General features: G+C 48.1%; 2 protein-coding genes and 1 long non-coding RNA gene across 3 annotated transcripts; 2 read left to right on the top strand and 1 right to left on the bottom strand.

The window, feature by feature from the left end:
- Positions 1-8,554: 8,554 nt before the first annotated feature.
- LOC311167090 (sp110 nuclear body protein-like) lies at positions 8,555-38,544 on the top strand (the record flags this gene model as incomplete). Its single annotated transcript, XM_084227898.1, has 13 exons — positions 8,555-8,755; positions 10,546-10,714; positions 11,371-11,640; positions 11,949-12,020; positions 12,818-12,901; positions 14,115-14,189; positions 14,929-14,997; positions 15,502-15,596; positions 30,223-30,229; positions 31,056-31,160; positions 31,640-31,782; positions 32,562-32,604; positions 38,444-38,544. 13 exons carry the CDS (start codon positions 8,555-8,557, stop codon positions 38,542-38,544), a joined length of 1,434 nt encoding a protein of 477 aa, XP_084084024.1.
- LOC311174465 lies at positions 15,608-23,300 on the top strand. The gene is made up of 3 exons (XR_014617072.1): positions 15,608-15,651; positions 21,945-22,010; positions 23,260-23,300. It is a non-coding gene; the product is annotated as an uncharacterized lncRNA (long non-coding RNA).
- An 18,559-nt stretch (positions 38,545-57,103) lies between the features above and the next one.
- LOC311167080 (uncharacterized protein) lies at positions 57,104-58,018 on the bottom strand (the record flags this gene model as incomplete). Its single annotated transcript, XM_084227886.1, has 1 exon — positions 57,104-58,018. The coding sequence occupies one exon, from the start codon at positions 58,016-58,018 to the stop codon at positions 57,104-57,106; it is 915 nt and encodes a 304-aa protein (XP_084084012.1).
- Between the last annotated feature and the right edge of the window lie 2,930 nt (positions 58,019-60,948).

Genomic DNA, 60,948 nt, shown 5'->3' with positions numbered 1-60,948 from the left:
TTAGCTAATCCGAGGAAGGGCAGTTACCAAAATCCACCCTCTGGCCTTCCTGTGTCATCTAAATGGGGTAGGAGAGAAGGAAACAGCTAAAAAGCAAATCACAATTCAAAGAAAGGGGCAAAAAGAAGGACAAGGAAATAAAACAACAGAACACAATATCCAAGCAGGCTGGAGCAGTCTCCAAAGATATCAGAAAGAGAAGAATGAGAAAAGAAAACAGGAGAACTATTGGAAGTAAATAATAACAGTCAAGAATCTTCAGCAATTAATAATAGACAACAAACCACAGACTCAGGAATCTCAACAAATGCCAAACTGGATAGATACCAAATATTTACATGAAGTCATTTCCTATTCAAACTGCGGAAAAGACAAAAAGCTGTTGAAAGTAGCCAAAGTAGGACAGAGGATGTGAGAGAAATTTACCCTTGGAGAGATAAAAATAAAAGCTACAACAGGTTTTGTTATAGGGCAGCCCCGATACAGAACGGGTTGCCTGACTGTGGGTCCTCACTCCACTGCAGGCACACACGAAAGGTTCATAAAAGGTTTATTGACAAGGGAAGGGGAAATGAGGAAATGTACAGCTCAGGGAGAAAAGCGGAAGACAAAGTTTTAAATGCGTCCTACCCTATCGGCCGATCAGGAATCCCAAAATGGTGCTCTGAGAGCTGGCAGCGAGCCAGGAGCCGTGAAGCCAGGAGGCGAGCGACAGAGCGAGAACCCAAGGCCCACGTGTCTGGTTTTTATACCAACCCTGGCTGCTTAACTCCACCCTCAGGTCCCAGCCACCCTCCCTTGGGTGGTGACGGGATTTGTCTTTCCCAATGTCCTGATGGCTTCGGTCTGGAGTGGGGGTGGCGTCCACAGAGCCTGCATGGAAGTAGCTCAGGACATCATTTCCCCCTAACAGTTTCTCATCAGAAACCATGCCAGAAAAGATTTATTAGTAAAGCTAGTAAAGAAAGTGAAAAGAAACCATGCTAGTAAATATCAAAATATATAAAGCAATAAAAGAAAAAACACCAGTGCAAACTTTTATATCTTTTGAAAGTAACTTTCAAAGAGAAGGAGAAATAGATTTTCTCAAACAAAAGCTAAAATAATTAATTACAAGAAGACTTACCCTGCAGAAGAAAATTGACGTTAAGTCAGAAATTCAGACTTACATAAAGAAAGGAAAAACATCAGGGAAGGAACACATGTAGCTATCATTTTTTTTCTATTCTAAATTTATATAAGAGATAACTACTGGCTCAAAGTAATAATAAAAACATATGATTAAAGTGTATAGATAAGCAACCTGACTGATAGCAATGCTTGCAAAGACAGGGGAAAGGTATTTTTGACATTTTGTTATACATCATTATCCATGATAAAACTTAAAGCAGATATGAAAAAAAATAAAGTGGTAGTAAGCAAGGTAAAAAAAAAAAAGTAATTTTAAAAATAACAAAATGAGTATAACCAGCTGTAAAAATATATTGTAACCTCTAGGGAAACCACTAAAATTGTTTTAAAAGAGGTATAATTGATAAGCTGAGAGAGAAGATAAAATGGAATCACAAAATGCTCATGAAAAGGGTAGAAAAGAAAGAGAAAAAATAGTAACAAAGACAAGTACAATGAATAGAAAATAGTTACAAACATGGTAGTTGTTAATCCAACTACATGAATAATCATTTTAATTGTGAATGTTCTAAATATGCCAATTAAGAGAGACTGAGAGAATTTCTAAAAACCATCCAATTATATGCTATCTATAATAAACCCACTTTAATCATAGAAGCACAGGTTAAAAGTAAAGGGATGGAGAAAAATATACAATGCCAACATTACTTGAAGGAAAACTCTAGTAGCCACATTAATTTCAGACAAAGCAGACTTCAGCACAGGGAAAACTGTCAGGGAGGTGGAGGGGGATTATATAATGCTAAAGTGGTCAATTTCTCCGGGGAGACAGAGAAATCCTTCATATGTATATAGTTAGCAAGTGAGCTTCAAAGAAACAAAATTGATAGAAATATAAGGAGAAATAGACAAATCCACTAATATCACTGGGGACTCAATACCCTATTTTAGTAATTGATAGATCAATCAGGCAAAAATATCAGTAAGAAGACAGTGATCTTGTTAGGGGGAAAGGATGTCCTGAGCTAATCCCATGCAGGCTCTGTGGACGCCACCCCCACTCCAGACCGAAGCCATCAGGACATTGGGAAAGACAAATCCCGTCACCACTAATGGGAAGGTGGCTGGGACCTGAGGATGGGGTTAAGCAGCCAGGCGTGGTATAAAAAACCAGACACGTGGGCCTTGGGTTCTCGCTCTGTCGCTCTCCTTCTGGCTTCACGGCTCCTGGCTCGCTGCCAGCTCTCAGAGCGCCATTTGGGATTCCAGATCAGCAGATTGGGTAGGACGCAGTTAAACTCTGTCTCCCACTTTTCTCCCTGAGCTGTACATTTCCTCACTTGCCCTTCCCTTGTGAATAAACCTTTTATTAACCTTTCGCGTGTGCCTGCAGTAGAGCATGGATAAGTCCTTTCAAGTGCGCGGGTGAGGACCCACAGTCAGGCACCCCGTTTTGTATCGGGGCTGCCCTGTAACAATCTGAATAGCATCATCAATCAATTTAATCGAATTGACTTTTATAGTCTATTTTGTTCATAACAAAATATACATATCCTTCAAGGTCACATGGACTATATACCAAAATATGCTCTATTTTGCACTATAAAACACATTGTAACAAATTTAAAAGGATATGTTATTTGAAAAATATGTTCTCAGACCATAGTGGAATTAAAGTACAAATAACAAAAAGATAGTTGGAAAGTCCTAAAACACTTGGAAATTAAACTGCACAGTTTAGCAACAAAGAAGAAATCGCAAGTGAAATTTTAAAGTATTTTGAACCAAATGAAAATAAAAGCACAATTTCCAAAAGTGTATGGAATTCAGCAAAAGCAGTGCTTAGCGGGACACGAACAATTTTAAATACATATATTTGAAAAAAGATCTAAATCAATAATCTAAGCTTCCACCTAAGTAAACTAGAAAAAAGAGAGAAATGTAAGTCTTATGCAAGCAGAAGGAAAGAAATTATGAAAACGAGGGTAGAGATCTATGAAACTGAAAACAGGAAAAATGAGAGAAAAATCAATGAAACCCCAAACTGATTTTTGGTAAATCAGAAAATAGGAGCAGAGGCAGCACCTGCTAACCCCTTTCATGAAGTCTGCCACTTCTCAGCACCTTCCTTTTCCTGCTTGAAGACCAAGGACTGGCTGAACTTAGAGCTCCATGGGTTCATCTTCCCATCTCCTGTGGCCAGGAGCAGTGGGGCTGGGTGCCCAGGTGCCACCTGGCTGTTGCCCTAGCAAGGCTTACGCCTTCTTGGGGACCAGCCAGCACCAGAAATCTGAGTTGAAGGTGTGTCCATGCACATTTACGCTGCCTAAATTTTTATCAGCAAAAATATGTTGGCATACTTGTCTTGTATTTTTAAAAGGTAAATTTCCTCCTTCTCTAGCCAGATGTGCACCACCCACATACTGAAACACTAACAACAGGGACTCTCCCCACCTGCCTGTGCCTGCCCATTCAACCCCTGTAGTTTCACTTCCTCCGATCAAGGGTTCAGAGACTCTGAGTCTGCTGCTGAGCCCGCCACCACAGATTGGCTCTGGCCAAACTGGTAGCCAACTAACGGTCCAGGAATGGGAAAAAGTTGCCAATAGGCATTAGATTCAATAGGCATTTGCTCATTTTTCTAAAAAGATCTTTCCTGGACAAAGTTTTTGGGGGGATAGGGAAAGAGGAAGGAGAGTGGGATACATGGAAGATTTAGAGGGTGGGGGAATCTCCCACCCCTGCACCCAGGCCTCGGCAGGGCCCCGGAGTTTCAACATTCACATGTGGGGCAATGACATGTGATGATGCGTGAAGCCACCCCCGGGCTAATCCCCTGCAATTTAAAAAATCTGATTCCTTCATTATTTATATATAACCCTGTTCTGTTGTGTACCTGTGGGATGAGGCTGGGTACCCAGAAATAACAGAGACACCGACCTTAAAAGAGATGAAGGACAAGAAGAGCTGCAGCCAAACAGTGGGGTCCACCGCTGTCTTCTGCTGGCCCCACTGGGCCAAGTAAGGTCTATGCTTCCTCGGTGACTTGCCAGCGCTCTGAAGAGAAGCTAGAATTCATCCAGCCCTGGGGCCAGGCACCCTGTCACAGGGTAAAGAAAAGTGAAATCCCCAAGCTGTGTGCCTGACCCATCACCCAATCTCCAAGGCGGGTCTCAGACCCAGGGAGGAGGAGCCGGGTCAAGTCAGGGTGTTCCTCATGCAAAAGAAAGAGGGCGATGTTTGACTCAACCCGAAAGTCCATTTGACTCAAACCAATCAAAGTTGTTTAGAAGTGGCAGAGTTTACATGGGAGGAAGTGACCTCCACACTGGCCCGTTGATGAGGCGACATGCAAAGGAAGAGGAAGTGCCAGCCATTCTGGAACTTTTGCGGCTCTGGGCTGGCTGGGTGTGGCTGTTAATCTGCACTGAACCGGCTAAGCCCAGTGTTCAGACACAGGCTGGAGACAACCCAACGCATTGCAAAGCAAGGAGGATGGTCTTCAAATTTTTGGAAAGGCCAGAAGGAACCAAACCAACTTCTGCAATTTTTCTTGAGTTTTCTTGAATTTTCAAAATTTTCTTGAATACGTGAGCACTCTGCAAATGCCGGCAGGAGCAATTGGGGAAAAACTGAGCTTCAGCTAGTCTCTGAAATCTCAAGGAGGGTGATGACAGGTTTCTCATTGAATGGGGAAAGGGTTTGGAACAGGGTCACCTAGAACTTAAAGGCCAGAGAGATCCAGCTAATAAGCATGTTACATTTACGTTTGCACATAAAATTTTCACTTATATGGCCCTCATTCCGCAAAGGATTTGAAGTAACTTACCAAAACACACTATGTCAACGTGAAGCTGAGAAACACAAAAAATGAGAGCAAAGAACAAATAAAACCAACGAAACCCGAGGACTAGAAACCCAGGCAGACACTGCCTCAGAGAGAGGGGAGCGGGAGTCAGAGCATCAGACCTGGGAGTCGAGGCAGGTGAGGACCAGGAAGCCAGAGCAAAGTTGAGCGTTTCCAAAGTCTCACCCTTTGCTCACTGTGATGTGCAAAAGATGTCATTTGTCAAGAAGCACATATTGCACGTTTCCATTTAGGAAACATCTGGGCAAAGTACTAGGCAGCACTTTGGTGGCAGCCTGATGCTGGGGCGGGGAGGACCCACTGGGGCTTTCCAGGGTGACGGAAATGGTGTCTGTCTTCATCGTGGCTGTGACTCCAGTTGTTAAAACTCATCAGAGTCATGGAGTGAGATCCTGAAATATCAAGCAGACCCTTGGCAAAGTTCTAGAACAGGAGAACTACAGAGAGGGCACTGGAAGGAAACCACAGATATTATCCCAAAATTAATAAAGATGTAAGAAAATAATTAAATAATTAAAAATAAATTAAAATATTCATTCAGCTGTACACTTCTGATGAATGTGTTTTATACCTCAATTAAGTGAAGCTAAAAAGAACTACATGGCGCCTCAGGGGCCCTAGAACGTGGCACATGTGTGAGGTGACTGTCCATTTCCCGCCATCACCGAGGGGTCACTGCCAGTCCCTTGCTAGAAGCACCTGAGTCTTTAATCACCTCATTTTCTACTTTATTGATTTCTGGCTGAGTTGACATGCTGTTCCCACTCTGGCTTTCTTTTCCACAGGAAGCCCAGGAGCCGTCTTGCTGATGCAGGTCTGCCTTGAGTCAAGCCTTTTTTGGCCCTAGAACTGCTTCTCACTATTTTTCTGTGGGTTTGAATGAGGGTATCCTGGTCAGAGGAACCTCGGGTTTCATTAAGGTTAAACAGATTCCCATATGTGGGGATTTCTCACAGCCCCTATGTGCCAGTGTTCATGAGAATTCTTTAAAAGAGGCATTCTCCACCTTCCCTGCTATCGTGGTTGTTCTAGAATCTTCTCCTGCTTCTGCCTCTGCCTTAGACCAACTGCCTGCCTGGCTCCCGGCCCCTTTCCTGCCTGCAGGTGTGCCTGCTTTGGTGAGATTTCAGTTTATATTCAGGTTCCCGCTTATTTCCATTTCCTTATTTTATTTTCAAATTTGTCTGGCCAAATCATAGGTATTTCTGAGCTACCTCATCATCACCCCTTTAGTTTTTTGTTTGCTTTCTAGAAGAAGGGATGATTTTTGTTAAATTTATCCAGTTGGATAACTGCAGCCACCATCACGATGTAATTTTGGAACATTTTCATCACTGCAGAGAGTCCAAAAGGAAGACCATCCGGGCTAGGGAGGGAGCGGGCGGATGCTGGCGTCCCAGTTCTGTGGACACTGGGGCTGGACCCCTGTGTCCTCTCCCGCTCTGTGCTTCCCTCTCCAGCCTGCTCCTAATTGGCAGCAAGCCCCCCCAACCTCCCCAAATGCACTTAGTCAGATAGCAGGCCTGGCCCTGCCCTCAGCTTCCTGCCCTGAAGCTCCAGTTACTTTCACTTTCCTTTCCTCTGAAGCTGGGCTCCACTGGCCGTGGTGAGGCACTGGCTTCCTGCTCATGTACAGCTACTCCCTCCCTGCCTCGCCGAGGGAGACATCCCCGCTGATCACGGGACCTGGAAAGGGGCAGGAGCAGCACCCAGGTGCGTCTTCATCCCATGACTTGATTCTTCCTTTTGGGGGATTAGGCTTGTGGAGTTGATTTCCTGGCAGCAGTGGGTGGAAACTCAACTATTTAAACTGTGAGCGTCTCTCTTTCTAACATAGTGTTTTCCAAAGAAATACAGGGAGTGGCAGGAATTTCATAGAGGACAGTTTAAAAAAAGGACAGATCGGGGGTTTGGGGAAGGAGACACACATCTTGTCTCATTTCCCCTAAAGTCTACCCTGTCATTTTGGGGAGATGAGATTTGCTCTCCACCCACCTCGTCCACGCCCGAGTCTGCTTCTGTCCCAAACCGGCTACCAACTCACTCATTGTCCATCATGCAAATGGCTACGTGTGATTGGGGAGCTGGTAGAAATGAGAGAACAAGAGGTACATTTAATAGCTTCACCAGGGAATCTTGAACTTTTTAGATTTTTTTCTTTAAGCCCATTCATGATTATTGCGTTGAAATGAATCCCTTGCAGAATTTGAAACTCAAGGATGATGATGATTATTTTCTATCTTAGCCAACCTGATAGGCAAACACGTCTTTATTTATACTGTTCTAATAGCGAGTTCCCAGTTTTTTATGTACTGATTGCCCATTTGACTTAATTGCTTGTTTATATATTCTGCTTTTTGTTCTATGTGGATGTTGGCCTTTAAGGCATACACTGCAATGCTCATAAGAAGAGTCCCCTCCCCCAGAACAGGCAGGAAGATGATAAAAATCAGACAGTCCTATATGAGGTGCAATATCATGCACCGGTGGAAATGGGGTTTGGGTCAGATGAGCTCTGCTTTGCCAAATGCCTGGAGTAGTGACTTACTTCATCTGCCTCACTTCACCCTTGTCAGTCCTAACAGGTGAAGAATGAGAACCATAGCAATGTTCTGCTCTGAAAATTGTCTGAATGTGGCCGCAGAGCCCGTTCCTCTTCTTAGCAGGTGTTCATCCTGGCTGTGTGCTCATGCATGCTGCACCCTCCCCAGGCGTCCTGCGGATATAGATTCCCCTCCCATCTGCTGTCTCAGGATTTCTTCATGATTATAGACCCTCTGTGGGATCTTTTCTAGATTATTCTTTTCACATATATATTATGTATACATTCATGTACATGCAATCACACAATATCAATATGTGTGTACACGTGTATTTAATACTTCATATATTTCTCTTTTCAGTCAAACTTATAGTATTCAGGAGTGAGAAGAGACAGGGACGTTCGAGCTGCCCTTGGGATTAAATCCCTACAAATCCATCATGAATCACAGCTCAATTCTGTCTTCGACACAAACTGAAGTTGGAAAAATTGGACTTATGTTTGCTTCGTTGTTTCAAATCTCTAGGTGGTTGAATTGTCTATTAGTGCTTTTCTTCCCCAGATAATTTGTCAAGAATGCCATAGGTAAATTCTCATCTAATATAACTTCTGGTATTTTCTCATACCTTGTAAATGTTCACTTTTTACAATGTTGCGTGGGCACAGAAAAAGCAGCAGTGTGTTGTGAGAGATGAGGTTGAGACACCAAAATCTGGCATGTAGGAAGCTCTCAGTCAATGTTAACTCTTTTTAATATCCGCCTGATGATTACTAGCAGCCTCGTGAAGATTCAGCGCCATATTGTTGGTCACTTTCATTCCCCTTTACAGCTGGATGTTACCATTGCTTCCTGCATCCAAGAATCACTTAAACACACAGTGCTTTGCTAGCAGACACCCTTGGGGCCAAAATACCGGTTTCTAGAAGACTATTGCCTGCAGAGAGCAGTTCCCCAAGCTCCTCAGAGTCTTTGCTTTTCTTTCTTCTCATGCCCCTTCCATAGGATCTTCACCATGACCAGGGTCTTGGAAGAGGCTCTTCACCAGCACTTCACATGCAAGAAGCTGGAGATTGCCTATGCCATACACAAGCCATTCCCCTTTGTTGAAAGCCTGCTAGACAATGCCTTCATCACTGAGAACTTCTACAGGGTAAGTTGTGTTGGCTGCTTTCCCATGGCAGCCCAGCCCCCACCAAGAATCCTGATTATCAAGGCCTACAATCAAACCCAAACCCACAGTACTCCTAGAGTTTAAAGGTCAGTCCCAAATGTTCATGATCAGAGGGGCGGGGGGGTGCGTGGCAGGAGCTGCCATAACAATGACCACAATCCAGGTGGCTTCAAACTGCAGAAACTTATTCTCTCATAGTTCTGGAGCCCAGAAGTCTAAAAGTAAGTTGTTGGTAGGGTTGATTCTTTCTAGAGGTTCTGAGGGAGAATTCGATGTCAGACATTTTTCTATTTTCTGGTGGTGCCATCAGTCTTCATATTCCTGGACCTGTTGGAAGCATCACTTCAATCATTGTTTCCACCCCAACATTGCCTGCTCCTTCTTTGTATTTTCTTTCTCTTCTTTTATAAGGACACTTCATTAGGCCAAGGGTCCACCCTAATCCTGGATGATCTCATCACAAGATTTTTATCTTAATTGTATCTACAAAGACCCTTTTCCCAAGTAAGGTCACATTCACAGATTGCAAGTGGACATATCTTTGGGGGGAAGAAGGAACTGCTTAGCCCACTAAGGGCACCATCCTAGTTCCTAAGAGCTTATCACCCACAGATAATTCAATGTGAAGCAAGGTAGACATTGGGAGATGTGCTACGTGGATAAAAATGGCACTGATTTCACAGCGTTTCCGGAGCTCAGGCCCAGGGAAGTGCCAGAGTGATAAAGCACCTTCTCCAGCCTGGACCTGGCTGACTTCAGCTCCTTTTCAGATCACAGCCAGAAGTGACCCCTCTGGGGACCCCCTGACCTACTCATCTATTAAGACCCCCTCACTGCTCTCTCACAGTAACCTATGCTTCCTCTTTATAACACCTCTCAACAGTCACCAAGTATTCATCTCAGTTGTGCTTATTACTTAATACCCACCTTCTCCACCTAACAGTGCCCCTCCTCTGGTTGGGGAGCACCATGCTGACCTTCCCCATTGTTATGCACACAAGGAGGGGCTCACCACCCTCAGGGGGTGCCCAGTAAGTATTCTGCATCAGTTCTCTGCTAGCATGTTTCTCCTTTTGGCCGCCTCTCAGCAAGAGGAGCTCTTCTGATGGTTTCCCTGTTCAGGACATCTCAAGTCCAAAATAAAGAGAGTGAGCAGAAGTTATTGCACAATCATCACAATTGCCAATTGTGGCCCACCTCTAGATCTATTGCCTGACAGGATGAATTACACAGTAGCAGCCTTTGACTCCACTCTTCCCTTAAAATTTCTCTCTTCCCTCAAAGACACCTAAAAACAACGGTCACAGGGCCTCCCTGGTGGCCTAAGGGTTAAGTATCAGCACTGTCACTGCTACTGCCTGAGCTTGATCCCCAGACAGGGAGCTGACCCACATGGGGCAGCAGACCTCTCCTGTCCTGCCTGCTGCTCCCCTCAGCAGTGTATTTCAGTAGATCCGCCTGTTCTGCTCCCCATTTGTCTCTGGTGAATCTTCTCACCCCCCCACCCCCCATACCTCTGGCCTACACACCAGTTCTTCTATGCAAAAAAAAAAAAAAAAGCCTCATAAAGCAGACAGATTTTTTTTAAAGAAGCCTAAAATATTTACTGCTGTGACTACTAGAATTCCACGTCCCGGTGAATGTGAAGTTTCAAAAGCAAATACGTGACTTCTCGACTTCAGGAAATTTGACTAGACATTTTATGCAAATTGCTTCTTAAAAGACCAAAATAGCTTTCTAACAACCTTGAAAACCACAATGTATCATAATAGTAATAAGCCTCCATTCCATTTTATAATCATTTGTAATGATCCTTTGTTCCTTTTTTAAAGGAATCTCTGGAAGCCTATAGAAATCTGGTCCCTGTGTCTCAGGTGATCTACAACATTCTCGCCAAACTGGAGAAGACATTTAACCTGTCACTTCTGAAGACACTGTTCCGACCCCTTCACCTGTATGAGTACCCCAAACTGAAGAGGACTTTTAAGAGCTTCCATGATGGTACTGGCTTCTCGGATAGCATTTGGGCTATAGAAGGGAGGCAGGTAGCTGTGCTAGGCTTGGGTTGGCTCTACCCTGTGGAATCTGCACTTTCACTGCCCACTCTCTCTCTGGAAAGGTAAGGCCCAAGCTCTGCATGGGGACTCGGGGGTGGGAGGAAAGTTGCAGTGGCCAGATTAGAGGGTTTGGGGTATGGAAGCTGCAACTGCAGAAATAAACAGAAAGCAGAATATAAACCATGGGAGGGAATTAATATGTTCTCTTATTTGCCCCAGAGAGATGTAATGTGTTCTTCTTGGAAAACAGAGACCACTATTACCATGACAGCTCTGTAGATAGTTGCCTTAATTCTGACACCCAAATGAAAGAAAATTAGATCCCCAGGGGTAAGTCAAACTCAACTTTATGTGTGAAGTCACTTTGGTATTAGACCCGAGGTCTGGTGCCATTTTTAAAGCACTGAATGCCCAAATCAGGTAAATAGACTAGGCAGGGGCCACACCGAGGATGCTAAGGGTGAGCTGGTTCTATGCACCTGGGGGAGAAGGAATGACATGGCGCCCCTTACGCTCTTGGGAATCACGTATAAGGAAATCCCCTTTGCCAAAGAATTCAGAGGCTCCGGGGTCTGACCTGAGTCCCTTCACCAATCCCAGTTGTCAATTCCCACGGAGGCTGGAGCAGACTCGCAGCCGTCCTCGACCTGGATGACACAGCAGAATGGAGCTCCCACCAGCCCAGGCTGCTGCCACTGCCCACACCCCAGCAGCCCTCATCGAGCCTCCCACCCCAGCCGCCCGCCGTCACTAAGCCCGAAGGATCTAAGCCTGAAGGATCCACACCGCACAGCACTGAGATCCTGGGTGAACAGCCCAGCCCCGCAGCGGCCACCTCCCGACTCATCGGGGAAGGGAGGCTCACCCCAGGTGAGAAACAGGGATGCCCTCCGCCTGGCACCCCTGGCCTTGTGTGGTGACCAGGTCTTGAAGGCCGGGGTCTCGTATTTTTCTTGATCTGTTTTCCACATACCACTTGCCACATACAACCCCTACAAGAAGGATTAGGGGTCACAGGGGCCTGGCTTAGTCCTAAAGCCCAGAACACCTGCTTCCCAGCCTGCACCGTCCAACGCTCCACCCTTGGACCTGGTGCTCAGCCTGCCCTGGGGTTCTCACCCTTCACTCACTGCCCTGACCCCTGTAATGATTTTGCTTCCTCTCTTCCATGACCAAAGACAACCTCGCGTCCCAAGTAAATGATGGAGACTCGCCAGAGAAGCCCGGCGCCCGCCCTGACTCTGTGCAAGGTAGTGTTTCGTGGGCTCACCCGCCTAGCTCAAGGAGCCGCCCAGCCAGAGGGCTGAGGCAGGAACCAGGGGGAAAGAACTGGGGTGACAAAGGAAAAGCAGAGGGGGACGCATGCAGTGACGGGGGGCGGGACCGCGCATCAGGAAGGCCACCAGGGCCAGCTGCGGCTGAGATGTCCTGTGTCCCTGCCTGACCATGGTAGCAATCGGACCCGAACCGCAGGGCTGGTGCAGCTCGCCCGCCCGCGCCCGGCCTTCCCTGTCAACCATATTCATGTCTATGTGGTTGGATGCTAAGAGGATTGTCCTTGCAGTCATTAAAACAGATGATCCAGTATCTCAAAGTCAGCTGGACCTGATGTAACTTCTAATGCTGTGTCCCCTGAGCCATCACGGAAGGAGGCTGATCACAGGCAATGTAACCTGGCAAATAACTGGGCGCTGCCAACGGGGCGCTGCCCAAGAGGAACCGTGCAGCTGAGCCTCCAGCGCTAGGAGAAGGGTCCTTCGGGTCCAAATGATGCTAATCCAAACCAGAGCGGTTGACATGATCCAGAAGTTAATAACAACGGAAGGGTTCGTTTTCTAGAATTTCTAAAGATAAAAGCCACCACCGCGGACCATCACTGAAGCAGCAATGGAAAGGCCACGACTTGCACTCCCGCTGTCCTACCCTCACTAGACTTTGGTTGGCACCGTCCGATTCACTGGATAGAATAGATTGTTCTCGCTCCTCTGCCCTCTGGTTCCTGTTTGCTGGTCCTAGGATCTAAAATGCCTTTTCTCCCTCTGTTCAGTGTCCAGTGACAAACCAGCCCCCCAAGGGAAAGATGAAGAAGATGCTCCAGAGATGCCCAGTGCACCCTCGGGCCCTGTGCCAAGTAAGCCTGACTTGGACAGCCTCGCTTGCCTTAGTTGTCGTGCCTCCCGAGAAGACGAGCTTCTGACTGCTCACCCAGCCCTCAGGGGTCTGACCAGGCAGGAGCCCCAAGTTCCTGAATGGAGCACAGGGAGATGAGTCTAGGGAGGTAGACTGGGAGGGGACGGCGATATAGAGGACAGGACCCCACTAGTAGCCACTGGACCCAGGCCCTGAACACCCCCCAGGGGGTCTGCAAAGGGGCGACCATCACCTGCCAGGAGGTGCTGTGGTGGGCGCCCCAGAGAAGGGGCAAGAGCCCGAGCTGGGCAGGAACTTTGATAGCTGCTCTCTGGGCCTCTCCAGGAGGGGATGCAAAGGGAAGCACGTTTGGGCCTCGTGCTGAGCCCGAGGGATGGGCTGGGGATGGGCCGCCCAGCCCCTGCCCGGTTGTGGGGAACTCCCACTTTCAACCCCACCCCTTCTATATTGTTTGAATTTTTAAGAGTTGATCTTATGAACATAACTTGAAATGCAACTACTTAATTAAAAGGTCCAATGACCACTGACTGCCTCCCTGCTCTTAAGAAGCCAGAATTTGAGATGAATCTCATAGGGTTGTAAATGAGAAGTGGACATTTCCCCACATGGACCTTTATTTGCTCTGGCTGCAAGCCCTCTGTCCTTCCTATGCAGCAAAAAAGAAGAATTTTGCTTTTATTTGCCCTCAGCCACACTAGCCAGCGCAGGCCAGCTTCTGCTTTCCTCGGCAGCCCTTGTGTCCAGAAATCTGAGACTCTGGCCTCCTCCACAGTTTCTCAAGGTGAAGAGAATCACAGATACAGCGTTGTAAGACGCGCCATTCAGAGACCTCTAAGCAATGACATGTATTTTTCAAATGGCGAAAGCGTTCCCCTTCCTGTGGCCGTCAGGATTCAGGGTCCCGGCTCACCAGGCTCTCAGCCTCATTCCCTGAGGGGGGTGGCCACCAAGCACCCCAGTATTTCTCCTCTGAGGAGTAAGGGGACCTTCTCGAGCAGGGTCAAACTGAGCCCCTCACGGACAATCACCCTGGTTCACTATGACCATCATGCTGGTCCCAGTAACTTGTGGATCAAATCGAGACAGAGCCAGGGCCTGCGCCCGGCAGATCCCAACGCCGCGCTCTGCGCCCATTGGTCTCCCTCGCACCTTCAGCCCATGCCAGCCTCTGAACTGAACTGTACTTTTTTCAGTGATAAGAGAAGATTCTCTTGAACCAAATGACTCAAAAGAGCCCCAGGAGGTGCCCCCCGAAACTCCCAAGAAAGGTAAGGAGTGTCTTTCTCCTCTGTCAGGTGGGTGAACTTGGAGCTGTTTTCTGCTTTTCTGATTAGTTTGTGTTCTAAGCACCTCCGGTGTGGTTACAGCGACCCGCTTCCCATCCACTGCACCTTCTTCTAAGGCCTTCATGACAATTAGCGGGAAAACAGAGGCCCATTGAAATATGCACCCCTGGAATCACCTGTGCGGCAGCCATCAAGGTCTTCTACACCCACAGCAGCTCAGAGAGCTGGCTGCACGCATCTCTGCCCATAGCTGAAAGCTAGATCTGCAAGAGGACACAGCTTTCTGTGGAACATTCCACAGACAAGGTGAAACATTCCCTGCCATCACCCAGCTCGTGGCAGAAGGCAGGCTGGGGGCCACCCCTTGCAGCCCTGCCCAGCCAGCCCCCATGGTCTCCTTTGAGTCCTAACCACTCCCATGAGACACTCACTTCCTCTTTCACTCATCACAGTCCGCTGGCCTCCCAGCAGGCCATGAGGCTGGTTTCGAGGCTGTACAGTCATCACAAAACCCACCACCACCCCCACACCTTCACATCCACGTGGACGACTGGCCCGTCCGACACTCTCTCTCCCACTGGCTTTTCCACGAGCAGCACTGCTAGGGACCTCCTGGCCTCTATGGTTTGAAGACCAAAAGTGAAAACTAAAACTTGTTGACACAGAAGATGGCAGATCTAGTGTGTGGTTATCCAAGGCTGTCCGTGTCCTCTCTTTTTAGGAAAGAAGAGAAAAAGAAGTACTTCGTCAAGTTCAAGAAAGAGAGACCATAAAAAAAGCCTCCCAAGAGGTAAGACGAGAGTACAGAGGAGGCTGAAGCCTGGAGGCTGCTCGTGCTTATTGGTCAAGGGGTGGGAAGTTCAATGTTATCTAAAAGCAGTGGGGAGGGCCTCCCTGGTGGCGCAGCGGTTGAGCGCTGGGTTGCGAAGCTGCCCGCAGCCTCTGCAGTGCTGGGGTGCTAGTTTGATCCCCGGCTGCTCCACCGGAGGAGGGTCCCACATGGCGTGCAGACCTCTCCTGCCGCCCACTGCTCCCCTCAGCAGTGTACTTCAGTAGATCTGCCTGTTCTGCTCCCCATTTTGTCTCTGATGAATCCTCTCACCCCCTGCACCTCTGGCCTGTACCCTAGTTCTTGTATGCATAAACAAACAAGTCTTTAAAAAATAAAATAAAATTAGAACAGTGAGCACAGGGGCACAGAGACCTCAAAGTGTGGGGCCTGGGCAACAGAAGCAGGTCACGAATGGGTGATGGGGACACCCAATTAAAACTAATCACAAACATGATCTGCCAGGGGCAGCCTCACCTGACCCTGAAATCCAAGAGCAGCCCCAAGTGGGGGATCAGGAAACTCCCTGGAAGGATGACTTTGCTGGGAAACCATGGAAAGTGACCAGGGCCCAGAAGGCGACGAGCCAGCCTGCCCCGACGTCTGGCCCAGAAGGTAAGGCTGGGGCTGGGTCCGCCGTCTGAGGGTGCAGTGGTGGGGAGCTCTCTCCGAAGCAGGCAGGGGTTGAAGAGAAAGACTGTGACCTGTAGAAGAGGGATGGAGAGGAAACAAACAACAGTTCCATCTGAGGAGGTTTTGGCAGCATCATCTGTGTTCACAGGTAGCTGTGAGCCCAGCGCCCTCAAACTTTTTAATCTTAAGATTCCTTTACTATTTTATGTTGTATATATGCATATATATACATACACACACATATATGTAAATATGCGTATACATATACCTTACAAAAAGGTAGAAGTGATGGTTAAAAAAGGTTATGTATTTATTAATTCCCTTAAAAGAAATAATAAGCCAATTCCTTGTTAACATAAATAGCATATTTTTATGAAAAAGAAGTGGATTTCCAAATAAGAAAAATTAGTGAGGAGAGGGCCATCATTTCATATATTTGCTAATCTCGAAGTGTAAGGTCTCATTTATTCAAAGTCTATTGGGCTCTTATGTCAACTTCTGCATTCAACCACTTGTTTGGGGTGAAGAAAACTCAGCCTCACAGGGTCTATAGTTGAAAAGGGTGGGGCTTGTCAAAGCTCCTGGGTGAGGCCTGTGGTCGCTCATTCTTGATACCACATGAAATCAACGCAGTGTCGTCCCTTGGTTACTTGGAGAATCTGAAGCCACATCAATGAACTTTTCATATAATTTTCATAACTTGCAATATCACATAACTTTTCTGTTACTATAAAATGCATTATTATGACAGATTGCATTTTGAATAGGTTTTACACTCATGCGAGATTTTTCAAAATCACAATATCTGGGAAATAGTGGCTCACCGACATGGCCATGGCGCTTCTATGCGCAAAACATTGCTGTATGGCTTTCAAAAAGACTTCAGTAGCTGTGGACGCAAGGGTAGAAATTTAATAACATTGATAACTTATATTCCTCAACAACATGCTTACATGACGTGACTTGCCTCTTTTGCAGTAAGTAACTGACTGCACAAAATGCAGTGGCTGCTCCCGAGGTTTGCGGACACTGCTTTGATTTGGACTAAGGCACCTGCAGTTTTACCTGTCAGGGGTCTTGCTCCATCTGTGCAAAGGTCAACATTGTGCAAAAAGCAACTAGCCTCTTGTCATGAACACAGTCTGGACCCTGGAAATGCAGGGTTTCCGGGTCTTCAGGGCCTGCAAGCTTACACTGAGCTCATGTGGCTGCAGCCCAGGGAAGACCTTCTATACGAGGAGGCCCTGCTGAGCAGCCTGGCTCTCCTGGGAGTGACAGATGCACACTGAGAGTCAACATGCAGTGGTGACTACAGCCAGGAGGGCAGCATGGAGGCAGCGGCAAGACCTGGTACCTGCAGCCATCAACTCAGAGGGTACAAGGTCCTTCTGGGTCCCGTGAGGTTCCCCTTGGAAGTTTTGGGGGAATTCCGAGATCTGAAAGTAGTGCTTTTTCTCTGTTGAGAGATCAGTGATGACACTTTGGAAATGAATGGCAAGAGAGCCCAGGAGCTGCCGAGCACATCACAGAGATCCATGTGCGGTGACGATGAGGATGGCAACTCCCAGGGTGCAGGTATCAGGACCCCAAAGTCAGGGCTGTCTTACCATAAGCCAGTGTTCCTCAACCTTTTTATGTTGTCATCACCCAAAGGAGTCCGCTGACATTTTGTCTTAATCACAAAAGACCCTGATATTTTAATACCACGAGTGTGTATTACATATCACGTACATGCTCTGTAGATATTGACTTGTGCTTTTTATGTAAAGTGGGATCCCCACCTGCCAAGATCTGACATTCGGGCACCAGCGCTCCCGCCGAAATTCCCGCTCTCAGCACATCCACACACTCAGCATCTTCATTTGCAGGTGCCCAAGTCACAGATCGAGCTCCCCCACCCGCCACCCCCAGATCTCCATGTTTCTCACTTCACCTCCTGGGAAAATCAAAAGAAAACAGTTCACTGTAAATACAAATATGCTAGTATGACGAGCCCAAGCCGCTGGCGTGTAACGCTGGTGTAACAGTGACTGTTCATTCACTTCTCACTGCTGCCACCTCGGGCACAGCCTGCTGACATCCTTGGTGAGGATGGAGCCGGACGGTCTCCTTACCCGGATTCAGCTCCTGTGTCGCCTGCTCACAGAAGCCCACCTGCCCTGTGTGACCCTCCGAGGTCATGACTGTCAGGAAGGATCACTACCTGTGACAGCCCTAAATACAAATGGTCATTGTTAAGTCTCTTCAAGCCGGCGCTGACTTCCGGGACACTGTTTTAGGTTGTCTCAGAGAGTTCCCTTGTGTTTGCACAACAACCCTTAGAGAAGGTGGAATCATTGACTGGAATATTTTGGACAAGGACATCAAGAGGCATAAAAACCATTGGTTTCCTCCTCCCGGGCATGCGGAATGGCCAGCTGGGGACTCGCACGGTGGCTGGGAGCCTCTCAGGAGCCATTACCCGCTAGAAAGGAAGGGACTGTGTTGTAATTAGTCTTTCTCCGGGTCTCTTATTTAGGTTTTCTAAATTCCTGCTATGAGTGAGGCCATCCGGTATTTTTCTTTTTCTTTCTGGCTTATTTCGCTGAGCAGGATCCCTTCCAGCTCCAGCCACTATGAACCAGAAACATACGGGGCAGGGTGGGGGCTGGGGATTAGGGTCAAAATCAGGGGGGTGGGAAGTGTATGGGGAATATAACCAAGATGAAAATGCAGACATTGTGCAAAATGAAAAATGATGAAAAAATATATAAAATAAAAAATAAATAAATAAAAATTTAAAAAAGAAGAAAAGAAAAGAAAGGAAGGGACTGAACAGCACTGTCGAGGCTTGGCCAGCTCAGGGCTGCCTGAAATGAACGTAAGACTTACTTCCTCCTAAAGTAGTTTCTTCCCTATGTCTTTCTAGACCTCACGGATCGTGAAAGTAAAGTGCCTTTGGGTCAATCTCCTGGGAAAAAGCGTAAGTGTAAGGAGCCCGTTTGGTCTCTGTAGAGTGGATTTGATGTTGATGTGGGCTGTGATGCCCTCTGGCTACAGACGTGTGCATGCCAGCCAGAAAAAGATGTGCTTATTGAAATGGCGACTTAACTTTTTTTTTCTTTTTAAATTTTTTTTTTATTATAGAAAACTTTCCGTACTTTGCAACAGCCATTTAGATTTGCTTGTTGCGTGTGCCTGATAACTAGGCAAACCCCTTCCAAAATGGTGGCTGAAATGAGAGGCCCTATTTCTCTCTCCTGTGTGGCGGAGGCTTCAGGAACCAGAGAACCCCAGGCTCATCCTGGCTGTGGCTCCACCATCCTCAGTGTGTGGCAGCCCCTTTGTTGGGGTCCAGCCAGCAACCTGCATTGCAGCCAGAGAGCAGGGGAGCCCTCCTCCACTGAAGGGCACTGTCAGCAGGTTGCATTTAGCGATTCTATTACCCTTTCATAGCCAGCACTAGGTACATGGCTCTCCTGACTGCAAAAGAGGCTAAGAAATGTCATTTTTATTTATTTTATTTTACTTATCTCGGAGGACAGCGATCCAGCTCAGTATCAGGGGCTTTACTTTAAGAACAAAGGCAACTAATGAAAGAGGTCGACCAACAGTCCCCTCCCTGCACTGCCCTGCCACTTACTGCTGATGCTCCCCCCGTTTCCTCCCTGGGCCCAGAAAGATGCATGTACCAACCCCTTGCAGGAGACAGGTCCAGGAGATTGGTTTTGGCCAATGAGCTGGGGCAGGATGTCATCTGGGTCAAAGCTCAGGGGAGCCTTGGCAGCCCTCCACACCCTCTTGTCCTGATGATGGAGGATGTGGAGAGGGAGGAGCAGAGGCCAAGCCAGGGGGAGGGAGGGCAGCTGCCCTGGCTTGCAGCGTACTCTGCTAGGAAAATGCCCTGCTGTGTGTCACTGCATAGCCTGCCTGGTCCTTCTAAGATGAGGCTCCTAAGAAAAACTGGAGTACAGAAAATTATTAATCTGAAGTTAAACTCCTATTCAATCTACCTCCCCACCTATTTATGTACCTTACAAATAGTGTACATTTATCATGTACGGAGATAATAGATATCTATACCTGTATCTATGAACTATGTAGATACAGATGATATAGATGGGCTTATACCAAATAGTCTAAACAGTCTATTCTCTAAACACTTTTTTCATTGTGCTTTTAGCACATGTATCTCATGTCCATGTTATCTATTTTGCTCTCTTTTAACTGCATAGCACTTATTGGATGACTAACCACAGTAGGTTTAAATAATCACCTATTGATGGAGAGTTGGGTTACTTATCATTTTTATATGGAAGTAGAAATTGCATTGTGTGTATCTATGCACACCTATCTAATAATTTCCTCAGAATTAACTTCTAAATATGAAATTATACTTGGTTAGAGTCTGAGATCTAAAATTATATATATACATATATACACATACATATACATAACCAACTATTCTCCAGAACAAATAATTTACATTCCCATTAAGGATAGATGAGAATTCATTAGCTACATCCTTATCAGCAGTAGATATGATAAAACATTTTAAGTGTTGGTATCTTTATGATCAAATAACGTGTGGCTTTCATTATTAGTGAGCTCAAGCTGGCTTGTCAATAACTTCATCTGCATCACTCTTGCAGATTTCAGTGCATACTCTCTGCCCACTTGTCTGTGTGCCATTTTGCCTTTTGCCTTACCTAATAAGCGTATCACTCCTCTCTGCAATGTGTACATTTATCATGTATAGAGATAATAGATATCTATACCTATATCTATGAACTATGTAGATACAGATGATACCTGTATTCTCAATGTAGATATCAAATTTCATGTTGCAGAGTGGAATTTCCCCCCATGTTTTGTATTAACATTATGGGGATGTTTTTTGAAGTATGGCCATACTTCAAAACTTTAAACTTTTTGCAGTTTAAAAAATTTGTAAACAACCAATCTCTGTAAAAGTAAGCTGTTCATCTTTTACCTTTGTGATTTCCAGTCTTGAATTTTTGAAATCTGTGACTTCTTCCTACACCTTTTTTCCAAATTGTATGGAGACATAGTGGTCATGCATTTCTGGATGAGCTCGAGGTGGTTTTATTCACATATGCTGTGAAAGGAATTCCACCATGGGTGCAGTTAACATCCATCATGTCAAAGAGATAATATAAAAAGAAATGAACAAAATTTGTCTCCTTGTGATAAGAACTCTGCATTTGTCTCTTAATGACTTTGCTACATACCATGCAGCTGAGTTAATGCTCATCACCTTGTACATTACACCCTAGGACTCACCTTCCAGGTGGAAGTTTGTTGACCAAGTTTGTTGACCACCCTTTTCCTGTCCTTCCTCCCCCACACCCCCTCCGGCTACCCCCAATCTGATCTTGCTATGAATTTTGTTGCTGCTATTGTCCGCATTTGTTTTTAATTTTTAAGATTCCACATACACATGAGATCAGACAGTATTTGTCTCTCTCTGGCTGACTTATTTCACTTAGCCTGATGCCTTCAAGATCCCTCGATATTGCCTAAACGGTAGGATTTCCTCATTTTTACAGCTAATTACCATTTCATTGTACTATGTCACAACTTCTTTGTTCATCCATTGAAGGATACTTAGGTGGAGTCCCTATCTTGGCTATTGTAACTAACACTATTCATAGCTTTTGTGACTGCTGTGAACCTGGAGATACAGATGTCTTCCAAGTTGGTGTTTTCATTTCATTTGGATATAGTCCTGGAGGTGGGGCTGCTGAACCTTGTGGTAGTTCTACTTTTTAACTTTTTGGCTTTTTAACTTCATGGCCACACCATTTTACAATCCCACCAACAGTGTATGAGGGTCTCCTTCTCTCTATATTCTCACCTGCACTTATCTCTGGTCTTCTCCGTGATGGCGATTCCAACAGGCATGGGCGATAGCTCATTGTGATTTTACTTTGTGTTCCCTGGTGACTTCTGATGGTGGCCTCTTCACATACCTCTAGGCCATTTATATCTTCATTGAAAACATGTATTCAGGTTCCTTGCCCAATTTTACTTGGATTACTAGTTTTCTCCTATTGAATTGTAGGACATATTTATATATTATGTATATTTACAAACTATTATCAAATATATAGTTTGTAAATCATTTCTCCTATTTGATAATTTGTTTCAAAATTGTTATTTTTCCTCTCCAAAATAACAAGAAGAGGGAAATAATTTTGCTTTAAAGGAATGGGTATCTCGAGCATGTAGATCAATATTTACAGCCATAAAAACAATTTTACTTTCTCTTCCAGAAAAGAGGGGAAAACAGGATAGCTGGTCAAGTCCCAAAAGGAGACCGAAAAACAGGCTCCCAGGAGGTAAGCTGGAAGAGGAAGTGCCCCCTCCCTGGGCATCAGGGCCCTCACTGGGCCGCTCAGCACGGCCTCCCCCAGCTACTAGGCCACCTGGTGCCACCCCACCCCAACCGCCAGGCCACCCCCAATGACCCTTCTCACAGAAGAAGGAGCCCCACAGCCATGCTGCCCAGACAGGCTCTTCGCGCCTCTCAGCGGGAAGGAGTGGGCTGGCTGGACAGGAGGCCTGAGGCGATTTTCAGGGTAGGACTGTGTCCAGCTCAGGACCAGAGCCAGGAAGAACAGACAAGGCAGACCCCAGTGTGCGGGCAGACCCCGGCTCCAGCCCCAAACTGGAGGAGACCCGGATCTCTGGGCCTCACCAGCCGCTGTGTCAGCTCAGGCCTGCTCCTCCCACCCCCTGGCTCTGTGCTGGACACCCAGGCGGCAGCAGAGAGGGAGCCACAAGGAGGAAACTGCATTTTCCTGGCTCCCCTGCTTCATCCCTGTTTCCCTCCCCAGGCTTTCTCCTCTCACACCCTCCCTCTCCCCACTGGGTCAGGGGCCAGGCAGGAGCCCTCTGGACAGGGCAGGCAGCGGTGACCCTGCTGGTGAGGACACCACCCGCCGCTTTGTCTTGAAACAAAACAGAAGACAAAACCCGTTTTGTCTTGAAATGTCACCTCAGTGGTCTCATTTGGAGTGAGTGCTTGGTGTTGGCCAACATTTGCTCTCACCAGAAACTTCTCTATTTCGTAATGGGGGCCCTGGCCCATTACCATGGTCAGAGTGAAAAAACACGCTCGTAATCATCTCAGAGACACACTGCTGTCGTGTGTGCGCGCGGCAACGCTGACTGGAGTGTGAGGAGGGAGCCAGGCTGGGTCCTGGGTCCCGGGGACTAGGCAGCGAGCAAAACACACACAACCCACCCCCCCCACGCCCCCACCCCCGCCTGGTGCTGTGGAGTTTAGATTGGGCTTGACACATGGGGCAGGCTGAGGAGATTGGGCTTGACACACAGGGCAGGCCAAGGAGTGGAAGGGGGAGCAGGGAAAGGGAAAGAGGACAGGAAGGAGGAGTGTGAGTCTGGGGGAGTAAGAAAGATGCAAGAAGGAGAGGAGTCGTGACTAGCAAGAGAAAAAGTGAGTTGGGGGCTAGAGATTTCCTGAAATGGTGGGAACTGGGGGTGTGAGAAGTGAAGTAATTAATAGGGGGCAGGGAGTTCACTGGGACCCCAATTAAAAGTATTCCCACATCACTTGTGGCCCAGGGGCAGCCTCACCTGGCCGTGGAACCCAAGGGAAGCGCCCAGTGAGGAATCAGGCAACTCCCAGGAAGGACCACTTGGCAGCGGGGCAGCCAGGGGTGGTGACAAGAGCCCAGAAGAGGAACCGGCATGCTCCAAAGACTGGCCCAGAAGGTAAGGCTGGGGGCAGGCCTGCCTTCTGAGGCCAGCTGGGGTTAGGTGGCATATAAAGGCATAGAAGCTGGGAGAAGCCAGGTGGGGGCATGAGGAAATCACCAGCTTCTCTGGGGGGGGGTTCAGCGCCGTGAGAATCAGTGCACCCCCAAAAGCTGGCACTCTGCACAAGGGCATCGTGTGGCTGGTCCTCAGAGTCTGCCATCCACTCTTTCCTAGCAGAGCCACCCCCGCCCCAGCTGAGTCCAGGGGCTCCTCTCTGATTCCGACTGACCCCGTGTCAGGAGTGGCACCAACTCAAGTGGAGACATTCTGAGGATTACTTCCTAATGGCTTCTTCACTGAAGTGGTTGTTATGTGTTTTCTATTTTAAATTCATCCCGATGATCAGATTTTTGCCATTTTCACCCCTTTTAATATCATTGGAGGCCCCTTTCTCTACTCCTCCAACATTGCACCTGCCTTTTACATGTGTCAAATATAAAGGCAAAGGTTGCTCTCCTGCAGTATGAGGAGGGAGGGTCCTGAGGGGTGGTGTCCTGGTGTTTTCCTGCCTGCTAGTAAATCCTGGGTGGGTATCTCAGAAGGTCAGGAAGCCCCGCCTTGGGACCCAGGAGGGGCTGAAGGGCTTGACTTGGCTGAAGTAAGAGGGTCACTGCGAGGCCAGAGCTTTAAGAACCTGGGCATCATCCATTCTCTCCACTGCACAACCAACATCTCCTTTGTCCCCAAGTATCAATGACATGAGCCACATCTAACTTGTGATGAACAAGTAACATGATGGACACGTGAGCCATTGTTCTAAATCAGTGCTGGGGGCGCCTCCCTGGTGGTGCAGGTGGATGAGCACTGTGCTATGAAAGTGTCCACAGCCTCTGCAGCACGAATTTGATCCCCAGCCAGGGAGCAAACCACATGGTGAGCAGACCTCTCCTGTCTTGCCCACTGCTCCCCTCAGCAGTGTATTTCATCAGTCTGCCTGTTCTGTTTCCCACTCTGTCTCCGGTGAATCTTCTCACCCTCCCGCACATCTGACCTGTACCCCGGTTCTTGTATAAAAATAAATAAATATTTTAAAAAATAATTTTAAATAAATAGATAAACAAATAAATCAGTGTTGGGCAACCTTTTTCTGAAAAGGGCCAACTAATAACCAGTGTAGGCTTTGCTGGCGATTTAGTCTCTGTAGCAACCACTAGTGTGAAAATAGCCAGAGACAAATATATAAACAAATGTGCCTGGCTGCATTTCAATAAAACTTTATTTACAATAACAGACATTGGGCCCATTTGGCCCTAGGGTCATAGTTTGCTGACACTGAGAGTAGAGGGGGTGGTGAGTTTCTGCAGCAGTATCTAGCCTGGCTTTACTCAGATACCAGTTTTTAAATTGTTCATTAGAGTATTTTTTTTGCAACTCCCTTGTTCATATTTGCCTACTTTTGTACCAGACCATGTCCTCTTTGTTTAATCAACTGTGGAAACTAACCCTTTGTTATGTGATTGGAAAGTCTTCTTAATTTTGTTTTTATCTATTAACTATTGAGAAGTTTTGGGTGTAGAGCCTTCTCTTTAGATCGTGGATAGACAGATCAGTTTATCTTTTTCAGTATGGTTTGTACTAGAATTTATCAACTTTGGTACAATTGACATTTGGGGTCTTGGATAATTCTTTGTGGAGGTGCCATCTTATACATCATGAACATTGAGCAACATCCTTGACCTCGACCTAGTGAATACCAGTAGCACTCAACTCCCAGTTTGACACACAAAAAGATTTCCCACCTTTGCCAAATATACCCTGGGGGGCAAAGATTATCCATACCTCAGCCTTAAGGAGCCCTATCTGGGCCTCCCCAGTGGTGCAGTGGGTTGAGCACTGTGCTGTGAAGCTGTCCGCAGTCTCTGCAGCGCGGGTTCAATCCTGGCTGGCCAGCGAGGATCCCACATGGCACAGCAGACCTCTCCTGTCTCGCCTGCTGCTCCCCTCAGCAGTGTATTTCAGTCGTCTGCCTGTTCTGTTTCCCGCTCTGCCTATGGTGGATCCTCTTACCCTCCCACGCCTTTGGCCTATACCCCAGCTCTTGTGTAAAAATAAATCTTAAAAAAAAAGAGAGAGCCCTTTCTATGTGATATTTATAAGACTCCATCCTTTATTTACTTCTATCTATGTTAAATATATATATATATATACGTTGTTTTATATATTATGTTAAGACATATTAATTTGTGACAATTTGACTTCTTCAGTATTTTCAGCCCTCCTATCTATTAACATGAGCTAGCTATTTTTTCTTGGTCAATATTGTGATTTTCCTTTCATAAGGACTCATACTTATTTTTCTTCAAGCTGGTAAAAAGACAAGAAAAAATTACTCTAAAAGAGTTGACATATAAAGCAAAAAAAAAAAAATCCCTGCTTGAGTTATAAGTGACTATTGATTTTATTTTTTTATATTTTTAAAATATTAGGCTTATTATAAGAAAGGGAGGGAGAAGAAAACATTTGCACAGACACAAGCAGGCAGAAAGCTTGATTTTTTTTGCTTGTTTAAAAAAAGAAAAGGAAAAAAGTTCAAGTTCTACAAGTTATCAGAAAAATACTCCCCCAAAGGGAATGTGAGGGAGAGGCAGGGCCTCCCACTCAGGCTGCCCCCATTCTGCCCCGTCCCTCCACCCTCTTGCTTCTGCTCCAAGTTCCTGCCCTGATCATCTGTGCGCACTTGCACACACACATACACACACACACACACTTCTGCCTTGGGGAGGGACCTTCAGCACTGAACTAGATAAAGACCCAAAAATGAAGGTGGGAGAATGACTGGCCGCAGTCAAGCTCTGACAGTATCTTGTACTTCCACGGGGTCAGGTGTATGGTCTAAACCATGGTGTGTGGTCTTCAGGGGGCTGTGATTCAACATCTGTGCAGGCTGTATAATGCTCAGCACCAAGATTTGGTTTCCAGGCACCACCATACAATTGGTCACATGGAAGCAGAATTTCTTATCAGAGCTTGACTGGAAGTAAGGGGGAAAAAAAAGCAGGGCCTCCCTGATGGGCAAGGGGTTAAGATACAACCTATGAAACTATCACAGCCTCTGCAGCAGGAGTTCCATGCCCTGCCAGCCAGGGAGCTGACCCACAGGGCGCAGCAGACCTCTCCTGTCTCCCCTCTGCTCCCCTCAGCAGGGTATTTCAGTCAATCTGCCTGTTCTGTTCCCCGCTCTGTCTCTGGTGGATCCTCTCACCCCCCACACCTCTGGCCTGCACCCCTGTTCTTGTATGCATAAATAAATCTTAAAAAAAAAAAAGCAAAAAAAAAAAAGCAAGGGGAAAAGCCCCTACTTCCTTCATTCCAAGATTTGAGGAAAACTTTTTCCCGGCAAATCCCAGCTGTGTTCCCATTTCTGGCGGGTGGAGCTTTCTCCCCCTGCGTTACTGCTGCAGGTCAGGCCCTGGACTTGCTTCCGCCCCCTTGGGACAGCGTCCTCCTGGCCTTCTCCTCTTCTGACCCTCATGCTTGCTGCCTCCCCCCCCCCCCGCCTTTACCTTGGCACCGAGCGGAAGGGGTGCTGCTCTGGGGCCACAGACAGGTGCATCCACAGGTCTGTGTGCTGCGGGTCCACAAAAGCAAGGAGCCATAAGACAGCCGCGCCCCCGCGGCTCTCCCCTCCGCCAGGCCCTGAGGCGCGGGGGAGCAGCGCGGAGAGCAGCGATGGGGTAACCCCCTTGCAGAAAATGCATGGACCCTACGCGCCCCCCTTGGGAATCAGCACAGAGGAAAAGCCCAGGGGTGCCCAGCACTCAGGTCAGGGGCAGAAGCCCTTCCCACCCCACCCCAGTCCTGCCCACCCCGGGGGTCCCAACGGGAAGCACCAATGCCCTCCCGGCAAGACCCCCCACCCCAAGCGCGCGTGCGCGCGCACAAACACACACACACACACACACACACACACACACACACTCTCTCTCTCCCTCCCTCCCTCCCTCCCCAACCCCGTTCTCCCGCCTGTTGCTGACCTTGCCCAGCCTTCACCTTGAACGGGTGTCCTCGTCCTGCGGGGGGGGGGGGGGGGGGGGGGGGCTCGGTCTCCCCGACAAGCCTCCAAGGCGCGCGCCCGGGTCTCTCACGCTCTCCACGTCCCTCCGCGCGGCGGGTGCAGGGAGCTCGGCCAGCGCCTCCGCCGCGGGGCCCCCCAGGTCCGCGCCTCCGCCGCGGGGGCCCCCAGGTCAGCGCCTCGGCCGCGGGGTCCCCCAGGTCAGCGCCTCGGCCGCGGGGCCCCCCAGGTCAGCGCCTCGGCCGCGGGGCCCCCCAGGTCAGCGCCTCGGCCGCGGGGCCCCCCAGGTCAGCGCCTCGGCCGCGGGGCCCCCCAGGTCAGCGCCTCGGCCGCGGGGCCCCCCAGGTCAGCGCCTCGGCCGCGGGGCCCCCCAGGTCAGCGCCTCGGCCGCGGGGTCCCCCAGGTCAGCGCCTCGGCCGCGGGGTCCCCCCAGGTCCGCGCCTCCGCGCTGTTTAAACAAGCGCCAGGCGGTTCTCCGCCAAGGCTGGACCCCAGGAGGGGCCGCGCGCGAGCTGCCGCGCCAGGTTTTATTGTTTCTGACGCAGAAAATCTGGGGACTTCGTGCCGGTTACACCCGGGGCAGCGGGAGCGTCCTGCGCCCACCGTGCGCCCCCCCCCCTCTCTGCTAGGCGGAGGCGAGGCGGCCCGTGGACGGTTCCTGCTGAGAATGAGAACCAACATACAAAGAACAGTGTTTACCATTTGCTTGACTCTGCGATCCCCCGAGCCCCGCCTCCTCCGAGGGGCCCTGCGCTCAGTTCACCCCCAAACCACCCCCGCGCTCGTGCGCTCCGGCGCGTCGCGCCTGCCCGGCCGGCATCCAGACCCCGGCCCCGCTGCCCCTGCCGCGCGGGGGCCGGGACGCCCCGAGTCACCCCGCCCGAAAGGTGGAAGCTCGGCGCGGGGCGCGGCCCCAGGACCCCGGGCGGAGCGCAGCCCGCAGGGCACAGCCCTTCCCAGCCCGCGAGCCGCTGTGCCCTCCGCCTGCCGCGGAAGCCTCGGGAGGAGGGATTGGGGGGTTTACAGACACAGGGGGCGCAGGAAAGATTTGCACGAGCTAAAATCAACATTTTGAGTCTTTTGTTCTTTGCACTGAAAACACACACACAAAAACCTTTGGTCTTTTCAAGAAAAGTGGGAAGGAGGCACGAGCCCAGGTGCCACCCACGTCAGCGGCTGCAGCGCCAGCGCAGGTGTCCCTGAGCTGTGCCGGGACGTGAGTCTTCCCGAGGCCTTTCTGGTCCCGAAGGAGCAGTTGGACTCTGGGTCCGGCCTGGGTTCCGTCGCCTACTCCTCCTGCTGCGGCGCTGAGCGCCTGGGCATCCCTCTCCAAACCTCAGCCGCGTCCCCACCCACGAAACAGGCCCCATCAGCTTCCCCCCCTTCCTTAGAAGTGAGCACTGACCTGTGCGCCGGGCTTGGCTGCTTCCTTGACCGCTGGTTTCCTCCAGCTACTCCTCCCAGGTCCCTCAGCCGCAGGAGCAGCACAGAGCAGGGTCTTTATGATCAAGCAGATGGGTACAGGAGAGTCCTGGAGCCCTCGGCGGCTTTTGCAGGCTGTTATTGGGTTTACCAGGTACACGCCAGACCTCCCAGCCCCCCACGAGCCTTCCACTCTTTCTGGGCTCTCCCGGGGTTCTCTCGTGGCCCCTGCTTCTCTGCCGGTGCTGCTTTCCTGTTCCTTTTGCTCTTGCATTCGCTGCCAGTGGTTCTGCTGTTCCGCCCTGCTGGCGTCCCTGTGACGCCGCCCTTATAAGCCCAGTTTCTCAGCCCAGGTGTACCCACCTACCATGCCCACACCCCACTCCAGGTGCCCGCCATCAGGCATGCACTCAGGACCACAGAGTTCCATCCTCGGTCCTAATGGTGGGAGGGCAGAAAAGACTGACACTTTATGTACCTACAGTCCCTCCAGCACAGATCACAGCCTCCCAGCAACACCCTCAGCCCCTCAGCCCCTCGCCCGATCATTCTCTCCTTGTGCCCGTGTTCCTGCGCGTGTCTTCCTGGTCACTAACTAGGTTTCATCCATCCTGATCTTCTGTCTCTGGCAGACTTCTCATTTCCTCCTCCATGTATTTCACCACTTGTTTCTCTTTGTTCTCTTAGCACCAGCTAAGGGTGGGGATGCTGCTATGCCCAAGACTGCACCCCAAGTCACCCCTGCACCCACATCTGCTTGCAGGCACATCTGGGGCATCTGTACTTACGGTTGGGGGTGAGAAGAAGCAATTCAGTGGCACAGAGAACCACAGGAGGGACCTGTTGCCTGCTAACCCCTTCGGGATTTGCCATCAGGGCATAGTGTCCTGTGCTGGGCCTCCAGGAACCCGCAGCAACAACCCCCCCACTCGACTCTGACAGCACTAACTCAAACTATGTCACCCGGCTAGTAAGTCACACAGCCAGGACTGCAGCCCAACAGCCTGCAGGCTGAGCTCTGTCCACGGGACTGTACTTGGGGGACAGAGACGGGAAACAAGTGGAGGTGCTGTGCTCCCCATTAGGGCCATGGGAGGCCCTCCAGACAAGGTTCTTCCTGCCCCTCATCACTGCCCAGCTTTGATCCTCCAAGGCTGGGTGTCCTCTGGGGTCCTTGCCGGGGGACCACCCTCATTCTCAGGGGCCTCTCCTTTCTCAAGCTCTTTTTGAGTCCTCTTTCGGTTTCCTTGCTATTGTTTCTGCCCTGTCTTGTGTCCCCCCCCCACCTCCCCCATGATGTCGCTTCTTCAGCCACTTGCCTCTGGCACTTTCAGCGAGTGTGTGAGCCAAGGGAGAGAGCTGGCCCGGAGTTCCTGCCACTCAACATGGCAAATCCTGGAGCCCTCAGGGGCTTTTTGCAGGCTTTTATTGGGTTTGCCAGGTACATGGCAGGCCTCCCCCCTCTGCCCCCAGGGAACAGGTTTACCCACAGTGCAGCACGGCTGGGGAAGAGGCAGTGGGAGACCCTGGTATTTAGCTTAAACCCTTTCACAGCTGCTTCCCCAAATGAGAACCCCAGGTCCCTGTTGATGGGTTCTGAGTTGCTAAATCCCCCCTGGTGCGGGCCCCTCTAGAGCCCTCCAGGGTTGTGTTTACTCACATAAGAAGAACCAGGCGAGCTGGGGTGGAGAAAAGCTCCGTGAATTATGAAGATGGGCACTGTCCCCTCGCTCGGCGCTGCCTGCCTCCCTGGCCCCTCCTGGGTGAGTCACGTGGCAGGATCACCGCCCAAGAACCTTTCTTCTGCTCTGAGGACACAGACACTTTGGGCAGGTGGCTTCCAGCAGCACGAGGAGAGGCAGAGCGCTTAGGGAATCAAAGGACCTTAGGACATGTCCTCTGTGCCTGTGGATTAAAACACATGCGCCAAAGAAGGCCGCTAGGTTTTACTAAGATAATTGGTTTAATGTAGTGTCAGGTGGTGGTTTTGTTCATGAGCCACCACCCCATCCTCGGATCTGCCCCCCAAAGTGGGTGACGTCCAGCAAGGGGCCCCCAAGCTGTTTCCATCGGCTTTGCTGTGGCTGTCGTGCTTCCTACAGTTCACAGAAGGCGCTCGTGGGGAGAAGGAGCAGAGACTCAGTAACACCCGCCTGTTCTCTTCCAGTTCCAGGAAAATCTGAAGATGAAAGCGAGGACTTTAACTCTCCAATACTTCCCGTGATCTGTGGGGACGTGAAGGGGTTTTTATACAAGGAGAAAATGAAGCGAGGTGAGCTCCTTGAGCTTCTGCTCTTGGGAACCCCTAGAGGGAGGCCCCACTAGCGGGGGGACATTGCTCAGGATGTGGACCCTGCCAGCCACGGGGCAGAAAATGACGTGCTTGTTAAGAAGGAATTTTGAAGCTTTTCCATGTTGAGGTACAACTGGTGACCAGGCCACCCTGCGCTGACATAAAAGTGGCCCATGGGCCCTTGACACTGACCGGCCGTCCTTAGAGTACGTAGGGGGCTCACAGATGCTAACCCCCGCCCTGCTCCGCCACCACGCCAGCAGGTTTTAGGTAGGGCAAGTTTTCTGCCTTCCTTTGATTGGCAAGAGGAGGAATCCAGATGCCCTGGCACTGCCCTCCCATCACAAGGAGTCTCTCTGGGCCCAGAAAGATGGAACACCACAATTAGGGGTTCAGGGGTTTAGGTGGAGTCACAAAAGATGGAAGTGGGTGCTGGAAGGGCCGTCTCTGTCTCACAGGATCCTTGGAGAAATGCATTCAAAATGAGACGGGAGTGTGGTTCACGCCACACGAATTTGAAATTGAAGGAAAACGGGCGAATTCAAAGAAATGGAAGCGGAGTGTTCGATGCCGAGGACAGACCCTAGAACAGCTGCTGGAGGTATGACGATGACCTGGGACAGGGAGGTGACGGGTTCAGTTCCCTGAGGGGTGAGTGGAATTTCAGTAAGAGTGGGAAGAAATCCCCTCGGGGATCCCACAGCCTGCTTGGGAAAGAGCTAAGCCATTCATAGATGGAAGTTGTAGGTGACAAAGTTGGAAACACTGATTGGTGCTGCAGGTGGAGAATTTTAAATGCAAGCAAAGGATTTTGTGGTCGGAAGAGATTTAAGAAGTTTAGCCTGGTGGTAGGGGGTAGGGTGGGCTGAAAGGAAGCTAGAGGAAGTCATAGACCTCACCAACAGCTTCCCTGCATCCTCCACCCTATGAACACCACCTCAAGACCCCACTGCACCAGACGCCTCAGGGAGGCACATGCAGGCCGCCTGTCACCCTTCTGCACTTCCCCGGTCCAAGCTGTGAAACAGACAAGGGTGCTAGTCTTTGTGATCCCGACATCCAGCACGGAGCCTGCCAGTGACCACTGGGAATCACAGGGTTTTTATCTAGAAAGGAAGAAGGGTGAGGAAAAGCAGTGAGAGGGAAAGGGACTGGAAAAGAACTGGCCATGGGCTTGAGTAGCAGGGAAAGGTGATTTTATTTTTTAAAAAAGTCCAGAAGAAGAACTAAGAAGGAAGGAGCTAATTTTTCCTTTAGACACTTCGGATTTGACACCCCAGAGGATGGCCTGGTACAAATAACCACTAGGAGATGGAAAGTTTCATGTTTGCACAGAAGACCTCCAGAACAACCTCACTTACTGGCCCTTCTCTCTTTCAGAAAGGACTTTTGCATTGTCCTCCAAGAACAAGTCTCAAGAGAGGTAAATAGCAGGTGAATTTCTCAGTTGCCACGTTACAGACTTCCCTTGGCCAAAGTCTCTCCGAGTCCTCGAGTTTCCCAGCCCTGAGTCTCCGTCCCACGGAGGCATGCGTCTCCATAATGACTGGGTTAGCACACCGGCACGTGTGCACACGCATGACTTTTGTAGCTTATTGATGATGGGAAGCAAATAACTCTTTAAAGTGTAGGGCAAGCTGGGCCTCCCTGGTGGCACAGCGGTTGAGCGCTGGGCTGCAAAGCTGCCCGCAGCCTCTGCAGCGCCGGTTCAATCCCCGGTCACCAGTGAGGGTCCCACATGGTGCGCACACCTCTCCTGCCACGCCCGCTGCTCCCCTCAGCAGTGTATTTCATCAGTCTGCCTGTTCTGCTCCCCGCTCTGGCTCTGGTGAATTCTCTCACCCTCCCGCACTTCTGACTGTACCCAGTGCTTGTGTAAATAAATAAATAAATCTTTAAAAAAAAAAGTGTAGGGCAAGCACTAATATGTATACATGTTTTAGAGAGAGATCTGGATATTTGGATGGTTACAAACGAAAGGTGTCAGAAATAAAGTGTTCCAGTTTAAAAAGCAATTATGGTATTGAAATAAGCAAGAACAGCCTGGGAAAGGCCAAGAAGGCCAGCCTACACCCTCAGTGTTTCTCAGTTCGACACATGTACACCGGTAGCGCCGGGACGGAACGGTGCATTTCAGCTGAGCCTTGTATCGGCCAAGCCTCGCTCCATCTATAGGCTGCCCCAGACGCAACTCTCCACCTTCTTGTTTAAATATCTCCTCCAGACGCAGCCCCTGCAGGAGCTCCCCACTCCATCATGACGTCCAGGAGCGGCGAGGGGGCACTGGAGCTGGCCTGCCCGCCGCACATTCACTCAAAGGTTATAAGACAGTGATACCCCCTGTGCCAGTTTACTGTGTAAATGGTCTTTTCCATGCTAATTTGTACACCTTGACATGTACAGGGGTGCTCCTTATAGTAGAAAGTATGAGGGAAGAACGTAAATGTGAATCCGTCATGGATTCACAGCTATGGACTCATCATTTACTCCATAGAAAACCACCAAAGGGTTTTAAGGTCAGGAAACTTCTGGAAGCTTAAATTGGTGGTGATGTGGAGAGGGGAAGCTCAGTTTTGTTTCTGGAGTATGTATTTGTATGAGTAAAAAAATATCTGAAGGAATTGGTTATTCTGGGATGGGACGACAAGGGGCTTTTCTCTTCTGTGTATCTTCTTTGTGTGCAGTTGGGGTTTTTATCATCACCGTTTATTACTTCTGTAACCAGATAAAAATAAAGGTCTTTAAAATCAGATCATTAATTAATGGCCCTGATGTAATAGTTCCTTCTTACTCCTGTGACCTGAGAGCTGGGGTCACCCGTGACCCAAACTTTCAGTCCCACCAATCGGGAGCCCCCCAGTAGAATGAGCGTGGTGCTTAGTTCTGAGTGATGGAGTAACAAGGGCCTTTCTGGAAATCACGTTAGCAGGGTCATTTCCTGCAACAGCCCGGCCCTCAGTTTTATTATGATCTTGTTGAGAAAAGAGCTCCGCTTCCCAGCCAGGCCCGTGTGGGTTTCTCCCACCATCTGCTCTGCTCCCACATCCTAAAGATGAGCGCAAGAGGCTCACCAGGGAGATGGATGTCGTGTGTGCGCCCCAGGTGGAGGGTGTCCTGTCCAGGGCTGCTGCCCTCATTGCCCTCAGCTGCCAAGAGAGTCTCCAGCCATGTGAGACCCTGAACTGGAATAATCGGGTTGGAAAATGAATGAATGAGGACAAATTATTTTTTAATATTGAAGGCTTGGGGACATTTGTGTGGGAATCTAGTGTTGTTCTGTGCTGTGGGGTCTTAGCTCTTGTTGCTAACAAGTAGCTTTGGCAAATCTGCTTTCATGACCCTTTGTTCCATGTAAAGAACCAGCCAGTTAGGAGGACTCGCCCCATGTCACGTTGCTTTGCAGCAGACCCGGCTTCAAGGGCTTCTAGCTCTGGGCTGTGTCATGGCAAGAGGCCTGAGGCACAAGTCCACATCCGGTGGCTGGCTGTTAGCGGCTGCTGCGCGGGAGCCATGGCAGGGGCTGGGAGAGGGCATCCCTTTATGTGAGTTCCTTTAAAAAAAAAAAAAAGATTTATTTATTTATGCATACAAGAACTGTGGTGCCAGGCAGAGATGTTGGGGTGTGGGGCTTAGAGTAAGAGGATTCACCAGAGACAGAGTGGGGAGCAGAACAGGCAGATTGACTGAAATACACTGCTGAGGGGAGCAGCGGGCAAGTCAGGAGAGGTCTGCTGCACCATGTGAGTAGCTCCCTGGCCGGGGATCGAATTCATGCTGCAGTGGCTCCAGATAGCTTCATAGTGCTGCGTCTTAACCCCTTGTGCTACCAGGGAGGGCCTGTGTGAGTTCCTCTGTGAGTAATTGCATACTTGGAATGAGTGTGACATCTCATCTCTGAATGAGAAGGATATCAGTGATGCAGGGTCATCCTTGTGCTCCCCAGGAGGGTCTCAGGCAGTTAAGATGGGACCTGCAGACACTGTGTGTGAGGCCGAGTAGCTGATGGACCCACGGTAGCCAGGTAAAGGTGTGCTGTGTCCCTGCAGAGGCCAAAGCAAGCGACTGTGAGATGCTGATGAAACAGGCACCAAACAGGACACACGTGCCAAATCTGTGATGGCAAAGTACGTACCAGTTGCAAGTGAGTGGTGGCAACAATGTCAATAAGATCAGATGTGAGGATCTTATTGGGGAAGATTCCAATAAATTTAAACATGGCAGCCTCTACCCTCTTAGGGGAGCTACCAACACTAACATAGGAGACAAACAGGTACACTTGCCTTAACCATGGAAGCTGTTGCCTTACCTAAATGGGCCGTGATCACAGCACCTGTTCCTATAAATGCCCCATGTGGACGAGGATGCCCTGCCATGACGAATGAAGCAGACCCAAAGTAGGTCTTCGATATTTACAGCGAACTTTGCAAAATAGAACCCACGGGCCTTCTGTCAAAGTAGTTAACCAGTTCACAGTTAATAAAATAGAATCCAGTATAAACTGAAGTGCAGCCTTCAAGAATTGAGACTCATGATGCCAGAGCAGTTTACAGCAGCTGTGATTGTCTGTGTCTCCACTTCCCTGCATACTTGGCGTGTTCAAAGCTGGGGAGAATCACGGTGCCTGCAGTTGCATTACTGCAACCTCAACGCCACGGCCCAGAGAGCAGCAGCCCAGCTCAAAGTGGAGCAGGGAGTGTAGCCAGTCAGCAGAGCAGAGCGAGAAGAAAGACCCCTGTGGTCTCCTAGACCCCCACCTGCTGAGCGGGCCCTGTGGTTTGCCTGCAGGGAAGGGGGCGCAGCCCTCCACCAAAAGCTGGGTTTGAATATAGAAAGTGATGATGGACACCAAGAGAGAATGAAGAGTGTGTTACTCGGACTGAGGCTCCTGGGGAGAGCCGGGCAGGCCCTCAGCTTGAATGGAGAGAGCAGAGCCGAGTTCCTGTGGTGCAGGTGGGGCTGGGGGAGGATCCCCTATGCAGGGCTGGGCCTGTCTTGTTGAACTTCTCACTGAGACTGAGAAGGGAGCACCTGAGCTTTTTATTAACACCCAGAAGCAGCAGGAGGGGTAGAGGGAGGGTGGGGCCGAACGGTCAAATTGAGGGGAGCACCCCACTTTCCATGACAGAACGTGACTGCGGAGCTGCCTGTCTTTGAACTGTTGTTTGGGAGCATATGACTTTTCTCTGGCATTCCTGTCACACTGTGTGTTCTGGAAACCTCCACTGCAGAGACTGGGGAGGCTCAGGGACTAGGACCCAGCCAGGGCCTCAACTGGAGGAGCAGGAGCTGTGCACTGGCTCAGAGCAGGCCAGATGTGCAGTCGGAGGCGGGGAAGGCCATAGAGTGTCAACTCCAATGACAAGAAAAGCTGACTGTTGAGTTCAGGAGGGGAAGGCCAGAGAGACGCCCGGCCTGCGGCGGGTGGAGCCCTCTTTATGAAGTCCTGGGGCCTAGAAGGCGGAGGTTGACCCAGTAAGTCCCAGCAAGAAACCTCCCCAGTTAAGACTGAGATGGGAAGCCTTCCCAGGTCAAGGGGGATCATTCCTTGGCCAAGAGGCTACTTTTGAGAGTGGATGAGGCCACTGCAGCCCTGAGGTCCTCACCCTGCACTTGTGCTTGGCTCGTGGACCATTGAGGGCAGGGATGATTCTCATCCCTTCAACCCTGGCTCCACTCCCCAGGGTCCACATCCTGCCTTGCCTGGTTCCCAAGGGGCTGGGAGCTAGGGGGGGGTGCAGTGGTATGGCACAGGCGGAAGGATTTTCTGAGCCTCCTGCAGCGTAGAGAAGCCCTAGTGTGCAGAACCCCACACTCTGTCTTGTGGGACCGGGAGTGGCACCAGATGCTCCTGGTCTTCACCGAGTGGTAAAGCTCCGTCGTCTAAACCCCTTCTAGAATAGACTCGACCACATTCTGAGGCCACAAGAAAGACCCGTGTGGTTTCTCTGCCCACAGAAGGGGTTCCCTGCGCAGCAGCTCTGACACCAGGGCTGCCCTCATGCTGCCCACTCGCCAGCTGGGCAGGCACCACCCCACAGGGGTGCTGACCACTGGCACCTGCGGCCTGGGCACCACCCAGCTCACAAACCAGATCCCTTCGATGGCAGAAAGAACAAAATAATTCACCTTTCCAGGCCTGCAAAACTGAGCAAGTTGCCTGAAGCTGTGTCCTGTCAAATTTCACGAGTTTCCAAACCACGGGGACGCTGAGCAAAGCAGGTTTGCACCAGTAGGTCCGTGTTTGTGACCAGCGCCTGGACGACGCAGCTGCCTGGTCCTGGGCCACACTCGGTGCGGGAAGGGCCTGCAGCCGGGAAGCGGGACTCGGCGATTCTCCCGCCTGGTCCCCGCGGAAAGGCCGGGGTGGCCCCTCCGGAGAGCTGCGTGGCCGCCGGTCTGTGGGGCCGGAGCGTGCACTCCGGACAGGCCAGGAGGACGCGCCCTCGAGCTCCCGAGACCCGGGGTCGCCCAGGCGGGGTCATGGGCCCCGGCAGAGCTGCCTTTCTCCCCTCCAGCAGGAAGGCGCCCCGGAATGCGAGGCGGGGCGCAGAGGGGGCGCGCTGGGGCGCTGTGCCGCCTGCGGGGCGGGCCTTGCGCGTGGGCTGCCGTCCCGCTCACCACCACCCACCCACCCCCCGCACCCCCCCTCCCTCTCCCCTGTGCCCCCCCCCCTGCGCTGGCAGAGGCTGGCAGGGGAGCCCGCCCCGCCCCCCGGCCCCCCTCTGCGGCTCCTGGCAGAGGAAAGGCAGGAAACGGGGCCCAGGACCCTGGGACCCGCCAGCCTGGGGGGCGGCAGCCTGTGTCCCCTCGGGGCTCTGAGCGGGCCCGAGCCACCTTGACCCCCGCCACCATGTGCCCCGGAGACAGCCTCCCCGCGCGCCCTGCCCGAGGGGATCAGGAATGGGAACGTCACTATTTATTATTGCTACTATTATTATTACTATTATTATTATTATTATTCGGAAGTGGCAAAAAATGTGGCCTGTTCTCAAGGGGCGAAGGCGCCCGGGTCCCTCGGGACCAGTTTCCGATGGGCCTGGTGGGCAACGATCCTGCGCTCCCCGCAGCTCAGGTGGGGAAGCAGACGCCCCCTCACCTGACGCCCCTCCCCATTGCTGGGGAGAGGCCATCACCTTGGACCCCACTTGGGGGCCGGGAGGCTCCGGGAGGGGTCCCCTCCGTCCCTGCTGTGCCCTCAGCCTTCTGAAGGGTGCGCAGGGGCTGTTCCAGGCCGCGCCCCTGCTCACCTGTGCCCACCCCAGGAGCCCCTGGAGCTGCACCTTCTGCCGGGCGAAGGCGGCCTCGGGAGGCCAGCAGCGCCGTCGCGGGGATCCGAGCTCCTGGCGAGGCGGATGCAGCCTGAGGAGCAGTTGGTGAGTTTGAACCCAGCCTCCCTCCCTGAGCCCTCGCCGGGAGGAGCCACACTGGCGAAGGCGAAGGACGAAGGGCGAGGGGAGGCCCCCAAATGAGTCGGTGTCCAAACGGGGAGTCCAAAAGGAGTGCCTCTCCCCCCCACCCCCACCCCCAGCCCCGCGGTCTCTGCTTCTCTGCTGCCTCCACCACTGCTACTCTTGCTCTTAGCTCTGTTCCCCTCGCTCATTCTGTTGCTCTTTCTTCTGCTGGTTCCTTTCCCGTGACACCACCCTTAAAAGCCCAGGCTCAGTCCAGGTGTGTCCACCTACGCACGGCCACGCCCCACCCCAGGAGCCCAGCTTCACACATGCATGCAGAACAGCAGGGACCATCATTATTGCTAGTGGCAGGAGGGCAGAGAAGCCTGATAATCACTTACCCTACATACACATAAAAAAAAAAGAATATTTCCCGAATAACATTAAATACCCCATTGTAGTTATGTTCTCCCCATTGTCTAATAAATATTTTTTTATGTTTATTTGTTTGATCAGAATCCAAACAGAACAGCCACTGTAGACACTTGCACTCAGCACACAGCTGTCACTGGTCCGTAGCAATTCTGAAATCCAGCTGGACATGAGTTGCCCCAATCTCAGAAAACACACCTTGCAAAGGGTAATACAGCTATTATTTATAAATGTGATAGACCTTTAATCCCCATCCAACACCATGGATTTCTTTCCTGTCTTCCCCTAGTTAATATTTATATTTCTCCCAAAGTCTATTGACTCATTTGCCCAACTCTGAACTACAAGGATAGTTTCTGGATTTTCTACACTTACGCCACTATGAAAACTAAACTGAATTCTAAATTTGTGTGGGATTTGTTTTTGTTTCTATTATACATTTAATATACCATCACAGAGAGTGGCCTTCAGGATTTTGCATTTGTATTTATAAATGAGATTGATCTGTCAGTTTTTATCACCACCATAGTCAGATTTAGGGTAACCTAGCTTGGTAAAATGCAGCATGAAATTTTCTACCTTTTTATATGTTCTGTAGTAGTTTATGGAGTTTTAAATTAACTAACTTGTCATAGAGCCTAGAGTTCTTTGGGGAGATAATACTGACGGCATACTCTGCTTTCTCATTGGTGGTTAGACTAGTTAGGTATTGCTTTTTTTCTGAATCTGTTCTATTTTTATATTTTTCAAAGAAGTTGTCCATTGTGTTTGCTGTTTATAGTTGGTTTTATTTCTGTCATATTATTCTATTCTTTCACCTTTGAAAACTTCTATGTCATTTTCATCTATAGTCTCTTGTGTTTACTTTTTATCCTAAAAGACACTGTAACTGTTTTTAACTCTTCTAATACTTACCTGCAAATTTCCCAAATGTATTTTGACTTATTTTTTAAATGTCAGAGCCAAAAAATAAAATGTCTTTAAGATGCTACAAATTTAAGCCAAGATACTTGTCACTTTTATATTCCCTCAGCTCTCTTAATTCCTTTCTATCTGCTATTTTATGAAATGGATATTTATTATCATTACTGGATTTTTAATCTTTTGTTCTATATTAACTATTCTAATTTTTATTCCGTTATATAAGTCATTTTGTTATTTTTGCTTCACAGAAATTATTCACCACAAATATTATATAATGGAAAAGTAAAAATGTAAAGTTTGTGTTACATGATAATCCACATTCATGAGTGCAACGTTAATGTTCTGCTTTTTCTAAGTTTCCCCAGGCTCTTCCTTGCCATGTCTTGTCCATACTTCTTTTTTGCTCCATCTTTCAGGCCATTGATGATTATCTCTAAGTAATTTTAAAAGAAAAGTAGATAGGTAGTATATTTTGGAAGTCTTCGTGTATCTCAGAATGTCTTCTGTTATCATAAATTAGCAAGATATTGTGCTACAATGTATGTTTTATCCCAACTTCTCACCTTCAACATTAATTGAGACTGTTCCACTGTCTGGGAGCATTTTGCTCTCTAAGTCTAACGTGTGGATTCAGCCAGGATTCTGTGAGTGTGTAAACCAATATGGAATTTCCCCTTTTATCTCTGTAGTTATATGTTTAGCTATTTTTGACAGAATAGGAGGAGTTCCTGTCAGGTCTTATGACTGCTCTTGCCTGGCAACTGACCCTTTCCATACACATATCTGGTTCTTTTCTCAGCTCCATTAAATTTTCCTGATCCATTTTTTTCTGGGTTCACTTTCAAGAACATCTATTAGCCATCCTACTGATCATAAAAAAAAAGAAAAACATTCCTCCTCTTAGTATGAGACTTCACTATATTAAAATAATTTAAATTCTATGGTAATAATATAAACCTAGGGGTTTTTTTTTAGCATTTTTATAATGCTGATTGCTATCTATTAACCAAGCTTCAAAGGATGTAAACATTTCTTATTATAATTTTCTATTCTCAAGACAAAAGTAGAAAATCTTTGCAACTTACTAAGTTGTCTTGACACGCATTTCTGATTTTTCATTTTTGTTTTGTGTCAATGAATTGTCCCCAACCCCCAAACACAAAAGGTCATATGTTGAAGCTGTAGAGGTCAGGAAGACACAGTGCAGGTTTTCTAATATCCAGCAGACCAGGTAAAGGAGGAGTCAAGGTCCTCAGTGGTTTTTGCAGGTCTTTTATTGGGGTTCACCAGGCATATGGCAGGCAGGGGTGTTGGGGGGCTGGGAAGCTGGCAGGCCTCCCAGCCCCCAGCAAGTCTTCACTCTATCTGGGCTCTCCGGCTTTCTCTCAGCTTCTGCTTCTCTTGCTTCTCTCTCGGCTTCTACTTCGGCTGCTCCTCAGCTTCTACTGTTTCTCAGCTTCTCTTTTGGCTTCTCCTGGCGTCCCCGTGACGCCGCCCAGTCTCAGCCCAGGTGAATCCCATCTACCTCTGCCCACACCCTACTCCAGGTGCCCGGCATCAGGCATGCATTCAGGACCGCAAGGATCCATCATCTATCCTGATGGCGGGAGGGCAGAAAAGCCTGGCATTTTCTTTACCCTACAAGCCCAACCCCCAGTGTTAATATTTGGAGACCAGGCCTCTAGGGAGGAAGTAAGGGTTATGTGAGGTCAGAAAGCAAGGTCTTAATCAGATAGGATTTGTGTTCTTGTAAGTAGAGGAAGAGGCATTTATGATCCTGTAGTGGGCAGGAAGGGAAGGTGCAGGCTCTCTAATAGCCGAGCAGACAGGTGAAGGAGAGAGTCCTGGAGACCTCGGTGGCTTTTGCAGGCTTTTATTGGGATTTACCAGGCACACGGCATGCAGAGGTGCTAGAGGCTGGCAGGCCTCCCAGCCCCCAGCAAGTCTTCACTCTTTCTGGGCTCTTGGGCCTTCTCTCATGTTCTCTCTGCTTCTCTCGTGGTTTTGCTGGCGTCGCCATGACGCTGCCCTTATAATCTCAGTCTCTTAGCCCAGATGCACCCACCTACACATGCCCACACCCCACTCCAGGGGCCCGCCGTCAGGCATGCATACAGGACCGCAGGGATCCATCATCTATCCTGATGGCGGAGGGCAGAGAAGCCTGATACTTTTTATTTACCCTACAGATCCTTTCTGCCATTCTGGCACTGGGTAAACTGAGTCAAGTTTCTCTTTGTCTCTCTCTTTTATGCACACACACGCCATGGCTCTCAGTCACTATGACTAGAGAAAAACACTAATGAGTCATTTCCATCTTGCAAGTCGAAATTTTCCACCACTAGCAGTTTGGTTGCCATGACAACCAAGACCCCCTCCACGGAACCATCACTCCCTGTCCCCCTACTTGCTACCACCCTGCTCTCCTGGTTTTCCAATGATTTCTACCCACAGGAGCAGGTTCAGCTTGCTCTGCTCAGCTCAGCTGGTCCCTATCTTACCCCCCAGGCCTTTCTCTGGGTCTTTTGCTTTCAACGTCCACCACCTTAGATGTTAAAAAACTCTTTGTGACACGGCTGTGAGCGATGCTCCAGCAGACAAAGCCAGTTGCCTCTCCCCAGGAGCCCCTCTGGTCCTGCACCCATGTTATTTCTCCCTTCCTGGTCCAGCTGGTCCTCCCCTCCCCCACCGGCAGGGTGGAAGGAGTCAGGCTCGACTCTGGACTGCCCTCCCCCCCCATCAGATCAGGACACAGGAGGTGATAACTGACTCCAGCTGATGCAGGACAGGCCTAAAGCTGCAAACAGGGCAAAGAAAGCTTTCTATCAAGAGTAGACGGAGGAAGCTTATACTAAAATTGATACATACAAACACTGATACCGGAAATTCAACCTTGGCAGATTCCTCCTCGGGAGCTGGGAATGCGCGTTCTCCTGCTCAACCACACCTGCTGTCAGGACAGGTAAACTTAATTGGCAGTCAGCCTTGGGCTGAGGGCCTTTCTCAGGTGTCTGCAATGCTGCGGCCTGCAGAACACGCTGGCCTCCACAGATGGCGACGGGGCCTGCTCCGGGGAGCCTGCTAGGTTCTGCTGGGTGCCCGACCCCTCTTCCCTCCCTCGAGCCCCAGGAGCCTGCCTGTTTCTCTCTCCTCCCAGAGATGCCCCTGCCGCATGCCCTGGGTTCCTCTCCTCTTGGAATTGGTGTGTGGGCTACCAAACCCCACTCTCTTCTCTGTGCTTCCTTCTCTTCCTTGCTTCCATCAACCCTGGAAACAAAGCAGAGCACAGACCCTTTAAGAGCCAGACACAGGGAAGCAGCATGTGAGATCATGAAATCCTAGAGGTCTTCATCATTTCTCCCCTGGTCTCAGGGGCCACTTGCATCTCTGGAGTCATCTGAAAAAGGGGTTGCCACTCAGTGACGGCCCCCCAGCATGGGATGCCTGCTATCACAGTGCCCCTTGGGCATGCCCGCTGGACGAGACCAGAGCTGGGTACATTGGCACTGGCCACATCTCTCCCCAGGAGCAGCACCGTCCCTGATTACTCACAGAGGTTGAGCAGGTGCTGTGCCCTCCGTTATCCCGTGTCACAGGGAGGCCTGTTCGCCAAAAGACAGACAGGCCTCAAGCAAGAACTCAGGTTGAAAACAGTGGCCTGTCCTGGACCAGGGCCTGAGCATTAGCGGGAAGGGGTGGCTGCATGTTCAGGATGTCAGCTGGGGGCTGAACTCACCTGTCCCGCGGCCTTGGAAAGAGGTTTGACACACTGGTGGCTGCAGCATCCAGGGCATGAGATGAGGCAGGAAGGTCCTTGTTTCCCAAGGGCAGCAGTGAGGTTTCTGGCCTCAGCACCAGCAGTTCTCTGGCCCCGCAGCTGCAGGGGTAAGATTCCGGGCTGCACCTGGGCGTGCTGTCAAGGACCAGACAGAAGCCCAACGACCAGATTCTGGACTGACCCACAGGCCCATGAACATGACCTAGAGGGCGAGAGCCTGACCTTTGTCCCCTCAAGCAGGGGGGTTCTGGTGGCCAAGCCAAGGTGGGCTTCCAGTAAACAGGCACATGTTCGTTCTCACCACTAGGAAGATCCGGAGAGGCTCCAGACAGCAGCCTGGGGGTTGGAGGTCCAGTGAGAGCGGAACAGCCTCATAAGAGGGAAGGCAGGGGTTGGGGCCAGAAGTGGAGCAGGCAAAGGCGATCACCCCAGTCACCTACAACCTACGTCCCATACAGAGCCCACCAGTGAAGGCAGGTTTCCCTAAGATGGGCAGGTAGACCCCTGAGATGTGCCACTTTGGTCTGTGAATTATTTTGATAATTCAACCAAGGCTCTGCAGGCTCACAGGGAATTTTACCACTCCTTTAACTACCTTGAAGAATGAAAATTGGAGGTATTACCCAGAATTGGGATTTTTACCAGAAGTGACCTTTCTGTGGGGGAAACCATCCTGCATGGCAGGTCAAGTATCTGATGACATGGAACAGAGTATCTGGTTGAATTATGCAGTCACCTCTCCCAGCCACGCCAGTCCCTGCCTTGCTCTGTGAAGCCTCTGGCCCCCATGCCAGGAAACCTCATACAGCCTCATTTTACCCCATTGATTTTGGAACCCACATCTATATAGATTTCCCAAGCACATTTAATTAAATTTGTTTTTTCTTCCTACTAATCTGCTATTGCTAATTTGATTACTTGACCAATCTGAGAATAACCCAGAAAGGTAGGGCAATTTCCTGTCCTCTCTGACAGATGTGTTTATTTCTGTATCCAGATCATGACCCAGTTTATATGACCACCAAATAGCAAAGCCAGTTCCTGGCCCTCCTAGTCTGAGTCTGAGCTCTTTGGAGGGTTCCAGGCTGGGAGAATGCAAAGAAGAGGTTGTCCTGTTCTCCCAGGACAGGCTGGGAAGCCAACTCTGAGAGCAGGCGGTGGACTCTCTGGACTTCCACAGGTGTCTGCACAAGGCTGCCTGCCCACCAGGGGGCAGTCTGAACCCTCTCCAGTCTGAACCCCAGAGAAAGGCACTGGGGTAGGACAAGGGCAGCAACTAGCTATCCGGTAAAGAACCAGTGAGGGTCCTTTCCAGGACAAAGACCCTCTCAGGCCAACCTGCCAGATCTTCCCCAGATTAGGCAGGCTGGTAGCCAGTTGGACGTCAGATGAGCCACATGAAAGTTAAGTGACTCCTCACTGTCCCTTCTGTTCTTTACCATGAGTTTCAAACCCCATAGCTTTCGTGACATGACAACTGAGGTGCACCAAGCAATGTGGACTGGAAATAGGCTGGTTCAGTCTGGTTTCCCAGGGGGGCTGGAGGTTGGCCTGCCCTGGGGAAGGCAGACAGCTCACTTAGCCTGAATCTAGAGTGTTCCAGCAAGAATACCTCCCAGGATCTGCTCTCTAGGATGCTGAAGACCCAGGGTCAGTCAGATGAAGAAGCCGCACCACCAGAAGGGTCTATGGTTCCAACAAAGAAAAATTTGATCGGGTGTTTAGAGGCAGGTCCTGGGCCAGGGCTTCCTATGAACCACCAGGGAGCTGGCTAAAATCTAGATTTGGGGCTCCTGGTCCTGGATGAGAAACTCTAGGATTGACAGAGGCCCAGGAAGTGGTATTTTTAACAAGTTTAACAAGTCTGCTAGGTACCCTTTTGGACCACAATTAAGTTTGACATCCATGGCCCTAAGATAAGGCCTCTATTATCTGACTCTAACTTCCCACAAAGGAACAAATGCAGCCGATGTGTCTGCTGTAGGGAGGTCTGCACCCTTTAACCAGACCTCAGGGGAGGCCCTGCTTTCCTGGCTTGGGTTATTTCCCCAGCTGTTTTGCTTGGTTGTTTGATGTTTCACAGTGTATTTAAACATTTATTTAAATAGAACTGAAATAATAATAAGAATAAAGCTATTTGCAGAAGAAAAAGCTAAACCAGGAGGAGAAAGGAGTTGAGAGAGAAAGAGAGAAAGCAGCAGGTGGGCTGGATTGGGGGCCAGGGGACCCCTGGGGGTGGGGACTGTGCACAGGGCATCAGAGGCGCCTGTAAGGTGTTTTTATTTATTTATTTATTTATTTATTTATTTATTTATTTATTTATTTATTTTTGAGGCACAACTATTTTTTTATTCCTAAAACAAGTTAATGCTTTTTACTTTTCTCTCATTTCAAACTTATTTTACTGTTAAATGTCCAACACAAATACAGAAAACTTCATAACACATGTACAAAATCATGAGGCCGACACCCTTGTCATCAACCCCCAGTGAAGCTATGTGATTGATCACTTTGTGCTCCCTCCTAATCACCTTCCCTTCCCCCAAGGGTAACCTTGATCCGGAATTGTAAGAAATTAAATTTGATGTGAAAGATTAGACACCCTTGTGTCCAACAGTAAAGGGAATATATATAGGCATAGTTTTTCCCAGCTACACTGTTTTGTCTTTTTTTTTTTTTTTAAGGTGTTTTAAAACACCTGTAAGATGTTTTACTGGCCCCAATTTTGAGGGACTTGCGAAAGTCCCTGAGATTCATCCCGAGGCTTTTTTTGGATGTTGGGCTGGTTATAACTGAATGTGAATCACCCTGAGGTGGCTGCCAGGCACTCCCATTAAATATGAGCCGCAGGCAGTTGTGAAAAGCACAGGACTATGCTTCACACCCAGCTTCGGAGGAGGGGCCCAGGCTGAGGACCCTTTTGCTGGCATGGCCAGCACCTGCCTGGCGTGGTCTGGTTTCAGGGCTTTGTCCACCCTCACTGCTCTCCCTTGGTGATTGGACAGGTGCAGGGGCCAGAAACTCCTGCAGGGAAGGAGGTCCCGGCTTCCACCCAGCCCTGGCTCTGTCCACCATCCACACTCTCCTGATACCATGGTTGATGACAGGGTAGACCCAACAGCTGGAGAACCAGAATGCGCTACAAAGAGTCCCCAGAAGGGGATGCTCAGGTGCCTCACAACACAATCCCTGAGAGACTAATTCTTCATCGCGCACACACACACACACACACACAAACGCAGAGGAAATTTCAGGGGCCATCTCAGGTCTGGTCCCTGTTGTGCCTTCATTCTGACCCTAGCTTAGGGACAGTTGCTTCAGACTATTCTGCTCAAAGATTTTGAAGAAAGAAGAGGCTTTTGACTCAGTAAGCTTATCCACTGCCACTTTTGGTTTTACTTGGAAAAGAAATAGATTAAAATTTCAAGACTCCTCCCCCTGCCCTCATGTATTGATCTGCCTCAGTCCTTTGATGCCAAAGGCAGGTCTGGGCTATGAGCCAGGATGGAGAGTTTACATTAGCTCTTAATGGATCTCTTCAGTAGCAACCCTGCTTGAGGCAACAAGGCCTCAAGACAGAGAAATTCCTATTTTAAGTAGCATGAGCTGTGATCCGTCAGAGGATGCACCATTTTAGCTTATTCCTTTCCTGTCTACCAGTCCTGTCTGTGCCCCACCCCAACAACCTCTACAGTGCCACCATCTAGAACTGACCCTCTATTTCCAGTCCTGCCTACAACTTCTAATTTATACCACGTCTTAAAAAGATGGATGCCTCTTTTAGAGGAGCAAAATTTTTGGACACTGCCCCACCCCCATTTATGTCTTTGGCAAATGGTTGATTTCATTGGAGGGGCTCTGAAGGCCGGATGCAGGTTGATTTTGAAAAAGATAGTTACATATAAACTTCTCTCTATTAGGGTATCTCCTCCTTAGAAGACTTAATCTCCTATTGCTTTTAAATGAAGAAGTCAGAACATAAATCTGCGTATCTTTGTTTACTGTGGCTTCCTTGGAAACTCTGTAAAGGACCCTTTGCTTTCTTGCCCCAAACTCGCTTATCTTAACTAGGCTATTAAGATGGTGTCTGAAGTCATGCGGTAAGTCACTGCTGGGAACTTGTATATAGGAAGTAAACTCATTATTATTCAACTTGTTTTTGGCTTTTTCTCTTATCAATGTGTCTGATACTTTTTTGATTATTTGCCAGACTAGAATAACCCAGAGGGGTAAAGGATGATTTCTTTTTTTGTCCCCACATCCTCCTCAGTATGTTTTCTCAGATGCTCCAGAGAAATGCCTACCTACCTCTAAAGGAGCAAGAAGGAAGGAAACATGGATCTTCTAAATTCCTTCAAGTTCTGGTTGTAGAGCACCCCTGGGCCCACTAGCCATGGGTTCCATGGCCATATATCTAAATGCTGGGTGTGTGTATAAGGTGAGGCAGGGAACAGGGGAATATGCCCCAACTCCTAAGACCTCCCAGAAAACAAATTGATAAGGAAAAAGGGGGGATTTGGATCTCAATCATTAGTCTCATACCATATACAAAATTTAGTTTTAAGTTGATCATAGACCAAATTCTAACAGCTAAAATGATAAAGCTGCTAGGAGAAGCATGGAAGAAAACATTTGAGACTAAAGCTCTCTTCCTAATCTCTAGAGCCTATAAATTATGTTATGTTATATGGCAAAAGGGACTTTGCAGATATAATTAATAACAGCATCTAAAATAAGGGGTATAAGACCAATGGAATCGAATAGAAAATCCAGAAATAAACCCACAAATTTATGATCAACTAATCTTTGACAAAGGAGCAAAGACTATGCATTGGAGCAAAGAAAGTTTGTTCAATAAATGGTGCTGGGAAAACTGGGTCGCTACATGCAAAAGAATGAAGCTTGACCACTACCTCACACCATACACAAAAATCAACTCAAAATGGATTAAAGAACTTGACATAAGACCTGAAACCATAAAATACATAGAAGGAAATATAGGCGAAACACTACATGATTTGCACATCAAAGACATCTTTACAGACACATCACCCAAAGCAGTGATAGTGAAGGCAAAGACAAACAGCTGGGACTACATCAAATTAAAGAGCTTCTGCACAGCAAAAGAGACAATAACAAAAACAAAGAGAAACCCCACCAACTGGGAGAACATTTTTGTACACAACACTAATGATAAAGGACTGATCACCAAAATCTGCAAAGAGCTGATGAGACTCAACAACAACAAAGAAAATAATCCAGTCGAAAAATGGGCAGAAGAGCTAAAAAGAAACTTCTCTGAAGAGGAAATGCAAATGGCCAACAGGCATATGAAAAAATGTTCAGCATCACTTGTAATCAGGGAAATGCAAATCAAAACTACCATGAGATACCATCTTACACCAGTGAGAATGGCACATATTTAAAAAACTAGCAACAACAAATGCTGGCAAGGGTGTGGAGAAAAAGGAACTCTTCTGCACTGTTGGTGGGAATGCAAACTGTGGAGAGCTGTGTGGAGATTTCTGGACCTACTAAACATAGAGCTTCCATATGATCCAGCAATTCCACTCCTAGGTATTTACCCAAAGGACACAGAAACATCAATTCCAAAGAGCACCTGCACCCCTATGTTTATAGCAGCTCTATTTACAATAGCTAAGCTTTGGAAACAGCCCAGATGCCCAAAAATAGATGACTGGATCAAGATGTGGTACATATATACCATGGAATATTACTCAGCATTTAAAAAAGATAAACACATGCAATTTGCAGCAACATGGATGGCGCTGGAAGGGATCATGCTCAGCGAAATAAGCCAGAAAGAAAAAGAAAAATACCGGATGGTCTCACTCATAGCAGGAATCTAGAAAACTTAAATAAGGGACCAGGAAAATGAATAACTGTAAGAAAGTGAAAATCAAAATCAACAAAAAACTATGAACCAGAGACACTTTTTGGGGGGTGGGGGGCAGGAGGAGAGGGACTGGGGTCAGAATGGGGGGGTTGAAATTGTATGGGGAATATAAAAATAAAATTTATTATTAATTAAAAATAAAATAAAATAAAATAAGGGGTATAGCCTAGATTTTCCAAAATGACCCCTGCAAAGCAGAGAAATTTCTCCAGCTATAACAGAAGGGAAAATTAAATATTCCAATTGTGAGAAGAATTAGCATGTTTTTACTGGCCCTGAGAGCTAGGAGCCATGTATGAGGATCAGAGTGAGACCTCTAGGAAGCAACGGCAGACCTACATGATAGTAGCAAGGAGATGGGACCTCCATCCTACAGCCTCTAGGAACTGGATTCTGTCAACAACCTGAATGAGCTTGGAAGTGAACTCTTCTCAGTAAGAACCCAGGCAACCAATCTTATGAAACCCTGACAAAGAAACCAGTCAAGGAACTTAGACTTCGAACTTAAAGAACAGTGAGATAACAAAGTTGTGTTGTCTTACAGTACTAAATTTGAGGTAATTTTTTATGGCAGTAATAGAAAACTAGTAAAAAGAGTTTGAGTTAGGCAAAGATTCCTTAGAACATATAAAACATGAAACAGAAGAGAAAAAAAATTGACAAATTGAACACCATCAAAATTAAACCCTCAGTTCTTTCAAACATGCTTGTAAGATAATAAACAATAAACAAAGTCAACCCGAAGTATTTACAATGCACCTATCTGATGAAGGAATTGAATCCAGAATATACATAGAAATTTTACAACCCTAAAATTAAGAAGACAAAACAACATTTTTTTAACTGAGGAGGACAGAAGACCTCTATCATAAAAGAAGATATACAAATGACAGATTAAAGGACATAAATAGATGATCAACATCCATGGCATCAGAGAAATGCAAATAAGATAGCACTACATAACTAACAGAATGGCTAAGATCACAGGACTGACAATATCAAGAGCAGACAAGAAGGTAAAGGATTTATATAATGAAAATTATAGGATCTTACTTAAGGATTTAGATCATAGCATAAGGGTGTAGAAAGACATTCCATGTTCATGGATGGGAAGAATTAATATAGTCAAAGTTACTATTCTACCAAAAACAATATATAATTTAATGCAACTGATGTCATTTTTGGAGTCAGTAGGTTAGGAGTGTGAAAGGTTTGGCATGGGAAAGAAAAGGAGAGCCAGTCTAAACTTCCTCAAAGGAATGGAAAATTTACTGCGCCCCCGGGGCGAGCTCCGAGGACCCAAGGTGGGGGTCCATGAAGTCACGCCCGTTGTGGGGGGAGATGTCCTTTTATAGGGTGAGGAGAGGTTAGGCAGGAAAACTGGGGTGGCAGCGGGGGAAACAGGTTTCGGCGGAACAAAGTTGTTTTTCATGGAGCCGAGTTGTTTTCCTCCTGTTTAAGGCTTCAGTTTCAGTTGGATGGTATCCGTGGCACTGGTGTCAGGGCCATCTTGTTTTTTCTATGTGGGCTTCCTCATTCCTGACCCCTGCATCGACCTTTCAGAGGGCAGGGTCCTTGGGTTCACTCTGGGAAAGAGCTCCCCTTTCAGTGAGTTTCCCAGGTGAATTTCTCCACAAGAAAGAGACTGGCACTTATATTTAATTAACAGGTTTGTTAGAAAAGGGATAGAACAGTAAAAGACACTTGCATAGACACAAGCAGGCAGGAGGAGCTGCTCCTCTGTGGGGGGGCTCATCTTTGTGAGCCACAGGTGGTTACTGATTTTGGATAACTGTAGAATTTGAAAGGGACCAGAGATTCTTCTATGGGCTCAATCTCCATATCTTTACCTTTGGATGCCTCTAGGGTCAATGGCTATGTTAATCTCTTCTCCCCACCTCCAGCCCTTGGCACGGTGTGAGCCAGGTTTCCGGTCTTTTTTTTTTTTTTTTTTAAATTTAGAATCCTAAGTTTAATTCCCTAAATTTTTTTTAAATAATAAATTTTATTTTTATATTCCCCCATACAATTGCAAATACCCCATTCTTATGACATCTCCTTTCCAGCTTTTTTCCTATTCTCTTCCTCCATCAAGTACCAGAGTGACCGCAACACCCAATACCTCCAACAGGCAGTCACCAAGAGCTCCTTGGTCTAGGTCTCCATTCTGCCCTTTTCCTCTTTAAAGACCTTCCAAGCCTGGGCCTCCTCTAGTGGCGCAGCGGTTGAGCACTGGGTTGCGAAGCTGCCCGCAGCCTCTGCAGCACCAGTTCAATCCCTGGCCGCTGGCGAGGGTCCCACATGGCGCGACAGACCTCTCCTGCCGCCCGCTGCTCCCCTCAGCAGTGTATTTCGTCAGTCTGCCTGTTTTGTTCCCCGCTCTGGCTCTGGTGAATCTGTTATAGGACAGGGAGAGGGGCAGCCCAAACCCCGCAAACCTGCCTATTCTAAATGGGTTCTGCCATCCGCTGCATCAACACAAAACACATGAGACTTTAATGGGAAGGAACTTTAATAAAACTAGCAAACAATACAGGTAAGGCAAAGAGTCCAGTACTAAATCAAGTTCTAAATCAAGCACCCAAAGTCACCCGTCCCCTCGTGGGTAAAAGTCCATCCATATGGGATCGGCCCAGAACAAGGCCCCAAAGCCTGCCACAAGTCTAAAGCATCTTCCAGTGGGGACCCACAGAAAAGGGTCAGAAACAACCAGACAAGCCCGGAAGTAAAAGAGCAAAATCAACATCAAGATAAAAGCTGCCATTGTCACCTCCCCATGGGTCTCACCCACATCTGTGTCACCCCGTCCACGACCGAAAGACAAGGCAGTTTCTTCACATGTCTCTAGGCTCCATGCGCCTCCTCTAGGTCTCCTTCTGGTTCCATCCTGCTTCCTACCTCAGTCTCTTCTGCAGCTTCTCCTCTTCCTGCTCAGCTCCACCCTCCCTTGGGTGGGGCAGGGAACCTCCCCCTTTCCTGGGGACCACCCTGTTACAAATCCACTCACCTCTGGTGCTTCTGACTGTACCCAGTGCTTGTATAAATAAATAAATAAATAAATCTTAAAAAAAAAAAAACAAAAGACCCTTCCAAGCCTGACCTGATGAAAGACAGTCTGTGGAGGATTTCATTTTCTCTGTCACAATTATCTGCATATAATAATTTTTTCTTTCTGATAAAATCTGGGCCTGACCTATGGAGGGACATCTGAGGCAGCACCTATTGAGTTTGGCAGCACTGGCACATGGAAAGGGTTCACTGATGAGGAGAGGATCAAGAGGATGAGGCCTGTCCACACGATGGAACCCACTCAGCCACCAGGAACAAGAAGGCTGCTATTCACAGCAGGATGGAGGGCGTCCAAGAGAATCATGGGTGGGAAAGTGCGTCAGAATGACAATGTCAGAGCTGGACATTCACAGAGTCGACACTTCAACAAAGCAAAATAGTTACAAAAACTGGCAGACATTTGCAAGGGAAGTGAGATTTCTGAATTAAAGGAGGAGGAGGAGGGAGAATGAGCCAGGACAGTGGCGAGAAAAAGATGAAAACAGGCATTAAAGGGCTTAGAAAACCTAAGGGAAATCATTTCTTTGGGTAAAAATTCTTTGCAGGGACTTGTCAGCTAGAACCGTGGTTCCCTTGGGGCCTGCCCCATGGAGCAAGGGGTTAAGACGCAGCGCTATGAAGCTATGGCAGCCACTGCAGCACGAGTTTGATCCCTGGCCAGGGAGAAATCGCATGGCACAGCAGACCTCTCCTGCCTCCCTGCTGCTCCCCTCAGCAGTGGATTTCAGTGGATCTGCCTGTTCTGCTCCCCACACTGTCTGGTGAATCCTCACACCCACCCCCCACTTCTGGCCTGTACCCCAGTTCTTGTATGCATAAATAAATCTTAAAAAAAAAAAAAAAGAACAGTGGTTCCTGAGTATTTATACCAGTCATGAGTCCATGACAAAATGAGAGGGGACATAAAAAGATTAAAAAACTGATATTGACTTCAAACAAGGCAATTGGCTGTTCAGACATCAGAGTTTATTGGTAAACAAAACAACAGAAGCGCAGGCAGAATGGACAGTGGTGACTGGGGGAGCCACAGCCACCCCCAGTCCTGGTGTCACACCCACCTAGATGCTCTGGAGGACCCCCAAGTGGCACCAGAAGGCAGCCAGTGGGAAAGGAAGGCGTGCTGGGCCTGTCATTTGCTGACTCACTCACGTGGGGGGAGGCTCTAGCTCCAGCCCTTGTTTAAACAGGGCTCTAAATATTAATGTTTACACTATCAATACAAGTGACAACATGGAAGAGCCCCAAATTAAAATATACTCATTTTAAAAAGCCAGATGCAGAAAAGCTGTTGTATTAGTCAGCTGGGCGGCCATAAGAAAATACCACCGGCTTCTTGGCTTCCACAACAGGAATTTATTTTCTTACATTTCTGGCGACTACAAGCCCAAAATCAAGGTGTTGGCAAGGTTTGTCTCTGGCGAGAGCTCTCTTCCTGGCTGGCTGTGTCCTCACATGGCCTCTCCTCCACGTGGACACTTCCCTGATTCTCTCTCTTCATATAAAAAACACCAGTTATATGGACGAGGGCCCATTCATATGGCCTCATTTAACCTTAATTATTTCATTAAAGGCCTTATTTCCAAATATGGCCCTATTCTTAAGTACTGGGGATTAGGACTTTAATATATGTATGGGGGAGAGGGAAGAATTCAGTTCCTAACAGCTGCTAAAGTATAATTTCATTTCTATGATGACAGCCTAGAGAAGGAGAAACCACAGGGACAAACCACAGATTGTGGGGGAAGGACTCTGATTCCCAAAGGGCCAGAAAACTTCCTGGGGGATGGAACTCTTGTAGTCGTCATTGTATTCACGTCATGTGGCTCTATACATTTGTCAAACCCATCAAATGTACATTTAAAGGGAGGGATGTTTTATTGTAGGTAAATTAACCTGACTCCCAACAAAAATACAAGATCAAGTCATCTGAACCCCCCACATTTACCCAGAGTCAGACTCCACATTTTGGTTCCTCTTGGCCCATAGGTTCCCCCCTTGATTATTTTTGTTTTTTGTACTTTCCGAAGTAACAAACGTATTTTATAGGCTTCTGCAAATACCTCTGTACACCCATTTAAAGGCACAATTCTCAGGATACTGAGTATTTACTAGGCCTTCTCCCTTTAACCCAGAGGTGGAATTCAGAATGAATGGCCTGCTTCCTTCCTCTCATCCAGGCGAACATTTCATTGCCAGAGTGAGTAAAGATTTAAAAAAAAAAAAAAAAAAAAAGCACAGTTTATCTCATCTTAGAGCTGTTGTTTTCCTTTGTTTTACCAAAAAGCAACATCTGAATTCTCTAACAGGAGGACACACTGGCTGCATTCCTTAGAAATGCTAACAGAAGATATGACAGAAAACAAATTAGCACTCCTCACAGACATGTTAGCACAGTTACCCCTCTTGGGGTCTAAATGAGCACTTCTCAGCAGGAGTCAGGGCTGCAGCTGCCAGGGCACTCCCCCGGCTGCTCTCCAGTCCAAGAACCCTAAATGAAATCCAGAGAATACCCTGCCCGGAACACCCATCCTGATGCTCTAACTAGATAGCTAAGGCCCTGTAAGAAGTTACCAATCTGCGTTTATTCTGCCAACTGCCGTGGGTGGAGTAAGTTCCAGAAAGAGCAAGTGACTCAGAAAGCCTGCAAATTACAATTAGCCTTTCAAAGCCTTTTCCAGAGAATTATTTCTCTCACTATTTATCTGTTATGCTACCATACTGTATTGAGTCTAACCCACCACAGATTGTAAGGAAAGAGGGAAAGTTGCAATGAAAACCATGCTTTCTTATTTCTTAGGAGTTGCATGGTGTACTTATTCAAAAAACTTTTAAACTTATGGTTTGTAGGCTAAAGATGATGTAATATAAAAATCATCTTTGGTCACATAAAAACATAGATGCAAAGAAAAATTAGTTAATTGGGGTATTCCTTACATTTATTCATTCATGTCTACTTTTCCTGAATCAATTTGCAATTCTAAGTCATCAACTTTCCAGTTTTGTGAGACTACTATCTTACAGGCCGCGGGAGGGGTATGTGTGTGTGTGTGTGTGTGTGTGTGTGTGTATGTATGTAAACTTTTCTGCAAGGGGCCAGATGGCAAATAATTTTGGCTCTGTAGGTCTCGTGTTCTCTGCTGGACCTGCTCACCTGTTGCAGTGATCTATCCTCACGAACTCTTCCGTAAAGGCCCTATCTCCTAAAACCATCTCACTGAGGCTTAAGTTTCAACACATGATTTGGGGGGAAGACAACACAGCCTAGGGCACAAGTGATTGAGCAATTTTTCTGAATTACAAAAAAAATGTTTAGTGCAACATAAACGATAGCATAATGAACACAACTATGGTCAAACTGATCTTACTCATAGAAATACAACAGATTCGATTGGCTAAGAAAGTCCTATAACTGTTTATGTATAGGTAGGTAGAGAAATGTAAATTTCTCTGTTCTCTCAGTCTCTGTCTAAACATACCCATGTATACAATGTACATGTGTATGTGCATATAGGTATATAATGTGTTGGTATATTGTATTGATATGTATATATATTGATATATATGATATGTTTGTGTAAACATATATATATATCTATAATAATTACCCTTAGATTATGTGTCTATCAATATGTCATCACCAGAAATGGAATTTCCCCTTAAAATTAACCTTTAATAAATCTTTACTGAACACCAGCCTTGTTTGTAGCTGACTGGTAACCCTTGCACCGAGAGAGCAGGACATTAACATGCTAGAATGTGAGCAAGAAACAACTTGATTCTTTTCCTGGGGCCCATTCAAATCCTATTTGTGGACTCAACTTTTACCTTCCTTTAGATGAAAACTTGGGTGAGTTCTTGGATCCCATAAATTTATATATCACTCTGTCTTATTTAAGTTGTAGTTTAAGAAAAACATATGACATAAAATTAGCCAACTTAAGCATTTTAAGTGTAGTGTTAAGTATATTTTCATTGCTGGAAACAGATCTCCAGAACTATCTCATCTGAAGAAAAAGTTCATCTGAAACCATATAACCATTAAACTACTCCCAATTCCACCTCTCCTCAGCCCCTGGTAACTGCCATTCTATTTTCTGAGTCCATGGATTTGACTACTGTAGATATTTTATAGAAGTGGAATCAGACAGTATTTGTCTTTTGTCACTGGCCTGTTTCATTTAGCATACTGTCCTCAAGGTTTATTCACATTGTAGCATGTGATAAAAATCTTTTTGAAGGTGGAATAATATTCCATTGTATGTATACACCACATACACAGTGGCGAAGTGATAACTTTGATTTGCTCATATTACTTTCAAAGTCAAATCGAGGCTCTAATTAAAAGGCAAATCCCCAACCCTAGGCGGATGGTTTATCAGCACTAATTATTGATTCAAAGTGGCAGTTTTACTTAAACGGGTCCTCTGCTGTTGATTGTGTGCCCACACGACAGCTGACAGTCCAGCCAGTGAGAGATCCTGCTTTGCAACTCTCGATTCCAAAGTCCATAGACCAGAGGGTTGAAGCACTGGGCAAATGCAAAGACTCCAAAAAGCACCAGATTTAAAACAAAGTAAAACACGCCACACATCTTTCCCAAACCTATGAATATCAGGGTTGGTATTACATGTAAGCCCATCTGCACTAAGTGAATAAGGACTGTTTTTCTTGCTTTGATATTTGACCTACTAAAATGGCCAGACCGTTTCCCTTCTTGGTATATGAGATAGTAACTTACAAGAATGATAGACAAAGGAAGGAAAAGGAAAACCATGCCAATGGCTCTGGCAGGAATCCCATTTAAAATCACTGGGCAAAGAGGTTGAGATTTTAAAATAGCAACTTGAGTGAAGCTAGTGCCTTCTATGAGGAATAAGCAAACATTCTTAAATATAATGAGCACCCAAGTGCCCACCAGAATCCTATACTTCAGTAAATCTACACAGGACAGAGATTTCAATGGCCAGCAAATCACCAGGTAGGTGTTGACCGCCATTAGGGTCAGAGTGAAGAGGATCCCTTCACCAACACATAGCTGTACCCCAAACACCACCCAGCACATCAGCACAGGGACGTTTGCCAACAGGGCCCTCATCCCCTGATAAACCACCCCTAGGCCACAGTAGGAGGAAATGCACAGCAGATGGTGGCAGAGGAGGATGTACCGGACCTCTTGCTTCAGTTTCGAATTTTGTGACACTATTGCAATAATGATGGCAGTGATGATTGTGGCAAAAGAGAAAGTGACCATGTACACAGAGGCCTTCACTGTTGCTTCTAGTCTCAGCCAATCTGTTATGTTACAGGGCTCAGAAGACAAATTCATGGTCTTCAGGGGATCTTGACTCCTGCAGGAGAAAAGAACAATAAAGAATGAATTTGTGTTAAAACTTCGTATGGGATTTTCTAGCTCTCTGGCCTGTGTAGAGTCTCAGGAAATAGATAGCACCCTTCTTTGCTGTATGAAACATCACAACCTTAGATAGTATTGGCGTGGATCAAAGATGGAGAAATCATCTGGAGTCTTCTCTTCATTTCAGGGCAGGGCATTGTACTATTACAACATTCAAGAAATATATGGGGGGGGGGGCGGAGCAACATGGCGGCGAGGAGACGCTGCGAGTAAGATCTCCCATTAAAAAAAGTTAATAGGGAGGAAAAGCGGCAGGTCCCAGTGAGAACTGGGACACGGAAGATAAACGGGTGACTCCAGCAAACTGCCCGAAGAAGAAAGTGGCCATAAAAGAGGACCAGAAGGGAGGGAAGCGCAGAACCCTGCTCCCCTCCCCCGCCCACAGAGGCGGCACTCTCCGACCGGCAGAGAGGAGGAAAACAACAAACCAAAACGGCCAACAAGAACAAACTACGCAGCAAGCGGGACTGTGAGTGGAAAGGAACTATTTCAGCCACCACACCCCGTGAACGGGAGCTGTGGAGAACCCTGCAGGATTCGCCGCGGCGGTGAGCGAACGGCTCCGGGCGCCATTAGAGAAGAACAAAGACCCCGGGAGACGCGCACACAGCCCGGGCTGCCGGTAAGCTTGCGCGGAAAAGCTGCGCACCTGGAGCGCTTGAAAAGCAAACCCAGATCGGGATCCCGGCTGCCCAGGCCCCCGCGCCTGCGACCTAGGCTTGCGGGGAGACACGCGGAGGCCCTCACTGAGGTGAAAGTCCCTCACTGAGTGAGCAGGAACCAGGGGCCCAGGCACGGGAGCGGGTGCAAAAGGCACCATTCCCGCGCCACTGAACTGGGCTACAGCCCGCGTCCTGGACCTGAGGGCTTTGGAACTGAGACCCGGGGCACGAAATTCGGGGCGTGGGTTCTCCACGACGGTGGGGCACAAGGCAGACACAGCACCCCAAAGCCGTTGAGGTTTACCCTACCATTCTCGCTCTTCTCCCTGTCCCACGGGGCGGGGGTCGAAAAACAGCCCCCCAAGGACAATAGGAGAGATCTCTGGCGCCACCTAGCGACCAGAAAAAAAAGTCACTAACATCCCATAGAACAGGGAAACTTCTTAAGAAAAGACTTCCTGAAAAGGGCAGAAGGCTTCTGGAGGACCCAGTGGCCAGCTGGGAAGTTAGCCCACGCCAGGCCCCTTCCGACCAGCAGTCTGAGCCCACAGAGGGAGCAGGCACCCACGTCTGGGGCAGACCGGGCGCGCAGAAGAGTGTGCCTGAGACCGGAAGCGCAGGGACTGAGTCCCGCGTCGCCATTTTAGAACAGGGACATTTCTTCAGTAAAGACTGCCTAAAACCAGCAGAAAGCTCCCCCAGAAGCCAGAAATAGCTCCTGGAGGAGCCAGAGGGGAGCGGAGAAGTTCACCCAAGATGCAAGCCAGTCCGAGCAACACAGTGTCCCAATGCATACGACAAATTAGAAAACAGACAGTAGGGAGTAGAAGAACCACATGCAACCTAACAACTCCTCAGGAAAGAAGCACACCACAAAAAGAAAACCACTCCCCAGATTGCAACGACAGCAACTTGGAAGAACTTCTGAGCCTTCCAGAAAGAGAATTAAAAATTGCCATGATTTAAAAAGTGATAGAAGTCATAAAGGAAAACAATGATCAGAAGAAGGAAATTGAGTCCCTAAAGAGGGAAAACAATGGTCAGAAGAATGAAATTGAGTCCCTAAAGAGGGAAGTAAAAGAAATGCAGGAGATCAAAGAATTAATGGAGGAACTAAAGAACTCTGGGAAAAGCAATGAAAGCAGAATAGATGAAATGGAAGAACGAATAAGTACTCTTGAAGACACAGAAATAAAAAGAACCAAAACAGAAAAGGAAAGAGAAGTACGAAGGAAAAAGAATGAAGAAAGACTTCGGGAACTATCTGACTCCATGAGGAAAGGAAATATAAGAGTTATAGGAATTCCAGAAGGAGAGGAGAGAGATGTAGGAACACAGAAAATATTCCAGGCGATAATTGAAGAGAACTTCCCAAATGCGAAGAAGGAGATGAAAATTGATATACAAGAAGCAAGAAGAACACCAAACTTCCACAACAAAAGGAAAAATACAGCAAGACACATAATAGTAAAGCTCCCAAGAATCCAGGACAAGGAAAAAAATAATGAAGCTGACAAGAGGGAAGAAACAGATAACATTCAAAGGAAAACCAATCAGGCTGACATCAGACTTCTCTGAAGAAACACTACGGGCAAGGAGAGAGTGGAGGGACATAGTCAACAGACTCCAAGAAAACAGATGCCAACCAATACTCTATCCCGCAAAGCTCTCCTTCCTCTATGAAGAAAGAATAAGGATCTTCCCAGACAAACAGAAACTCCGGAATTTCATTACGACTAAACCCCCCACTCCAAAAAATACTACAAGGAATCCTAAAGCCAGAACCTCAGAGGGACGAATAACAACGAAAGAAGACCAAAAAAAAAAAAAAAGTTATTAAAAGAATAAATAAATAAAATCAAAGGAAAGACAAACACAATGGCAAATACAGATGCTAACATATCAATATTAACTCTAAATGTAAATGGACTAAACTCTTCAATAAAAAGACACAGAGTTGCAGCCTGGATTAAGAAACAAAACCCAACCTTTTGCTGTCTCCAGGAAACACATTTAGCTACAAAAGATAAAAATAGGCTCAAAGTTAAAGGATGGAAAATAATCCTACAAGCAAATGGACCAAAAAAGAAAGCAGGAACAGCTATACTTATATCAGATAAAACAGACTTCAAACTCAAAAAAATAAAAAGAGACCCCAATGGTCACTACATTATGATCAAG

Source organism: Talpa europaea (assembly GCF_964194135.1).
Source record: "Talpa europaea genome assembly, chromosome: 1".
NCBI classification, from domain to species: Eukaryota; Metazoa; Chordata; class Mammalia; order Eulipotyphla; family Talpidae; genus Talpa; species Talpa europaea.
This window is presented reverse-complemented; position numbering and strand designations above follow the sequence as displayed.